The sequence below is a fragment of the Anser anser genome, assembly GCF_964211835.1.
Source record: "Anser anser genome assembly, chromosome: 2".
NCBI lineage: Eukaryota > Metazoa > Chordata > Aves > Anseriformes > Anatidae > Anser > Anser anser.
The window spans coordinates 128568303-128638966 of record NC_139721.1 but is presented as its reverse complement, the minus strand read 5'-3'; the positions used below and the strand labels follow the sequence as shown (position 1 = coordinate 128638966).

Here is a 70664-nt window from a genome sequence, read left to right as displayed (position 1 = left end):
GCATGTTGCTCCTGGGCTTCTGCATGCTTATTTCATTGTCCCTATCTGCACAGATCAATTGCTCGGTGAATATGTTATACTGCACTTCTGTTTCATTCTCTATTTTCTCAGTCATTCTCATTGCTGCAGTTAGTGATCTGATAGGTTTCCAAATACCAAACAAGTTGCTTGTCTGTTGTCAGAGTGGTCAGCATGATGTCTGTCAGTTGAGGGACTACGATTCTGGAAGTTTTCTGTTGGAAAACTGGACAAACAAAAGATTTTGGAGGTCACAGAAGTAAATGGAAAGGGTGGACTCTAAATACACATTTAAAACAAAACAAATAAGATATTGCCGAAAGGACTGTGGAAACGCTTCCAGGTGTTCTGTAATATCCTGTGATTTTGCTTTCCTGGAAGGTACGTTGGCTGTTGCAACACGAGTATTGTCATGTCTGTTTACAGCTCGTTGTCTGTTAATATAATATCCCCTCCAAACTGAGAAATGTATGCTGCCATAGATCTAAGGAAGTGTCTACTACAGACATAATTTTAATATGCTGATTTAAAAATCCCTAATGTTTCATAAGCTTATGACACTTCTACTGATGTTGTAGTAAATCCTAATTTTGTCCTGTACAATTATTTTATAGTAATTATTAGTGACAGCTTTTATTTGTACCGTCCTAGTTTTCATCTGCTGTCTGTTCTTTTTCAATGTTTTTCCCCCTTCGTCTGTCTGTAGTTGGATGCACCATCCTGTGGCTGTATTTGGCATTTCCTTTTTTATCTCTGTCTTGATAAATCACTTTTTGTGCTTATATAGTTAATAATGATAATTAAGCACAAAGCCAGACTTGCGTTTGAATTCACTCAGTCATGGTGTTGTTGGTCATAATTTGGCAGTGAGACACCGGTAAGTATTATGGTAGTAAGTAATACATGAAGTAAAATTCCCATTTATTGAGGTTACTTTCTTAATATATTCGTTTATTACAGACCTACCTATATAGGTCTCTATAGGATCGCTGAGAAACTGCTGCCTCAGTATTTGGCATGCTATCATCCAAAATACATAACCAAAGAGGTGATTTTATTGGACTGTATATTAATAATACTATTTTCTGGGCGTTTTTCTTAGCTTCATCCTTAAACTCTTCTGAATCCTGGAATGAAATGGATTCTTAGACTTCAGTTTTCCCTGTTTTTCCCCCATTGTTGAGACTTTGTTCGAATTTTTGCTAAAGTTGATTATTAATAGCTACTGAAAATACCTGGTGGTTGCCTGCTGCTTTATTTTGCTCTTACAAATAGTCATCTTCATCTGTCCTGTACGTTTTTTAAAGCTAGGAGATACATACCACCTCTGCAGCACAACTTAGAATTTGCCATCCTGATGCCACGAACTACTTCTAGCAGTTTAGGAAGGGTGAGATCTCTTGGACAGACTAGAAAATTGATCGTGAATTTGTACTCGTCTTTTGTTAGCTGGCTGACTAGCAGAACTGACAATGCTGTAAGGTGCGCCGTGACCTTTGAAGGATTGAGTATGCCTTGTTTTCATGATACCCTTATGTTGTTTCAGAGGATGTATGAGGCACTCCTTTGCCTTACAAACTGTCACGCTTTTGGTGAAGTATATGAATGTAATCTCTGGGTTTTGCTAGGAATAAGGAAAGCTGAATCTAAGGAAAGCTTTGCAGCACAATTCAGCTAGCATGTTTTTATGTATGGATTGGTTTCCATGGAGTGGAGTCAGTATTCAAGCCTGGGTCTGATGCTACTTAACAGTAGCACCAGAGAGACTGGAACTTTGCTTTATTACAGAACATATAATGGATTTTCTGTTGCTTTTTCTTTGGCCCTTGTTTCTTTTGTTTCATGTGCTTATGATGCAATTTATATATGACTTCAGTGTTGGAACGCAGCTGAGAGGACAGATGTGATTTTATTTTGGAGAGGCTGAGTTCCTTCGCTCGTTGCTTTCATTGCCAGATGTGTCACTGTTTGTTGTGGTATCCCTGGACAGTGTCAAATCCGCATTGGCAGGCTCTGGCAATACATTTCTTACACTACAAGCAGTGGCAACAATAAACAAAAGCAAACTCTTTCAGTGTCTGTGAAAGACAAACCTAGTCTCATATCCTCTGTTCTGGAATTGCCTTTAGTTCCAAGTTCTAATGTTGCCCCTGTCTTGGGTTTATAATTTTCAGAATAATTTAGGCGTGCATGTTGGATTTAGAGAACTTTGATAAATCGCCACTTGAATCAGTCACCTTGCCTGCCTATTTAAAAGGTTATCTGGAAGATATTCACTTCTTCGTGGATTCTGGAATTGCCATTCTGCCTGCACAGTTGCCTGTTTTTTGTTTATTTTGTCCTTTTTCCTCTTCAGATTTTCAGGTTTTGTCTTGTCTGTACTCCACTATCTTCATGGTCTTTTTCCTTTTGTTTTAGGTTTGGGATATTAGGGAGTGTAACAATCTGTAGCTCTGATACATCCTTTTTTTTTTTTTTTTTATTGCTGCTCTTTGCAATTACTTCCTTGGCCATAAAAGCACTTCAGCTGAGGCTGGGAGATTGGTAAGCCTGGATTTCCACATGGACTAAGTCAGTGTGAAGAAGGAAGTGTCTCTCTTTTTTTCTTTATTTCCCTAATCAGCAGGTGGTAGGTGAGGAGGGAAGAAAAGGTCACAAAACTGTTAGTTCCTTCTTACAAGTGTACTCTTATCTCATGCTGCATTGCCTCTGCATTATTGAAAACCAAGGTCTATTCTGAAGACAAATTTTGTTTAAACCATAATGTTCATGTACAGAAATACTGACCCTTCAGGGCAACAAGAAGTAAAAGCTTATTCCAGTCCATCCATCTTATTTATTGTGCTGTTTTCTTCCTAGTATGTACACCTGCTGCTCTGCTGCCCTTTTTTTTTTCCTGCTAGAAAATCACTTGGGTGTAAGCTCGCATTTCTTTTTTTTGCTCAGCACTGCGTAATCCTGAAAGGATTAAGATTTTTTTTTTTAAGATTTCTTTTTTTTTTTCCCTTTCTTTAATATGCTCTCACAGAGGTGCAAACAACATGGCTCGGCTCTGGCCAGCAGCAGGGCCCTTATCTAACATGGGGCAGCTTCTAGATTCTTCTCACAGAAGCCACCCCTATGACCCCCTGCTACCAAAACCTTGCCACGTAAACCCACTACAGTAAGTACGTTATGGGTCACTGGAAGCACGTGCTTCAGGAAGAAAGAGGAGACCAGATCTCGAGAACTCTGAAATTACACTGGAAATCATTTAAGGAGGAATGGCCCCTTAAAATGCCTTTGCAGGATAGGAAAAGTGCCATCTGCCAATAGTTCCCTTCATTTTGGTACACCTTACTCCCCATTTCTTTGTGCAGAGTATTCGGGTGTTACGCCGTTTGCATAGCAGGCTAAGTCCTTGATTTCCGTTAGTTTCAGTGGTCAGCATGTGCACTGTGAATCAAATTTATGTGGCAATGACCCAGTCTGTAGTTCCTGCTGTGCCTTGGTGGGAGTTGATTCAATCTGTTCAGCTTGGCTAGGACTCTCGTCCTGGCTTGTGGTCTTATTTACAGCGTGATAGCAGAGTTATTGCTACTCCAGAGCTCTACAATGATACCGTCTACTAAAGTGGTTTGGGATGAGATTTGAGTGGAGTTCTGTGGAGAGCTGAACTTCATTTAAATTCTGCAAAAGCTGTCTGTGTTATCTTCAAACAAGCACATATATATATATATATATATATATATATAGTAGGCTTTTAGGAAGGATGGTTGGAACTTGTGGTCTTTTTTTTTTTTGAGAGCTCGTTTGTTCTTCTGCGTCATCACACGAATACTCTACTCCAGTACCTCATGTGTAAATGTTTTCCATCTTATTTGATTCTATCCAGGGATTATGTATCTGCATAATGATGTAGGTACAGTTGGTGCTTTAAAGTATGAGTACAGAGCCATGGATTTGGCCAAGTCCTAGGGAAAAGAGATTTTGGTTAGTTTGTGTTTAGGGAAGATCTGTTTCAGGAAATCTGTAATCACGCAATTCCAAAAATTTGTGCTGATACCATAGATCTTAAGTTTTTTATGGTTGTCTCTCTATTTTATATACTTAAGAAAAAATTGTCTGAAAAGGCAGATTTGGGGGAGATTAGCATGTTCTTTGAACAAAGTATATCCCACTGAATTTACAGTGGTATGTCAAATTATTGCATGTAGGCTATCCGCCTGTGTGCACGGTCATATCCCACAGTTAAGGTGAAGGAACCTATTCCTCATTCACTGATTTGTGTTTGCCTCTTACATTAGTGCACCCTACATTAAAAGTAAGATTTTGTGTACTGGCAATTACTGTCGGGCATTTTAGACGCAATACCTTTCACTTCACAGCAACTTTGTTGTCCAAGTCCTGCTACTGCCCCTCGTTTGGGTTTAGAATCTTCAGGATAATTTAGATACGCATGTTGATAGATTATCTGAAGGATGAAGGTTAAGAGGAAGCAAGAAGCACAGCTCCGAGCACTGCTGCTGCTGACATTAGAATTTACAGTAGACTGTGTTGTGTCCGTATAAGGCCAGATGAAGTGGTCAACAGAACGATGAAAAATACCATGGAGTTAAGTTTGGATGAGTGCTTAGCAGGATGAGAAATAATGGTGTCAGTATTCTGAACTAACACTGCGTTTTAAAAACAGAGGCCTAAGTACCAGTGTAGAAAGTGCAGTGGGGAACTCTATTATATGTGTAACTACAGTCTAAAAACTACTCGTGTCAGGCTATATGTGGGAGAAAATGGAGACTAACTTGAAAAAGTACTATTATGTAGAATGAGTGGTTTTATCCAGACTATGTGAAATAATAGAAATCTCCTCTCAAAAAAAGTATTGAGTAGTTGAAGAAGTTTCAGGGGTAGCTGAGGAAAGAGAAATAGAAGATGTAAGCATTTAAAGGGGCTGTTTCAGAATAGATTCATTTGAGGGAAAAAATGAATAATAAGAAGGACACATGTAAGTGTGTTTATGCATGTGAGGGATTGGGCTCTCACTGTCTTATAGTGAGATGTTTTGGTGAGGTTCTTACTAAGTGTTTTTTTTAAAGTAGTCAGAATGAATGTTAGGGCATTTACATATATGCATTTATAATAAAATGGAACTGGATTCTATGTTTTTTCCTAACAGTTGCTTCAAAACCAAAAATGTATTTTGGTTTCAAAAACCACGTGGCTTGAAGAGATCAACTTCAGCTGGTACATGTGAAAATTAAGGTTTTTTTAGTCCTGTATTTCATCTTGTTTGAATAATTTTTTCTTCCATTACAGAGCTCCCTGAAGATGTCTGGCTTGTATTGCTTCAAACTGTCTGGACATTTACTGTTTAACTGCTGAAGCTTTCCAACCATTTGTTCTTCTGAAGCCTTTGGCTATCGATGTGTTAGAATTGGCTACTATGGTAAGACTTTTTTTTATAGTAGTAGCAACGTGCTAGAAGTGGGTGCAGTGTACATCTTCGTTTTGGTTTTATTTCTTTGTTTATTGTCAAGACACCAAAAAGGACAAATAATTAATACTGTACAAAACCAGAAGAGGATGACACCCAACTTTGAACTAACAAAACAGCTAAGAGACCTTGCTTTTACTTTTATCTGTCTATACTTGCCAATGCTTCTATGTGAGGAACAAGAATCAAGTGAATGATTTCACAAGCTTTTATTTTTATTTTCTTGGTATAGATGTGTCTGTATAATTTATCAAGATGTTGAGTATAAATGGAAAAGACTTATATAGAAAAGTGTTTTACAAGTCTCTTCTAGATACTGCTTTTGGGTTTAATCATTTGAAGTATGACATTTAAAGTAGTTAAGATGATTTGTAACAATATAGTTTTGATTTTTGGAGAACAAAGGTTTATTTTTTAGAGAAAGAAACCTTGTAACAACAGGTGAGATAGAATGATGACTGTACCTCTAAGCAAGTACACATCTACAACTCTTTTTTAGGTTATGCAATAACACTACATTTGGAAAATTTTCTTTCCTTGATCTCAACAACTGTAACAATTTTGAGTAACCAAGTGATATTTTACGTTTCAGGAATCAAGACCAGCTAAACTGAGAAGATGTGTTCAAGATGATCCAGCTAGAAGATTTTTCACTTTATAGATATCCTGGTTTTGTTTTAATATGTAATACAATTTGACTAAGTCAAGTTCGGTTACTTTTCCTGAAATTAAGACACACCTGTGGCCTTCGTCGAGATGTTTCTAACATTTTCAAGAAAAAACATGTCCCAGAAACTGAGTATGTTTTTACTGGTTTTTGGAATCATTTGGGGTTTAATGTTGCTACGCTACACTTTTCAGTATCCAAGACGTCAAAGCAGTGCCGAGTTGCGTGGTCAGATATTAGACCTAAGTAAAAGATATGTCAAAGCACTGGCAGAAGAAAATAAAAATCTAATGAATGGTGGCAGTGGAGCCTCTATGGCAGGATATGGTAAGAGGAAAAAAGCATTCTGTTTGTTCTAATAACTTTTTAAAATGAAAACTATAAAGCTTTACTTCTTTTTAAAGTAATATATAGTAATCTTTCAGAGGAAAAAAACCCTCTATTGATTGATTTGACTTTAGTTTATTAACCAAAGTTGAAATTTAAGATTCAGTACACCTTGTAAACCCAGTAAGTTTAAATATTATTTTTTTTTCCAAATTTGAGAGAAGACAGTGGTGTGAACATGGACAGCAGTATACTTAATTTTTTTTTGAAAGTTCTGTTACTGATACTGTTTTTGTGTTCCAAAAAATACTCTTATAACACTCAAGATCCTTTTGTCATTGTTAGTAAACGTGGGATTTTTTTAAATCTTCCTTATGCTTTTCAGTCAATTTAGGCTTAAATATACTAAAGTTTTAAACTAAGAAAAAGTAACCTTTTCTTTCCTGTTTTGTAGCTTGTGCAAAAAGTGATATGATACTTTCCACAACAATTTTTCTGTGGAATAGATCTGTTATTTAGAGGAAAGTGAATAACTACCCTTTTATGTTGGAAAGTATCAAATATATTCTATTGCTGTCCAAGGCTAAAAGTGTCATAGCTGGGTATTGTCTGGATGAAATCTGAAATACTGCCTTGAAATACTCACTATCCTTCTTCTCTAACTAGAGGTTTTGTTCTTATGCTCTAATGTTTACTTGGCTGGGTTCACAGTTTACTATAATGGTGGTATCTATCTTTCCCAAAATAACAAGGAAATGGTATTTAAATAACTCCTTGTTTATTTTTATTTAATTTCCCCTTCCTCCCAGTCTGTATGCTTTCCCAAAATGAATAGTAGGAAAGCTGGCAGGCTTTAAGATGTGAATGTGTTGAAATAGAAGTTATTTTCCATACACAAGCTAATAATAGAACATTTTTTTTCCTCATTATCTTCAGCTGATCTTAAGAGAACAATTGCAGTTCTTCTGGATGACATCTTGCAACGCCTTGTGAAATTGGAAAACAAAGTTGATTACATCATTGTGAATGGCTCAGCTACAAATACCACTAATGGAACTAACAATCAGGCACCAGTAAATTCAAGTAAACGTGCAAAAGCAGCAGGCAACATTAGATAGCAAAGCGGGCCACTTTGTCTTGCTACATCTATGATAGGTCATAATTAAGACAAGCTTTTTATCTCTGGCTTGGGCAAAGTAGTAGCTGCCTCTAAAAGAAGCGTACACTGTTCTGTTATAGAATGCGCTGGATATGTGTAGGCCTAACTTATGTGCATAAGGTTCTCAAAGCACTATTTCATTGCCCTTGAGCAGTGCTTCTAAAGTGATCTTTGTTGTCTTTAAAATATTTTGATATCATGATTTGATGTCGTATGCCATTGGATAATAACAATAAATGGAAAGGAATGGGGGACTTACAGGCAGGGTTATAAATGTATTTATTTAAGTATAAATATAGCATATCTTTTGGATAGGTGAGCAGCATTGTAGCTTATTCATTTCTGTGATCTGCTTTAAACGGAGGTAACTGAGAAAAACGTATTGTTAAACAGATGCTAGAAAATGTGTATACTTACAGTATTTTGTTACTCATTTACTGAAAAATTATTACATTGAGGATAGCATCGGGGGGTAATGTTTTAGAATTGTGACCCAAAGAATGTCTTTATTTGCACTATCAGTCAGAATAGCTAGAGAGAATTTACTGTATATTTAAGAAAATCCAGTATAATAGGAAAACATTCTAGGTAGTAACACTGTCCAGGTATATCCTTATGCCGGAATTAGGGCAGTTAGATTATCAAAAGCAAAGCATAATCTGTGATACCTTATATGATGATTTCTTAAAAGATATTTAAGTGTATGTATTTTGTAACTGCAGATGAAACTATTTAAGTGATGGAAATAAGTTTTAGATATGTGAATACTGTTTATTTTTATTCACTGCTGTTTCTTTTTAACTTTTTAGTACCTTGCAGTTTGTGATGAGTATAGCACACCATCTCCCTGAAGTGCTTTCTTGATCAGGAGGGAGAGTGATGAAGGGAGACAAGGCATCTTTGCATTTAACAGAGATATATGTACTAAGGGTGTCTTATCATGGAATATTTCAGAGCTAAGGTAATATTTGCCTTATGTCTAAGTTAGCCTTACAGCAAAGTGAATTGCAGTGTGGATGCACTGCATTTCAAAATGTTACTGAAGTCTTATTAAAGAGAAAGTGCCACTGAGCCTGTTTTTTAAAACATAGTGAATGTTTTGTGGGGAGGGAGGGTATGTTCAGGGACTTTAGCCAAAAGTGTGCTCGTTGTTGTATCTTTTTCTGTGGTGTTTGTTTGTTTGTTTGTTTTTTTCCAAAGCTATGTGGGTTTTCTTCTTTTCTTTTTCCCTGCTGGTATTCTGGATTCGCTTAGAACAGTAGTATCCAGATGATTTTTTCTTCTTGTTACACTGTGCGTAAACTTGTACTTCCTTGCAGAAAGAGAAAAATAAATTTTTAATTGTATTTGTAAAGGCCCCTGTTCTCTTTTTTAACGATCTTGTGGTTCGTACTACATGAGCTCTAGGTGTTTCAGGATTGGAAAATTGTACATCTCTGAGGTTTAGGAGTTGTGTAGTAGTTTAATAGTAGGTTTAGTAGTAATCTGTATGGTACTCTTCCTGCTCAATTGCCAAGTTCTTTTGCTCTTGAAATTCTAATGTCTTGGGAACTTTCCTCAGGCTAGAAGTAAGGGGAGAAAGATATTCGAAATATGATAAAACAACTGGTTTAGATCTTTATTGGTGAGGACCCAGCTCTTAAAGGTGAGAAAGAGAGGTGCCATCTGCAAGTCCTTATTAGCAAGGTGAAGACAGAAATAAAAACCTAGCTATGCTTTTTATTCCCTGTGTACGTCATCTGTATGAATCAAAACCTTGGTAGGTGGTGTCCCTTTGGCCTGTAAACAGTAATACACGTAGATTTTGTGTGTGCGTGTGCAAAGTGTTTTTTCTTTTACTTCTAAGGGTATGTGAAGTCTAAAACAAAATTATTGAGGACTGTTAAACAAGCCTAACGAAAGTTGCCAGGTGAATATTTGTCACTATGCGTGCACACAGTTTGTTTTGTTCAGGGATTTTGGAGACTGATAGGCATACGCTAAATTATGGGCAGTTCCGTACCCCTCACAGTAGTTCATGGTTCCATTTGTGAACAGTTGCTTTTCTCTCATTTTTCAGAATCACAATAGCTCATGGGAATTAGCTTGTACTTGACAATTATGTAGGGAGAACCATGAACCATGTATGTCTTATGGCATAAATGTTCCATTCAGGAATATAGTTGAAACAACTGTTTACCAAGAAACAAGTTAAAAATACACTACTAGCATTCTCCATCTAACTTTATGTGAAAACAGCGTTATTAGAAGTTGATACAGCAATACGCCAATGTCTGTGGTATGTCTTTTCCCACTCTTTGTGGCCAGGGTTGGTGTTGTATCACCATGCTGCGTCTCCGCATCATCTAGCACAGTACAACCACTACCAGATTTCTGTGCTCCAGCTGTGCAGAGGGTGGAAGCTGAGCTTCATCCTTTTTGCTGAGCTTATGCTTCTCAGAGTGGCAAAACTAAGCATGCAGACTAAGGAAAAGAGGGTAAGGAAGAGATAAGGGGAGGGTCTCAACTGCTCTTTCTATCAACAACAGTAGCAAGAAGACATTTGTGTGATTTACCTCCAGTCTTCTTTATAGAATATTTTGATGTGTGGCAGCCTTGTAAAGACCTAAAGGGCTCTGTAAGTGGAAATGATGCAGGAGAAAGCCATACAGTTCACCCCAGGTCCGAAGTGCTAGATCATAGAATCATAGAAGGGGTTTGAGGTCCCTACCTTAAAGATCACCTATTCCAATTCCCCTGCCATGGGCAGGGACACCTCCCACCAGACCCAGACCAGGTTGCCCAAAGCCCCATCCAGCCTGGCCTTGAACACTTCCAGGGATGGAGCATCCACAGCTTCTCTGGGCAGCCTGTTCCTGTGCCTCACCACCCTCTGAGTAAAGAATTTCTTTCAAACATCCAATCTAAATCTACCCTCTTTCAATTTAAAACCATTAGAGTATCACAACATTTGGTTGTGTTGCAAAACATTGTTTTGTTTCTTTTTCAAGGAAGATCTCAGTAGTATTTGTCCATTATGTTTTTTTATGATGCAACTTTTATAAATTTTTTATGAATGACATTACAAATTTCCCCTAAGTGACCTGCTTCAAGTTTTATGGAACATGAAATCTTCTCAAGGTTGGTTGGTTCTTGGTCTGGGTTGAATTTTTTTTTCCTTTTTTTTTTTTTGAGGGTAGGGGGGACCCATAGCCTCCCTTATAATATAAACAGCTTCTTGGATGGTGGTATTGGGGGGAATGTCTGGATTTTCTGCGTTTGTTCTTTAAATCCTTTGGCATATGATGAGACTTGAATTTCCCCATCTGTAATTTGCATCATGAGTGTTTGCCACCTGATTTCACTAAGTGGTTGTTAGTACTTCTGTGCCTTTGAATGTTTGTTTAATGTAGGTAGCAAAAGTGTTCAAGATCCACTTCTCAAAGTTCTAATGAAGAAAAATTGAAAGAAAAGATTATATCGATTACTACCTAAGCAGCTAGAAGCACTATGGGTGTCAGAGCTCTCAAGTTCCACAGCCAAATAACTGGCAGGTTAAATTGTCTTGATTCTCTAGGATTTTTCTGTTTGTTGCTTTCCTAGTCTAACAAAATTATTTCTGAATCTCAATATATTAACCTAAATGTAATTAAGATGTCTAAGTATTGTCTTACAATTTTGCATAAAGAAAAGCTGTGGAGTAGTCCCATGCATTGGGTTGGATGGATAGGTAATGGATACTCCAGTGAGACCACTCATAACAATCTGCTCATCCATTGTTAGGATCACAGAGATTTGCTGATCTGTTTTTTAATTAAATAATTAAAAAAAAAAAAAGTACAGAAATGTAGCACAAGGATGTAGAGGTCCTTCTAGTCGATGTGGTGAAACATCAGTATCCTTGGCGTCCAGTAATATGCTTAACATATTGCACAGTTGTCTGTTTCTACAAGTAACTGCTCAATACTTGTTTTTCATTAATGCAATCATTTAAAGGGTCAGGCTAGATAGATCTAAATTCTATTTGAAAATATTTGCTAATGCAGAGGTTTCCGAACAGCATCATCAGTCTAGTGTTGTGGGCAAGGTGCCTAAGTGACCGAAGTGCCTCCTGTGCAGGTATGTATTCTGGGAGTAACCACTACAGCTGCGGTCTTTTTTGACAGGAATGCAGAAGCAGAGTAAGTTTGGGAGCCTCTATAAGAAGATGATTTGGAAAAATGATTAAATAAACTTTGACATCCTAGTTTATTATGCTTTCTTAAATCTCTTTAGAAAATACTTCCTCCAAATACTCGAATGGAATGAACTAAATTTCTAAACCACTCTTAATTGGTGTGGTCCTTTTTAGAGGTGATGTGGAGCGTCAATCAACATCTATAACAATTAACTCAAATATGACCCCCTTACACAGGACTTGTGTCCTTTCATTAGTTTGTGCCTCATAAAACAACACAGGATGCTATTGGTGGGGTTTAACCTAATATATTTGATAGTATGTAAAATTTTTTTCAGAGGCAAGAGTGAAATGGGAGACTTCTTTTTACGGCAGCTAAAAAGGTGAATCAGACGTCTGTAATGTCTCATACACAACAGACTGTTACTGAATTGGTATTTCGCTAAATCTGTTTGTCTGCGATGATGCGCACGTGCATATGTATTTGTTTAAAAATATTAAGGTTATTAAACTGTGACCCAACTTAATGTGAGAGGAAACTTCATATGACATACATGTACGTAATTGCACCACCTAAATGCCAGTGGCATCACATGCTGCAGAATAATCAGTAAATTATATCATTTACTAGCAATTTCCCAACTATATTTCTTAGTACCTCCAGTAAAAACCTATCATTATTAATTGACCCTTGCTTGCATATGAGCTTGCACGTTCCCTGTGGCATTCAGCAGATGTCTAATCATGTTCCGTTTCTCTGATAGCAAAACCAAAGAGAAACGTTGACATTTTTAAATGCTCGTGAAGCAGGGTGAATAAAACAGACTTTTTTTTTTTAATTACAGCGTATTGTATGGTTTTGGTTGGAGGCTTACAGTGAATATTGCTTGCATTTGCTTTTAAGTGTATCAGAACATTGATTAAAAAATTGTGAACATTATTTGTCACTCATTTTCAGAACAGCTAATTAGAGATGGTCAAAGCGCAAATGCACAGAAATAGAATAATTACTAATTCAAAATGATGACTTGTCTAAAACATTAAAACGGTTATATCTAACTCATTTATCCTTGCATTAATACAGTAGCTAACTTCTTTTTACACAGGTATTCCACTGAATTTTAAAGCACTTGTCAAACTTGTAAGAATTTTTAAAAATTTAATGGGTCACACATTTTATTGTTAACAGAGGGTGTTGAGGGGGACTGTCAACACCCCATGCAGCATTAAGCCGTTGCTTTTGATGTGTAGGTGGCACCTTAGGTCTCACAGAGCTGTCCTGTAAGTAAGCGTCCATATGTTCAACCCACTTTGATATGTTCAGAGATCTTGGGCCAGCAGCATCCGTATGCTCCATCGCAGACATAGGAGGTAAAACATGCCATCTGGCTTTCTGTTCTGTTCGCTTACCTTGTAAACAGGGAGTGCCACAGTGGCAAAAAGCCTTCCCCCTCACCCCGCTGTTCAAAATTATTCAGTGGTTTACCATGGAATATTGTTTGACTCAGACTTTAACCAACTTTATTTCAAATGTCCACCAACAATTTCTTAGAATGGATTGGAGACAGACTAGGGTTTTCTGAATCAAAAATGTATTCCAATATGCTATGACAGTGAAGCAGCAGGTGCTTGAAGTACCTATGTCATAAGTAAGAAATAGGTCTCTTCGCCGAAGTCCTTGACTTTTTATGTCTGTTCCTAAATAAGTCTACAAGCACAAATTTGGATCCAAGCAGATGCTGGGGCACTGATGAGCCAAAGTTAGGCTCATTAAAAAAGAGATCACTTGCTGTGATCAAACCCAGTAATAAACACTTGCTTTTTAAGATAGCAGACAGGTAGTTCATAGGACAGGTGACCCACAAAAAACTTGATTTGTTACTCTCAACAGCTTCACACTGACTGTTCACAGGTAATCTGATACTGAAGTGCAACACAGCTGAGCATTTCTTCCCCTCACCTTCTGCCTTATTCAGAAACACAGCTCTGCTCTTCAAAGCCAAACTGTATTTAAAGCACAGTTTTTACCAAAGATTGCTTGGATGAGGTATGTCAACCCATGATAAAGAAGCTCTGCTGATTCTGTGTGAACCAGGCTTGCCAGAGGGCACTTCCCATTGTTCTGGTGGTGCTGGAATCCCTGGCACCAGTGAAATGTGCATACAGATGAAGTATTCCAAAGATCTTCAGTTTTACTGCAGCTCCTGTACAGTACCATGTGTTCTTCATTATATTCTAATTCTCTTTTTGCAGAGCTGCTCATCCTGCTTTCAAGCTCCTCTTTCCGCCACCTGTTTCAAAACTTTGGTCACTGGAGGAACTTTCTTTTCCTTGGAGAAACAATCCTGACAGCTTTGTGTGGGTTTATTTTCCTCAACTAGCTTCCTTGAGGATGTATTGACTGCAGTGATGACTTGCTCCCACTATCTGTTCTGCAGTTAAGGACATACTCTGGGTTCAGAGCTCAGAGTGACAAAACATCCATGCTGTATTGCAGTGCTAGCTAATCCACTGAAATTTCCTATACGTGTGGCATAGCCACAGGACAAATGTCCAAAGCATATGCCCTGTCACCTTATTTAGATACTGCTGGAAACCTGACAGTCTCCCTGTTGTTTCATCTCTCTCTGGGGAAAAGCATTGGCAAAACACTGCCTTGGTCCCTGTGACATCCCTCTTCACCTTCTGTTTCGTTGCTGGTGACTTGCCCAGTGCAAAACAATCTGGAGATTTCTTTGAATGGCTGTACATTTTTCAACAGGCACGTATCATTTTATTGTATAAAAAAAGCTTACTCTTGGGTCTTATTCTGACAACCTGAGTAAGAGCTCATAGCTTATGCTAATGTACAATTAAGCTCAATTAAGAAAAGTATACATCTTCTGCTCTCATATTCAGATGCTATGTGTAAAGTATGATGATTGACATATTTTTATCACGAGGAAGCAGTCAGTTTACAGATAGCGTGGTAAGTATCAGAAATAGCAGCCTGTAGTCTATGTGCAGCAGCCTTTAAGCACATCGGAGGAATGGCGTAGTGGTGGTGGTTTGTGGTGCATCAGGAGCAAGTGGGAATTGCAGGTTGCCAGTCTAAGAACCATCTTTGGTTTTGATAGTTTTCCTAAATTGGCCTCCTTTTGTTTTGGACTATGAACAAAACTTTATAAAGGACAAGCTTTCAAAGAACATCGGTGAGTTAAAGGTAAGATTTATGATTTCAAGAGGCAGCTTTCATGTTCTACATTAAATAAATCTTTCAAGACTTTTTGTGTAAATGGAAACAGTACATTTATTTATTTATTTATAACAATAGCTGTGGATTCTGTCACAAAGATAGGGACCGTCTCTGCTCCTAAGAGTTTTATAGCTGAGTTCCTTGGTGCTGCAGCGGAGTCATGTTCTTTGCAACCTCTCTAGATTCCTTCATTCACAAGAATGAAACTCCATAGGTATACATTCATCTTCTGAGATAACTTCTAGAATCAAGATGTATAAAAATACGTGAAGGGTTCGCAGGTGGTGTTGAGAAATCCAGGGGAGGAGGTTTCTGTGCTAAATGAGGTGTTTTAACCCTGCTGGGCAGCGGAACTCCACCACAACTGCTCTCTCACTCCTGCTCATCAAATGGAAAAGGGGAAAAAATATGATGGAAAGGCCTCAAGAGTTGAGATAAGGTGTCCCAGACCCCTGCTCCTGCGTGGGCTCCTCTCCACGGGCTGCAGCTCCGGCCCGGGGCCTGCTCCTGCGGGGGCTCTCCATGGGCCGCAGCCTCCTCCAGGCCACATCCACCTGCTCCACTGGGGGCTCCTCCACGGGCTGCAGCGTGGAGATCTGCTCCGTGTGGGACCCATGGGCTGCAGGGGGACAGCCTGCTCCACCAGGGGCCTCTCTAGTAAATATTTTAGAATGGATTTATTTGCAAAATTACCTCCTTTTACTCAAACTAGAAATTAAAAACTTGGAATAGCAGAAAAGCATGGAGAAATGGTCACACATGTTAAAATCATATTTTCAGAAATCTATTTTCAGTAATCATTACACAAAGTCTGTAACTTCTTTGGTGTATAATTTTTGTCTAATAAACTGAACACAAGAATTTTAAGTCAGGAAATGAATTTAATGTTTGAGATAGCGCATATTTTTTTGCTAGCATCTTTAACATCCATCCACTCATAAGGCTGTGAAAGCAAAGAACCCTTCTTACACAGTGGGACCTTGTATGTCAAAGCTAAACCTGAAGAAAAGCTTGGCTTAGGGCTTTTCTATTTAAAGCTTCTCTATTTTTCCCATTGTATCAGTCAATCAAATAAAACACCTCCTCTTCATAAACTTTGCAAAACTAAACAGATACTCCACAGCAAGGCTTGCCACCTGGCAATATTCAACTTGGCTGTAGCTAATCATGGCAGTTACAAACCACACCCTGTACTTCTACCCCCCATAACCTGAGTAATGCTATTGACTTGCATTATATTGCTCGAATATGGAATGAAAGACAAGTCATGCGTGGATTTGTTAGCGTTTCTTTCACATGGTACGTTTCCAGGACCTTTTATTTGTTCACAGTGCATAACAGCAGAATCAGAAGCAAACAGGGATGTATATTAGCTGGAGCATGGGACTCGTTAAAATTGGTAACTAATGGTTTGTTTGTTTAGCTTGAGTGGGAATATAAAGGTTAAACAACACTGGCTGCTACTGGAGCCTGACCAACACCCACAAATTTCTCTGTTCCTCATGGGACCGAAGTGATGGCAGTGGATTCTCGCCTGCTAGGAAGATGATGGCTGTAGTATAGTAGGAGAGACTTGCCGTTCACATACAGGAAAAATGAGTAACTAAAATTGGAAACTCACGCTATTACTAGAGTCAAACAATTGCTGGTGATCGTGTTATTATGGTTAATATTGCTGTTGTTGAAAATTTGTGCCTCTGAGCCCATGTGTAGCAGCCGAACAGATAGAGACCGTCTTGCACCGCAGAGAAAAGCGATGATCATGGAAACCATCTTGTGTGGCAGCACCAGTGGGTTACGCGGCCCCAGGCAACAACCATCCCTCAGTGCAGATGTGTCCGCTACGAGCAAGCGGAGATCACCAGAGCGATGCTTCCCGAGGGCACGCAGTAGGGATTTTGGTGACAGCAGGACAGTCACAGGGCAGTTATGAGGTACGTGTAAGGGGATCCAGCGCGGGTTCCCTTCACTGGAGGTCCTGTGCTCGCCATCCTGAGCCCTCGGCTCTGTCACCGACACCCAGTTAATGTCACCCCAGCGAAATCACCGGCGCTGAGGGGGGCACAGGTGCCTTGGCCAGCAGGACGGCGGGTGTAAGGTGCCCCGTTGTTTGTGCCAGTGCCGTTCCGAGGTACGGTACCTGGACCCTTCAGGTACCAACGTACGGCCGCGGGGGGCGGGAGGGCGACGGACCGCGCCCCGCCCGCGGGCGGCCCAACGGCGGCGGCGGCCCCGGCCATGGAGCGGCTGCGGGCGGAGGAGGCGGCGCTGGAGGAGTTCGCCGAGTACCGGAGGTGAGCGGCGGTGCCCGAGGCGGCTCGGCCAGGGGGGAGCCGGGGCAGAGGCCGGCTGCTGAGGAGAGGGGCAGGGCAGGCTCCAGGCGGCCTCGAGCAGCCGGGAGGGCCGCTGACGAGCGAGCCGGTGTCAGCTCGCTTCGCAAGCGCTGGCCGCCGGGTGAAATTCGGCAGCGAAATAACGCCGTGTCTCGCCTTCGGGCCTGTGTGCCTGCCGAAATTGCCTTTTTGTGAAGCGGAGCCAGGGGACGAGCTGCCGGCTGCGTGACCTGTGCCGGAGCTGCAGCGTGCGCGCAGCACGAATTGGGTTGGGCAGCGTGTAAACACCTGCCCTCGTACTCCCACGGGGTTTTGCTAACCTCCTTGTCACTCCTCTTGAAGGCTTCAGCAGAAATAAACGCAAACTCCTTATACTGAAACGCGTCGATTTAGCTTAAGAAAGCTTGCAGTAAAGCATCAGAGTGGTATTTCTTAGATACGCAGCTACACACCGAGTCAGGCAGGTGCCAACTTCACTGACACGCAGTGACAGTGACGTGCTGAAACATTGCCCTGCTATTCTACCATAATGTACAAATCCACAGAGCATTTCACAAAGGATCGCTTATTTCATATGCTCAAGTACACCCAGCAAATAACAACAGAAATATTTACAGACATTAATAAACAATGCCGCAGCTTAGTTAAGTGTTGCAATTAAGTGTAATTTGTATTTTACAGGTTTTACTTATTGTCTTCAATAGCCTACGTAAATGTAGGGTTTGGATGTTGGTCCAGAGTCCCAGCTATTCAGGGACTGAATTTGAGTGCAGTGGTCATGCAAACAAATGGGCTTGTCGGAGGTGTGGGTACAGCTCCAACCCTTTTGCAGAAACTAACATGGTTTTCTTGCAAACTGGAAGATAGCTTAGATGTATTGTTTGTTTCCTTGGTGCTGGTGTTTCCCAAATTACAGTTAAATATTCTTGCTCAGGCTCAATGAAGATTAGACAATCGATAGAAGTCTGCAGTACAGACTTGGGTGTAGATGGGTGAAGTGACTTGCCAGAGACCACTCAAGAAGCTGCTCAAGCAGAGCAGGCTGATTTCACAACTCTTAATGCTGACTGTTTTTTTCTGCAGTATAAAAAGGAGCTTCATAGTTTCATGGTTTATTATTTTTTTCCTTTTATTTTCCTCCTTTTGTTAGAAGTATATTACTACAAGAGTACTATGAAAGATACGATTTTTTTGCATTTACATTAAAAGTGCTATTATGTATTGTTTGAAAAAAAAAACAAACTTGAGAAACCTCTTTTTATTTCCTCTTTTTTTCTTTTTTTGACATGCTTGCAGAATTGTAGGTGATGATGACGGAGGAAAAATCTTTACCCCTGAGGAATATGAGGAGTACAAAAGAAAAGTATTTCCCATTCGGTTACAGAACAGGTTGTATGTGAGCTGGAGATCGCCAACTGGCATGGACTGTAAGCTTGTTGGGCCAGAGACCCTGTGCTTTTGTACTCACCGGTAGGTTTCTTGTCTTTTTCTGCACTGTTGTATTTTTCTTAAATTAGGGAAATATAAAAATATTCCAGATTCATTGAAGTACAGCATAGGCAAGTTAGTTCAAGGTATGAAGTTTCAGAAAATCAGGTTTTAAATCATAAGATTTTTTTAAAAATCTAAATTTAAATAACTTTTTTTGAAACCAGAACAATTCTGTAGTCTTCAATAAATTCATCTTTAAGGCATGAATTATTGTAGATCAGATTGATTCTGATAGTGTTATCAAAATGAAACATAAGGATCTGTAATGTTTATACAACGGATGTAAAAGCATCTGATACTATGTATCTAAATAAAAATTAGTAAGTAGCAGTAATTAAGATAATTAAAGATACTTCAACCCAGAACGTGTAAGCAAATTTACAAGCCTTTCAGTTAGTTTTGTGATAAATACTAACAAGGATATGTAAGTTACTATTTTTGCCTGTTTTAGGTATAAACAACACAAAACGGACTACGAAGTGATTCCTAAGGACCGTCCTATTTGTGTGCCATGTCGAGTGAGCCGCTGTCAGTGCCAGTCCTATCACTACGTTCCTCTAAACGGCACACAGCCCATCCGCTGTAGATGCAAACACTTTGCTGATCAGCACAGTGCAGCGCCTGGATTTTCGTGCAACTCTTGTAAGTTACATGTATGTTTGCAGCATTCTTTACTGATAAACTTAACCGGGAACCGTATTCTGCCCAGAGTAGTAGGTTTGCCCTCCACTGTTAACTGATGCACGTTCTGATTTTTGCAGAAGGATGGAAGATAGGAAGGATCTTTTCCTGCGCAGCCTTTCGCACAGGAAGATCTCAAACAACATCCTTAGTTCTCCAGTTTCTGTGAAGGACTGTAAACTTCATCAACGATTAGGTTAGGTACATGGGGAGTCTAACTACCTAAAATTAGGCAGTATGAAAACAACCCATTTGCAGTGTGTCCCTTCCTCCGCTGCATACATGTGACTTTTTTACCTGAATTTGGTAGTTTGAAAGAGAGAAGTGCTCATCTCTATTCCTCTTATTGCCTGGTTGAATGTAACATTAGGGTATTTTTATATTTTTTCTCAACTCAGTAGGAAGTAGGGCACTGTTCCTAAATAGTACTATTGCTAACAGTCTAAGAAAGCAGTTCCCAAACATAGTGATTGTATGTCCAGAAATGCAAATGGCAATGGAATTTTAAGCAAGATGTTTGGTAGGCAGTAAGAGGAAGCTTTTTGCTTCACTCGATCGAGAAGCACCAGTAATTATTAACCACGGAGATTAAATAATTCATAAAGATGTTTTTCTGTGGAACTTCAAATTATGTAAGCTGAAGATTTTTTGTTAGAATTCTATAATACTAGTAAATTTCTCTCACAAAGTCTGTTTAATGGGCACAGTGAAAAAAAACATAATCAGCTTTTGCTAGATGAGATGAGAATCATATCCCACAGAATAAACATAAAATATTTATATGATAGCCTTTCAAGAATTTTCTCTAAGTGATGCGTAAGGCTTAAATGCGCAGTTGGATGATTCAAACTGAACCTTCAGAACGAAACGTTTTTAATAATCATTTACATTATGCACTTTTTGTGGTGTTCCTCAAAAACACCAGGCACTTCCGAGAGCTTCAAAGATTATGCAAAGAAATGCCAAGACTTGCTTCAATTTTGGACTTGTGTTGTTTTATTGTACTGGCATTAGTCTAGCCCAGTTGTCTAAATCTAATGTGGTAGATAAATTAGAGATGTAATATCATTAAAATTGAAAAAACACTGCTGTTGCACTTTATCTTATCTACTGTATTCTGTATCAAAATATAGAGTAGGAACTCAGTTACTAAGGAATGCCCCAAATGAAGTAAGCAAACCTTTAACAATTACAAGAATGCGATTCTTGAGCATATTATACACTTCTTTAAAAAAAATCTTCCTTGGTACTCTGCAAAATGAACTGTAACTGGGACTGGTTAGAGGCAGGTCATAAATAGATTTGTAGTACAGACTAATATGAACAATGAAACGCTTGCAACTCTTCGATTTATTTTTCACATCACTGCTCCAGCAGGGCTTTGGTAACATTTATTCTTAGCCATAGCTGGGGCAGATCTATTTCTGCACCCCGTGTTTCTGAATGTCACGTGCCATTTGTATAACCATTGCAGTTTTATCTAATGGCTATGTAAAACTTAAAAAAACACATGGAGAGACAGTCTAATGGTACTCCTGTGTAGCACCTCATTTCCTGTTACCATAGCCTCTATTTCATACCGGGATAATTTTGCTAATTTTAAAATTCGTTTAAATTTGATGATTTTTATCATGGATTGTGATTAGAAGTTTTCTGGCCATGCAGCATTGACACTCGCTGTGCCCAGTTGGAGATAATGCAGCCAAAATGCTGGCAGCTTGTCTTTTCTACTAAGTGACAGATTTTTTTTGTTTTTTTTTTTCATCAGGGCAGGGAAAGAGAAGGGTGTTACTAATGGCAGTGGACATAAGTTGCAACATAAAAAAATCCAAATAAATATTAGGAAAGAAAAATTCATTCCAAGGGTAGCCCAGCTTTGGCCCATGCTGCCCAGAGAGGCTGTGAAATCTCCGTCTTTGGAGATTCTCAAAGCTTGACTGCATGAGACCCTGAGACTGCATGACCCTGTGATCTAATCCCCACATTCACCCCTTCTGTTTTATAAAGCGTTTTTGTATTGGGATGAAATGAGGCTGTGAAAGGCTTCAGCAAAGAAAGCTGATTACTTTGCCCCAAATCTTCTACAAACCTCCACATAGAAAATGTGGCTGGATACTTTTGCATTGAAGAAACTCCAGTTTTTGCCAAGATCAGTTTTGGGAAATACTGTTTTGTCTACTATGAGGTATAAATTCCGTTATCATCTCACTCATAACATTTATTATTTGTTAATTAGGTTCCAAGTGTTCGGGATTTCACAGTTGCTTTACCTGTGGATGTGGTCAGCCAACGTATGCACATGAAACAGTAGTGGAAACTAAACAAGAGCGGTTAGCCCAAGGAAAGCCTGTGGGGCAGGACGTTCCTTACGCTGCTATGGGGGGACTGACTGGTTTTAGCTCACTAGCAGAGGGCTACATGAGGCTTGATGACAGCGGAATAGGTAAGTGCAGCTGACCTGAGATGAAATTTGATTTCTCCAACTAGTTTTTTTTTTAAAAGTAGGCATTCAACATAGACTTTCAGAGTCTGAAGGTGAACTGGATCAATAAGAGTAAGACATAAAGACAGATTTTTTTTCTTTTCAGAAGTCCACTGTGACCATCCCGTCCAGCTTCCTGTAGTGAATTATAAAAAAAATAAAAATGTTTTATCCATAATTTTAGTGTTCAGCACAGTAGCTTCTCATTGAACTGGAACATATCTTTTAGAAAGAACTCCATAACTACTGTTTTCTCTTAATATTTTAATTTTATATTTACATTAATCCTTTAACCTAATACTGCCCAAGTCTTCCTCAGTTATACTGTTCCAGCATTATTTTTTTTTAGTCATAGATGAATACCTGTTCAGGACAAAAATAAAATAAAATAAAAAAGGACCTTGAAACCTCTCCTGCTCTAAATTTTTGTGTCATATAGTAATGAACTCATTTTATCCTGAGAGACTGTTTTATTTATTATTTCCTTATACACACCTTTTCTTTCTCAAATTCTGATCTGCTTTCATGGGTTTGTTTGAAGTTTAGAAACTATAGCATAGCAGTAGAAAGTGAAGAACCAAAGTTTTTGATTTCTTTTGAAGCTATCCTCTGTAGCATTTTTCTTAACTCATGTTTATTTGGTCTGCACAGAGCATTGTTCATAGGAATCTGTAGCTTTGTTTTGACACCATCATGTGTGTTTTCAATGCACCTTGCAAAGTGAATTTTTTTTTCATTCAACTCATTATTTAACAGGGGCTCCTTCTGCTGAACTTCTGGAATCCCCTGTAACCAGCATGGATCATCCATTTCTAAAAGCATTTCAGGGACCTTCTAGTTCTACTCAAAACATCTCTCAGATAGCAGGTGATAAATTAGTAGGATAATACTTCTTTCACAATAAGTATATCATATAAAATTAATTGGTTCTATTTATGACTTTTAATATGTTTAGGGATAAAAATTAAAGGTAAATATTAAAACGAGTGTTGAAGCCTAGTTATCTGGAAAGTTAGTACAGTTCTCCTGTACTAGAAGTGCTTAGAATTACTATGTTATTACTGCTTGTTGTTTTGGTCACGATGTGCTTTTAAAGTTAAATATTTATTTATATATATATATAATTTTGTATCTTCCCTCTTAATGGTGTCACTTATTTGTTGGATACGTGTTTTTTTTTTAATTTTGATTCCTACTAGAAGCTCATCATATCTGAATAGCACAGATTCAGTTCAATCCTGTGAAACTGCCTTCTGCTAGAAAGTCTTCTGCATGGAATTAGGGATCAGTTATGCTTACTTTATGTCTCTTATTTAGTGTAAATATTAAGCAGTTAGTATCACTGTTGAACTCCTTCAAGTCTGCTTATCGTATGTAGCTGCTGTCCTTAGAGTGCGTCCTTATGGATGCTCTTTAGTTGCAGTTGCTAGGGTTTGTTACTTGTCTATAAAGGTGTTTTACTACATTACTACATCCATTTTGAGTTCTCATTTTTAAATGTGTTTTCCAAATGTTAAAAATAACTTTTGGAATAGAGGGTACCGTTAATGATTTTTTTTTCCACTTTAGGTTGTTCTACTGCCACGATGCAAGTTCGTCATGAAGGGCGTTCAGAAGAAGATGACATGGCTTATTTTGAAAAACGTTATCAGGAACGGGCAAGTTACCACATTTATTGCTTAATTTAAATATATTTTCACAAAAAGATGGGCAACAAAGATGAACATATGATTTAAGTGGTATTTAAATGCATTATATCATCTGTTCTCTTCCTGAGGAAAAACAAGCTCATTAAATTAGATTTGAAATACAGTTATGTGCTATTGTAGGGTTTTAGACATTAGTTACTTTCTGGGATGGTATTTACCTTAACTGGGCATATTTTTATTCCCTTAACTCTCTGTTACATAAAAACAAAGTATTTTACTGTGTGAGAGAAAGAAACAACAAAACAGACTCACAGAAAGTCCCATGTAGCATTTAGGGATGTGTGTTTACTGTGTCACTTACAAAGCTTTCTCATGCTTTTTTCCTTACTGTAGGAATGTCTGTGTAGTTGTGCTAGATCAGGTGCATCTTTCTTAGATGACCTGAATCACCCAGTCAGAGGTGCCTCTTCTACTGCACTGACTGTATCTTAACTTCAAATGTCCTGCACTTTTACCTAGACGCTTAAATACCTATTTGTTCCCCACATTAGCTTCTTAGCTCCACCATCGTAGCTGGAAGCACATTTTTTACTGTTTATGAATTCTTTTGTAAAGTGATGTTGCATAACTAACTAACTCCTAAAAGCTTAATTACTGTTATGCTCGCTCCTTGCAAAAAGTTGTGTTTGTTAATGAGAAAGCTGTGCTAGCCTTGTGAAATTTTAAATAATTTTCTTTATTTTGGAAATCATCTCAAAATGTGATAAATTGTTGCAAATATAGAAAAAAGGCATCAGTTTATAGGAGAAAACGTTGCTGTTAAATCTAAATTACTAGAATTTTTTTCCCCCTAGGATTTTGGACATTGAGACATTGAGATAAAGGTTTAGCATCTAGCTCAGCTACAAACTTCCTTTGTGATTTTGTGCATGCTGGTTGGTTTTACTGTGTCTGTTAGACATCTGGAATAAAACACCTATAACTTTCATTGAGATAAAGATTAAACCATGAACATTTGTGAGGCACTTTGGCCTTGAGGGATACATAAATACCTCCACTGCCATTACCAGAGATAAAGGCAGCCTTGGCTTGAAGAGGGGAGTAGCTGCAGGGCTATAGAAGTGCTCCTTTGTCACATGATGCAAAAGTGAGCAGTTCTGGGTTGGGCTATTAATAATCTGTAGCTCTCTCTATCTCATAAATTACTCTGGTAAATTTTTGACTGACTGTAGAGGTTTAATATTGCATTGTTAGTCTATTTGCAAATTAACTTGAACCACTGTTGTGTCTTTCTTTGTTACAGCTGAAAAAGGAGAAGGCTGCTAAACAAACAGAGAAAAGTCCAGTGCGATCAAAGAAGCCATGAGATTAATGAGGAAGTATTTATTATGTGGAACAGCGTTAATTGTTGTACTGAAGAGTATTTTTCACTGCACCTGCTTTTACTTCATTTCTTTATTTGGTTTTGCTCTATTGCTGAAATTGATTTTTAATTAACTTGTTGTAATAAAATTGGCACTTTGATTAAAGAGTTTCTAGTCTCTGGAATTGTTATGCAGATACTCCTTTGAAAATGGAAAATCATATTTCAAGGTTTACCAAACTGTTATTTAAGTACTGAGAGAATAAGAATGTTTTAAAATATTACATTGTAATAGGGTAAAGAAAATATATGTCCATTAGACTTTTATGATGTAGTTTATTTATAGAAGCCTTACAACTCATCTTTTTCATGGATTTTTAATGGTTGTGTTTGTTCTGTTAATATCAACATTTTAATCTTAAATCTTTTTTTTTTTCATTTATGTTGGTTTAATTTCCTTTGCATAAAATTCAAACATACATTTTTTTGTCTGTCACACTTCTCTAGGCTCTGTTCTTGACAACGTATAAGTAGTTGTTACACATGAAGTTCTGTATGTCCATAAAACTATTGCCACACATACTTGCTAGGTACTTGAAGGGATTTTGCTGCCTGCTTTTTCCCAGATTTCTGTAGGGATTCTGTACCATTCTCATGATTCTGTTTGTCTGATACTACTGTAACAGTGACTCCATTACAATGAACTTTTGAAAACATTACATGGAAATTTACATGCTATTTACTGCACATAAACAAACAGTTATACATTATTTATATAAACTTCCTTAACCAACAGATTCTCTTCATCATGTCTAATCCAATACAGACTCAGATTCATCGTGTCTGATCCAACACCGAGTCCCTTAAGATGGGAGATGTCCTCTTATTTTCTTTGTACACATTCACAGCTCTGGCAGCAAATATTGTATTAAAGGTTGTGAACATCTGTGTGAAAATTTAAAGTTTGGTAACTTTGTGTGACGTTTTCAATCTGTGAAGCAGCATAGTACAGAGTGAGTACCTGGCTGAGGCTGCAATGTGATTGGAATTAGGAGGTGAAAACAGTGCCCGAGTCCACTTTGCTAGGCTCCCTTGAAAACAGGAGGGTGTAAATCAGTTTGTCCTTAAACGTACTTGAAGATGTCTCTTGGATTGAAGACTTTCTAGGTGGTATGTGTGTACTGAGACTTCATAGCATGGGTTGGGAGAAACTTTAAAAGCTTTGATTCCTGTCAGAGAACTGATGCCACTGTGATGCCTCTGTGTGCCTTATTGGCAGAGGAAATGAGGTGAAGTTGAATGCATTTAGGTAGCTTGCTTTTTTTGTTCAAATAGCAGCTGTGGGAAGGAAGACAGGCTCTTGGGAGTGCATGCGGGTCATACAGTGGCTGATGGGAGTGCGAAGGGAATAAGGACTTGATTGCCCAAATTCAATCAGGGGTAACAGCCATTTACCTTCACTTAACTCTGAGCTATGCTGCCATTCACTACTAGTGATGCCAAACAGAGAGGTTAATCTGTTATCTTAATTTAGATAAACAATACATGGAAGTGTATACTGAATGTTAAAAAGTACCTTTACCATTAAATTCTACACTGTTAGGGTACATACTGCTTTACCTTAATAAATAAAAATACTAATTTGAGCTCCCTCTTCTGGTCTTAATAAGCAATTGTTTTTGTAGGTCTATTTAGTCTCATAAGCAAATGGGAATTTCACAGTAGAATTACAAGAAACCAAAAAATGGATATAACATTTGTAAAAAATTGTAAATATAGAAAAAATATTTTGATTTCAGTCCTCCAAGAGGTTATTGCAAGATAAACAGAGGAAGTTTATTTCAATAGTTTCATATTTATCCCTTATTTATTTCCACTTTTAGGAAATAACATTTACTTTTATTAACTTTTAAAATTAAAAATACTTGCCAGTTTTAAACACTTGCTTTGCCCAAATTCAGTCTTACTAAACTATACTTCAATCACTATGAACTGTTTTTTATCAAAGTTAATCTTGTAAAATCTTATTCAGTGCTTAAACATATTTAATGTTTCCACCTAAATGACACTACAAAGTTACTACCTTTATTTCATAATAATTCTTTATAGCTGGAAAACGGATGGGATTGTAAAAATACCATCTGCATTAAATATTGCTTAGGCGTTCTGACCACTTTTCAACCATGTTGATGACTTCTAAATAAAAAAATATGGTTTGTTACTAGAAGGCTTACATTTGACTTCTTGGTACTGCTTGTGTAGAACTTTTTGCAGTATTTTTATTATCTATATGTGAAAAAAGGTAGAATATATTTCCTAACATTGCTGGCTGTGAAAACTGGAGACTGATGTCATGTCCTGAGTGAAATTTGCAGACTTAACCAGAATAATTTTTATTTAAAGTAAGCAATAGGAAATTATCCTGAAAAATATCATTTTGAAGGATTGAATTTGCGACTTCCAATTCCATTGAAATATCTCTCTGTACTTCTATTAAAAAAAAATATATATTTTTTTGTAAAAGTAAAAACAGAGACCAGATGCCAAAGTGTTTGCCATTGCCAGTGATCATTAAATAAAGAGCTCAGTTTAACATGTAGTTGTTGGTGATCTGTTTTCTTGAGAGAAGTCATGAACTTTGAACATAACGTCCTGGGATGGGTAAATTATCGTTTCATCTGTATGATTTCTTTGTGGGCATATATCTGTTGTTCAGCCAGACACATTAACCATTCCTGACTCTAATCCAAGAAATCTGGCACAGGAGAAATGTTTCTGGGGTTTTGTCACAGAGTGCTCTGAAATATTACAGGGTAATTGCATGGGTCTTATGCAACACTTAAGCACTTTCCATGTTTTAAATAGTGGGCTTTCAGAGGAATTATTTGCCGTTATAACATTCAAGAGTACAGACCACATTTTCACTATTTTTCATCCCCTTCTGAAAAGACTTAGGTGTAACATGGCTATTTGTGGAAATAAAGACTGATTAGTGATCCTAGGAGTTCCTCCTGATGCCGTGCTCCCGTGATACTGGTTGTAAAATGTACGTCTTTCTCAGGTTTAGGAGGAAGGGCAGCTCTTGAATTCACAGCCAGTAACAGCATCAGCGCAGAACCCCTTTGTCAAGCTGCCACACCTCCGATCAGCCCGGCAACCACAGCCCTTCAGGTTCCCCAAACCCCCCAGGGGCTGGATGAGGCACCCGGGCACCGCCCCAGGTCCCCCCCAGCGGGCCGGGGCCGCCATTTCACGGCCCGGGGCTGGCGGCGGGCGCATGCGCGGTGGTGGCGGAGGCACGTGCGGCAGCGGCAGTGCCCGGCCGCCTCGGGTAGCGCCGGGCCGGGGAGGGAGGGGTTCTACCCTGCGGCGCTTTTCCGTGGAGTAAAAACCGCGTTTTTAGCAAAGAAAAGGGGCTCTGACGCGTTGGTGGCGCTGGTGAAGAGCTGGGGGCAAGCAGTGGGAGAGCAGGAAGGGGTGGGTGAGGTGGTGGTGAGCGCTGCAGCAGGGTTTGGGGTCTCGCTTTTGACCTGTGAAGGGCTCTGGGGCAGGGTCTGTGAGGAACGTCCCAAGGGGTGTGGTGGTGTCTCAGGACCTGCTGTCATGGATGGAGACGCAGAGTGCAGCAAAGGTAATGCGAGGCTGGTTTCTATTTAAGAAAAAAAAAACGCATCACCAACAGCATAATCTTACATTCAGGAATAATTTAAATGTTCCTTACCATTTGTGTTCTTTTTCTCCCTCAAGTTGAAGATGTTGTGGGCTGCCACATTGAAGATGCCATAACATTTTGGGCACAGGTGAATTTCAAGAGCTGCTTGGTTTTAACTCAAGTGCTTCATCTTATTTGCCCTCCATGGACAGTTTCTGTGGAAGTGAGACCAACTAGTAGCGTTCAAGTCCTAAAAAAAAATGTGTTAGTTTAGATCTCAGAATTCCAAGTATTGTACTATTTTAAACTGAATTTGGCTACTTCATCTTTCCTGAAACATGAAAGGGAGTTGTTTATCCCTCCATTTGAACTGTAGCTGGGTTTTCACAAATATTTTGTAGTCCCTATGCAAAAAGAAAAAATATGTGTGTAAGTATTTGACGTTAAATGCAAAATACTACAGCAGGTAGCTGGAGACCTGCTGGAGATGATTCCCCTTCCCAAAGTGAGCCTTTGGGGCAGTTTCAGCCAAAATTAATAGGGAATTGGTTTGAAGATACCAGCTCCCTTCTAGTTTTGTGTAAATGGGCGGGAGGGTGTTGGAGGAGGGGGGGGGGGGGGGGTGGGGGAAGAGTAGTGTTCATTAATAGGTGTGGCAGAGAGAGGGGGAAATCTAGAAGGAGCCCGTAGGGTTACCTTTTCTATTTGGTCTGCTGGCTGTAGAACTATAACTAGCGTATGTTAGGTGGCACTGCCTAGCTTGGAGCCAGTCACAGGAGGTGCTGCCGTTTGCCTTGTTAATAGGGATTAGGGGAGAGAGACCAAGCTTTGCTTGCTCTATGTAACACCTCCTTAGTTGATTTTTTTTTTTTTTTTAAATTTAAATATAATAATGATGGTTCATTCTCCTTCGGGTTCATACCCTGGGATTCTGAGACTCAGTTACGGTGGCTTATTTAGCATTGTAAGGTATAAAAGTTAGGAGTGGGCTTTTGAGGACAACAGAATACTTACTTGCATTAATGCGTTGTTTCCTGCTCTGAGCTCTGGATTCTCTGCTTTGAATTACAAGTAGGACGACAACTAATAAATGCCATGTTACTGGAACTGACAGTCTTAAGAGTGAGTGGTTCAGATACCAAGTTGTAATTGGAAAGAATCTGCTGCTTTTAGTTGAACCAAAGCCCAAGTCTTGCAAGTAAGGAAAATGAGGGGTATGCCAAAGCTGATGTCTTCTAGTATTATGAAGAAAAAGAACACCAAACATACTGAAATTTGTGAGGCAGGATTGATGAATAAGATCTGTGAACTTCCTGCGAATCAGGTCATTAAACTGTTAAAAATGTTCTTGTGAACTATTTCTCTGGGGTATGTTACCTGCCTCTCATTCATTTATTTTTGAAGGAAAATGAGAGCAGGCTTGCAAATTCAACGAAAACATGACGATCGAAAGCTTAAGGTGGGGCGTTACTTGTCTCAACAGCCGTGCAACTGTTTTGATTTAATTTTTGGCTGTTGTAAGCCATCAAGCAGCTATTAAAAGTGACAGTTAATAACTCAAGCCCTCTCTCTACACTTCTTAGGGTATCAGTAGATGTAATGACCTCTTGAAATTAAGTTGTGCGCTGGCAGAAGCTTGTCCTCGGGCTAATGCAATTTTTGGCAAGCCTGATTTTAGCAAGGTACGTAGGCTGAGTGTGTGTAGAGTTTGTTTTCTGCCTGGATGTAAAAGCTTTAATTTTGTGCAGCTATTTTCTCTGGTATTCTCTTGATCTTTAATTATGTTGTGGGTCATAATTCTCTCAAATATTTAAGAACTTCTGGCTTTCCTAAAGAAAATGCTTGGTTTGTGTGAGCAAGTCTTATTTCTTTCTGCACTTCAGACTTCAATTAAATTATGCAGCCATATAATATATATATGTATGTATGTAAAACCACTCAGGAAATACTACAAGAAATATATATATATAATGTTGAATTTTCTTGTTATCTAGCGTATGTTATGGGTTATCTTTAACTAGAGAGCAGTGCTTTTTCAGAGACGTGATGCGTTGATCCATCTCAAAATTGTGGAAGATCCTATGAAAACCTGTAGTATTAGCGGGCTAGGAAAAGCGCTCTTAAGAAGATAAGAACGTATTTAGTAGCAGTTATATGATAAGTTAAGCCTGCAAAGAGTGGTAGTAACTTCTGTGTTTGTGTGAACTTCTGATGGCCTACTGCAAAATAAGGTTTAAATAAAACGCTTTATCTTTGAACTGTTTGTGTGTGCAGGTAAATGACCTTCTGCATTCCTCTTAAAATGGAAGAAAACGCATCAACAGTAAACTCAGAACAATTGTGGGGTTCCTGACATGTTCCTTTGTTCGGCTTACTAAGCTGTCAATGCCAGTAAAATGTTGTAGCAATACATTTGTAGAAAAATGCATATATGAACATGCTGTACACAATATTGATATTTTTCTAGTTATAAGGCACTCTTCACATTATTGTTTGTGGAGTAGAGGAGTATATTTTTGAAGCAGCTAGCATATGCTGTTGTGAGAGATAGGTTACCATGCATTACTTTGTTTTCATGCTGCTGTTGGGAGAATTTTAGAAGTGTGAAAAGAAGATTTGTAATGTATTATGAATATCATATTGAGGTATGCTTATGTTTTCAGAATGCAATTCCTGATCGTTTTTTCCTAATTTTCAGATTTATGGTGGGTGTTTTTCTGAAGACAGATGTTGGTACAGATGTATGGTACAGCAAGTGATCAACAATGAAAAGGCAGGAAATATATTTTTACTGTTTTTACTTGTTTATCAGCTCTCCATGCAGGAGGATAGAAATAAATGCAATTCATCCCTCTTTGTTTTAACCTTGCTCTCTGAATAAATTTAAAAAACAGTGAATATGCACATATGGCATAAACTCAAGTGACCTGTAGTTTTGAAAGTTGCTGATGGGAGGACTCACAAAACATGACATAGTTGCAAAGTGCCATTTGTACATCTTGAAAAAGATTCACAAGTGATAGTTTATGTTGTTAAGCAATGCAATTTAATTTCGAACTTCTGAGATGTGAAAGTGGCAGTCTTTGTGTGACATGTTAGCACTGATGCAAATGCACTGAAAGGGTTACTCCTCAGTTTCAGGTGACTGACACAGACAGCTAATAGTTCCTATTTAAAATGATAATTCCTGAACAGGCTGGTTGGTTTGCAAACATCAGATTGCCTGAAAGTTTTCTGTTTTTAGGCGGGTGCCGAGTTGTGTGTTCTTTCTGACTTTGTTCCTTCCTCTGAAGGGTATATCCTAGGCTTAGTACAGAGGGCTCTGATCTCTGCCTCAAATGTAGTACTTGCATTGTGCACATTTGTTAAAATGCTTATATTTTAGTTTGCAGCACACACTTCTGTAGGAGGTTCGTGTTGTAGCCTCTGCTTATTTACATTTTATGTTGTTGTTGCAGTGTCAGGTATTATACATTGACTATGGAAATTCAGAGGTTCTAAATAGATCAGAAATAGTTGAAATTCCAGCAAACTTACAATGTCCGAGCGTTGCCAAGAAGTACAGGCTCTGGGGACTGCGGATACCAGCTGATCAGAACTTAAACATGTTTGACCAGGTGAGTGACAGATTTTGAAGCATTGAGACGATGTGCTTTGTAATAGATGATGGCAGATACCAGCATGCTGTCACCAGGAGGAGTTCTAGTAGATACGGGTGTTTAACCATGATAGCAGGGCATGCCGTGAAGCACTGCCTGATCTCTTGCCCTGCCATATTCCAAAAACGAAAATGTTTTGTTAGAAATTGGTTCAGAATGTGCTGGGAGGTGATTTTAGAATATGCTTTTACAGTTTTGCAGGCTCAGGAGCTGATGCCAACAGGACTGATAAAAGTTCAGCACCCTTGGTCTTGTTTTAGTAGTGGTGGTCTCCTTTTCCTGGGCACCACTCATTTTCCAGTCCTAAAGTTACGCTTCTTCAGGCCTGTTGCTGGTACTGCTCATGCTTCACCAGCTGGTGACTTGAGAACAGCAGTTGTCAGAAGAGCTGGACCGGCTGTCCTGCTTGCCTTGTCATATCCCTGTGCCATTCAGAGGATATCCCGAGACCCGGTGTGTATGGTCTCCTCCTCTGTGGTCCCGTTGGCTTTGCTTAATGTGCTTACGACAGGTGAAAATCTCTGGTATTGCTTCCCTGTTCTTTGTTTTTTCACCACTTCTTGTTACTTGAGGTAAAGCTTTCTTTTTGGCTCTGTGTTGTTTGAAATTATGCCCCTTTCCTGCCTCCAACCTCTTCCATTCTTAATTTTAAGCAAAACCAGCTTGTATTCAGAACTAGTTGAGCAGAAAGGAAAAACCCTCTTGGTAGAAAGCTAACTTTCTGCCGGATGCCTTTTGAAGGTCTTGAGCGTATTCCACAGTCTTTCAAAGCTGTTATGCTTTGTTATTACTGATGAAAATGACAGCTTCAATTCTGGCATTTCCTGATCTCTGAATGAGTGGTTTCAGTAAGGTAGATTACAAGAAGGTAGGTGCACATAATAATTTACTTGTTGATTTCTTCTCTTTCAGCCTCCGGACCATGTACTGAAAGGCTGTTAAACAATGTAATTCAAATATCTTTCCACGTTATTTTTGTAATACTGTTAAATAGTTGGTCTGGTATCCTTTAAAAGACTTGGATAACCCTGTGTTGCCAACTTCCTTTGAGAGTTGGTGAGTCTTTGGACTCGTCACCTATAAATAATACCGAATTCTTTGGAGTTGAATATTGAGGGAAGTTTGCTGTTGATGTCCAGTCTGATATTGACAGAGATTAGATCAGAGACAGTCGTTGTACGGATGTTCCTTGTTTCAGAATAAACGTGTTAAACATAGGAAGCTTTATTTTGTTCTGCTGTTTGGGCTTTGGTCTTAAACATGTCTTTTTTTTTTTTTTTTGTTCATGGAAGAAAGATGGCTGATTTCAACAATAAGTATTTAGAATGACCAGTACACAACTTGAACATATTCTGTTTTACAGGGGAAGAAGTTCTTGGGCAGCCTAGTTTTTGAAAAAGAAATAAAAGTACGAGAGAAGGTCAAGCAGAAGGATGGTATCATTATTGTCCAGGCAGAATGTGACAAAGTAGACATTGGAGAAGAAGTGGCCAAGGCAGGGTTTGCTGAAAAATGCAGATCTCTAGGAAATGCTGAAGATGAGGAACGGAGAGAAGTAGATGTTATGCAAAACCAGCATCAGAAGATAAAAGTTCCAGTTCCCCTGTGGGTGAACAGGCCTGGTCGTGCCCTGAGCAGCCGTCCAGGTGGGCTCTTTGACCCAATGTCTGCCAGCACAAGGAGTGAGAACATTGCTGGGAACCGTATGTTTGCCACAAAGTAAGGCAGTGGGGTGTCAGGGAGAGGTTTGTGTGAGTGACCTGATGAGCTTGGTTGCTGGGGTGTGTGTAGATGTGAGTTTGGAGGGGAAAATGAGCATCTAACATACAAGGTGCATTTTCTGCCTCTCCAGCATCTACTAATACTGGTACTGAACGGAAGGGAAGTATATTTGAGTCTGTGTGGTGGTTGTAATTAGGGCATCAGTCTCTAGAAAAGCTGTTAGTGTTGTTGCATGTTGGGTAGCTTGTTCTTCCTCGTTTGTTTTCCAGGGAGACTTCTCTTGTATATCTTAACATGGGATTTTGAAAAAGAAGGAAGGGGTAGCAGCTATTAAACAGAGGAGGAGATGCAGTGAACCTTAGTTGGAAGCGAAGGTTGCAAGATATCAGGCCTCTTAAAGATTTTGCAGTGACAGGCAGTGATGTTTGTTTATGCATCTGTGTAATTTCCACATGCTTGTCCTTGAGACTCCTCGTAGCTATTCCCTGTTTATTTACTCGTATTAAAAACTCATTGGACACAAATGCGTAATGTAAAAGTACATTCACCTAGCAGGACAAACATATTTTGGTTATTTATTTGTGTAGGAGTGTAACAGTGTGTGCTTATAAGAAATAAAGCCAGCAATTGCAGTCTGAAGTAAGCTTTAGGGGATAGTGATGTCGCTGCAACTTGTAATTACATTGACAAGAGGCAGTGGTAAGTTGGCAGTTACAGTTGTCGGAAATCTTTTAAAATAAACTTGTCCTACAGTTGCTAGGATTGTCATGGCAACAGGCTGCTGAGGAAGACGTTTGTGGGTGGAAAAGATGGTGCTTGGCATTCAGAGAGGTGCAATGATGTAAGAAGTAATGTTCTTCCAAAAAACCACCCCACAACATTCCCCCTCCAGCCACCCCCCCCCCCCAAAAAAAAAAAAACAGGTTATGTTCCATAATTTGAGCTTCTCAGACACTTTAATGAAGCTCCCGAGGGCACGCCCTTCCACATACTAGCATCCTATTCCAATTGGTGTTACAATTAGATGACTTAGGCAAGTCTGTGCCATTAACAAATATGAAATGAGGGGCTCTTCCAAAAAGTCCACGTTCATAGTGAAGTGCCTCATTGTGGATACTTCGATACTCTTAATCTGGCCTGTTTTCTCAGTTAGGTATTCTCCAAATCCGTTTGTTAAAAAGAGGCAAAAGTAGGGAGAAGAGTTGAAATATGATGGACATTGGCTTTTCTGGGTCTGCAGTGTGGTACCGTAAGATGTTTTTTGGATGGGAAAGACATTTGATTTAGTGATGTGAAAACATAGGAAGCATTGTCTTCAAATGATGTGTGTATGCTGGTTTTGTTTGTTTGTGTAACAGTCTCTGAAGAGTGGAGAGGGGTAAAAAATGGTAAAGAATTAAAGAGTAACTGTGTAGATGCTCTTACAGTCTTTTCGTGGTGTCCTGTAGTTACTGAAACTACCGTAGCATGAAAAAATACACATCATAGTGGGTTCTTTTTAATTTCTCTGAATGTTTTTAAAGGGAAAAAATGCTAGCTTCATCCCCAATGCTTAACAGAAGTTTGGCGCAAGTAAGACCAGATCAGAAGCTGGCTGAAGAGATTGAAAAGCTTCAAGGGGAGAAGGAAGCTCTCAGAAAGGAGAACGTAAATCTCTTGAGGAGGCAGAAGGAACTAGAGCTGCAAGTTGAGCAGCTGAAAGGTGAACTTCAGGTATGTGGAATTGCAAAGAAGGTGCTTCTTTCCTGGTTGCAGATGTGGTTTCATCGTGCTGCTGTTTGGAATCCAACAGGCTTGACTGGTTGACCAAAGACTCAGCTCCACTCGTGCAGGGAGATGCTGGCGATGTGTTACCACCTCTGCGGCAGTCCAGGCTGCCCTGCCTTGGTGTGTGTACCAGCTTGCTGCTGCAGTTGCTGGTTTGGATCTAGGTGTTTGCTTTGAGCTTGGAGTTCTGTACTTTGTGATGAAAAGCATGCTTTGTTTATAAGGATGTCGTCCATGCCTTTTTTCATGACTTAAAGGCTAAAACAACTTTCTGGATGTTGGGCTGAAAATTCCAAAGCATCACAGAATCATTGCAGCTGTTGAATTTTAGGAGTGGATAAAAATGTTTGTTTCCCTAATTGTTGCTTAATAGAAATGATTCAGATACCACGTAATTATGTTTCTTCCAGGGGAAGTTCCTACCTAATGCTATGTGAGAAGCCCAGTACTTAGTTACCAGTAGGCTTAAAATTCTGCGTGTGATAAAAGGCAGTACTGAGAAGAGATTGTGTGAAAGGATGTTGCTCTTGCATGAGTTGAGAAAAATCTGCAAACTCTTACCTGTATAGATAAGGGAGGAAAATCTGCCATTTTTCCAATCTATTTGACAACCCCAAACCTAAGATTGCTCAGAGCTCTTTCCTATTTTTTCTTGGGGTAATAAAACTACTCACAACCAGCCAGCTTTGCTACTCAGTTACCTCTGCCTAGAATACCTGTGTTTCTACATACACTGCCTAACCTATTACAGTACAGATTCTTCATCAAGTAAAGTTACTGTGTTTGTGTACTCCTCTGCATCTGAATTTACAAACAGCAGGATATGGGTCTGCAGCCAAGAAAAGTTACCTGAATTCAAGGAATTCTCAAAAACATTTACTTTCTATATCCTGATGATTTTTTTAAGCTGCTTCCTACAAGGTTTAGTTACTTTTTTGTGCTGACTGCAAGTGAGCTGCTTTAAAAGGAAAAGTTGTGTATGTTCGAAGTATGACAATCTTTGCTCCCAGCTAAAAACACTGAAGTAGGCAATGATGTGTTTTAGAAGAGATGGTTGCCACTTCGAGGGGTACTTCAAAAATGCCCTACTGTCATGAGACTCTAAGTGTTCATCAGTTAATACACAACTATTTAAATCCTTCTGTGCAGGAGTGGTGATGTGTTTTTTTTTTGGTCTTTTTTTTTTTTTAGAAAAGATTATATTATTACCTAAAATGGGGTTTATAAGAACTTTCCAGTAGTATGAGAGCAAGCACTTTTAACTTAGGCAGTCCTTTGAGGAATACAGCCTAATGGGGGTTTTCTTGTTTTTACCTTTTGTTCTGAGAAAATTCTTTGTGGGAAGGTCAGGATGGTTGTACATACGGCAAGAGTTATTTCTGCACTGTTTTGAGGTGTGGTTATGAGAGTAAGGAGTTTAATGTGGTCCTGAACTTGACTTCCCTAAATTTTCCTTGCTGAAAAATACCTGTGTGTTCAAAACAGTTCTTTACTGTCTGAAAAGTTGCTAGCAAATGGGGAGTAATTGAAGAAACATGCTTAAACACATCACTACTGAAACAAAAGGAAGAAAATGAACTGTCAACTCTTAAGAAGCTATTCAAAAAAAGAATTCTCACTGGTTTATGTGTTTCTAGGGATTTTGTTAGTGTTTCAAAGATGTCTCGCTGTGTCTCTTTGTTTTTAAACTGTTTTTTAAAAGTCTAAATTATGGTCTGCATGTTAGTAACCCCAGCTGACTCTCTTTTACCTCTTTTTCTGAAACATTGCTCCAAAATCAATGAATGATTCAGGGAGAGAAGGAAGCATCCAGGCAAACTGCTGAACGTTTTGAGGAAACCTTCCGTAATTACATTGGAACAAAAATGAGAAATTTGGCTGCTAATGTGAAAGTGTTGAAAGAAATAAGGTATGTATTTATTTGTTTCTAAAGTAGTACATTTTGTCATTGCCGTGTTTATCTCTTGATATCTCTTGAAAGCATGCTTTTCGTTTCCCAAGTAGTTTGCTAAAAAAAAAAAAAAAGAAAGGCAGTGTTTTGTACAGAGTTTGGGAACAACCCTTTCCCAAGACCAAGACTGAAACCTAAGATTTTCGTCACATTGGAATTCGTCTTGCCTGCTTCTGAATGCTCATCAGATGACTTCAGTTAACTTCCGTTTTTTTGCCATGGCTGTTAAAAGATCTTTTGATTCCATCTTAAAGGAAAGTGCTCATTAGTAAATGCAGCTAATTGTTAAAAGTACCTGGGCAGTCAGAAGTCCCTCTAGGTTTCTGTATTGCTGATAGAGGTGTCTCACTGGGTAGCCAAAATTGCCCCTCAAGTTTTAAAAGAAGGGACAAAACCTTTAAGAAGGTTAAAGAAGTCCTTTAAGAAGGACTCTGTGTAATATACATTGGTTTATATGTTTGTGACAGATGAATGAAGAAATTGCTAGGGGAGGAAATGAGACAGAAGAGACATTAAGAGCAAGAGAGTATTTCCATATAGAGTCATGTTAATAATGAGGTATAATGAATGTATTCTTGGTACTTCCTCCTTCCTCAAAAAAGGGATTTAACAGCTGAGTGAGTCAACTTGCTGCTACTGCCTTGTGGAAGAAACTAGGTTAACATGGCAGGTGCTATCTCAAGATCCTTATGTTGAAGAGGTCTAAATAGCATTGATTTTTAAAATGCTCGAGTTCTGGTGATAAGGTATTCTCTGGGTACAGTGCTGTTTCTTCCTTACAATTCAGGCACGCAAAAAAGAATGCTGGTTTTGGGGAGCAGCTTTCACAAGCCATAAAAGTGGTTACAGAAGGATGTCTCACTGTTCCGTGTTCCTTGGAAAAACTGCAGAAGCTTTGGACAGAGTATGACTTGGCTCAAGAGATGATTCAATTATGCCAAAACGTGGTAGGTTGGAATTATTTTTTGTCACAAACACTGTAGTTTAATAGCTGTTTACAGAGTATTTTAGTCTTGTAAGCGTAGCTTGATATCATGAGCACAGAATGGAAACCTCTGCCAGGTAACATCAGAGTTTTGCTACCTTTGTCACAGCTGCTACGTTTATGGAGTGTTATTTTTCTGTTAAATGCAGACTTTTTGACACCCACGATTTTTATAAAGACATCAGAGCATGGTGGCTAAAGGGTTTATTTTCTGTAATAGTTTAAAAAAAAAAACAAAAACACTTTAGCTGTGCAGCTGGTGTATCCTTAAAACCTTTCATAAAGGAGCATGCCACTACACTAGTATATGCTTCCCTCCCGTGGATATGTGCAGGGAGAGCAGTATGCAAACGGCAGCTGTGTTGGAAGATGGGCTTGTACAGGGGAAAGATGCCATCTAGTGTAGCTTTCCAGCAGCAACAATCAGCACAAGCCTGCCTGGGTACGTAGAAATGGCTGTGATGATAAAAATGCTTATGTACTGTTTCTCTCGTGTAAGGAGGTGCTGCTTTTGAGAACAGGAGGGTCGCCTGCTCTGTGGCAGGCATTGTGGTAAGGCGGGGAGGGGAAGGTAGCTGTGCAGCTGGGACAATGACAGCAAATACCTACGAGTATTTTCACCTCTAACCTAAACCCTTTTAAACATCTTTGCTTAGGAGAAATTGCTGCATTGCGCTGAATTTAATAGCGCATGAAATAGACTAAAAAATAATAAGCCACGTGGAGATCTGAATTAAGTTCTGTTTTTGTTGTTTGTGCAGGGAAAGGTATTAAAACAACTGTAGCATGACATATGTTCAGTTGCTGTAGGTGAAAATTGGTTCTTTTATGTACTAAAAACTTAGATGTTAAAACATGACAACATTAAGCTGTTAATATGGACATTTTGGCCTTGCCTTGTATAGGCCAATAATGTATAGAAGAATAGCTAGTTCTTTTTTTCCTTTTTCCTTCTCTGAGTTGACAGTCCCAGCAAGCAGCATTCTTCCCTGAGAAACGTAATGAAAAGAGATCTCATTCTTGAAGAGTGCTTGAGGTTTTTCTGATGGACATATTTGTTGGAATATGTTAGACTGTCTTAATATTGCCAGCCCTTTTAGCTGTGAATGGCGGCTAACAATGAAGTTAACGTCTGTAGGATGCGCGATAGTGTGTTACACTGTTAAAATAGTTGAAATACCATGGAAATGCAACACTATGCTTTTCCATGTGTTTTTTTAGCCATGTGTTTGTGTTGGGGAGGTGTGATCTCATATAGCCTGGCTTTGTTTAGAAATGAATCCCTTTCTCCGCTTCTGACATTGTTCTTGCTTGCCTAAACTAAAGCATAAATGAATGGCAGCACAAAATCTTAAGACATTTCAAGAGCATGCCATGATTTTTGAAAATTCCTGCTGTCTGAAGAGGGAAAGCTGTCATGGTAGTGTCACAACTATTTTAAATTGGGAAATGTAGAGAAGACAGGAATTCTGCTAAGTGTCAGGTATCCCCCAGAGCGCCCAAGAACTGCAAAGCATTTGCAAAGGAGAAAGTGTGCTTAAGTGTAGATCTCCCTGAAGAATTAATTTATTTTTTATGATGGATTGGTAGTAGCTGGAAGTAGGACATTTCAAGGGTCTTGCAGAACATGTCTCAAGTATTCTGAAGGTTTTGGGAGGTGAAGTGTGCATAACATGAGCTTTGGTGGCATCCTGCTAAAGCTAGGGTAATTAACCGGAAATAAACGAGTATCTTGTGCTACGAATGTTGTCCTGTTTTTAGCATACAGTGTAGGTGTTGGCTTTTTTTCCCCGTGAGAATCATTTTTAGCTTAAAATCTATTTTATGTGCTGTAACGTGCTAGAGTCTTCGTTGCGGTATTTTCAAATACGATAACTGTCCAAGATGCACACAGTAAAATGGTGTGCTTGCTATACTGCTTGTCATCCCTTCTTAAATTATATTGGCAATAGGTAAGATAACAAATATTTTTGTTTGTGACATCAACATATTTGGTTGCACTAACTTTGTTTCCTGTTCAGTTAAAATGAGGTACCCCAGGAAGCCTAGTGAACCCAAATAGATGGGTGAAATAGCTGGCTATTAAACTATAACAGACTGTTTTAACTCTGTTTAATCTGTCAATTTATCTGTCAAAATTGGCTTTGCAAAGTGAAATCTCGCTCTTCGGTGCGTAAGCAATGTACTACTCCTTTAACCTCCCTCTTTCCCTATCCCAAGTCTCATTTGTTTGTAAGCTCTTAGGAGCAAATGTCTTGCCTTAGGAGAAATGTAATACATCTTAAATGATATTGCAGGTGAGTAAACCCAACAGAATTTGAAGTTAGAGAAAATGGCATTTCAGTATTCATTTTCTGGGGTTTCATAGTTTTAGTGTTGGTTTAACTTGATTACTACTCCTGTTTTGTTTTTTTTTAATCTTTGAAATGTGTAGTGGTGGTATTCTTGTGTTTTATTCTTTTTGATATTTTTATTCTTTTCTTTAATGAAGAATTTTTTGAATTAATTGAATTAATTTCATGTCTGGATGCTACCTCCAACTGAAGATGGGTGACAGAATTATTTGTTCCTGAATAAGGTATTTGTGTAGTGGATGTCTTGGAAACGTAAGAAGATAATGAGTAAACTGAGGTAGTCCTTGCGCATGGTTTGTATAAAAATAACAAAGGTAGTTCTTCTGGAGTGAAAGTACTTTTCAAATGTTTCCAAAAATAATCACAGAATTCGATGTAAATTCTGTGCTCAGTATAGGAAGGATACGTACTCAAATGGGAGGGATATTGGTGCTGATCACGTAACCAGCTCTCTTACAAAACTTTACTGGCAGGATGGCAGCTTTACAGACAAAGAAACACAAATGATTAAAATTGCACTAATTGCAATATAGGCAGATAACGCAGTGTATATATGTAACAAAAATACTGTATATTCAGACACTGCAGTATTTTATGGAGCGTTGCTTAATTTATGGTTTAGAACTAGAAGCTGATTCAAGATTTGCTTTATTGAAGACTGTAGTATACATATAATAATACATTTATTATTTAGTTGTAAATTTAATTTAAAAAAAAGTTGGGGAGCAATTAATGAAGGTGCTGATGCCAGAGCTAGTTTTAACTATTTCATATACTGCAAAGTAGTAATTTGCACTAATGAAAGCCAAAAACTGAGGTCAAAAGTAGAAATAGGCACAAAAAGCAGATTAGAACGTATCTGTGCAAGGGGATGCATCTTTGTCTCGAGGTCTTTAAAGCAAGAAAGCATTGATGAGGTGACTGCACCATGCATATCCTACTTTTACAGTCTTTTGTAATAACCCCATTGCTGGAACTCTCTGAAACAAAATAAGCTAGATGGGCATTTGGCATGACTAGGTCTGGTGGTTGGGGTGTTGTTTTTTTTTTTTTTTTTTTGCTCATTTGTTGAGAGGTGTGAGGTTGATTGAGACACAGAATAAATTTTCTAGGTGTAGTTTGAGGAGTCTTCATCCTGTTCTAAAGGAGTTTTAATTCTATTGTTGTCATGAGCTTAAGTCTTTGCAAAATACTTTTATAAACGTAAAATGCTTTCTTGTAAAAAGCTTCTAAAATGCTTAATGCTTTCTGAAGTTATGTAGCAGGTGTTCCATGAGGCATGAACTGTTGTGTGTACCCACTTAAATGGCAGATTGAGGAAGGAGACTTGTCCTGTAGCTCTTGAGCTGTGTGTTGACTTCTGGGAGTGTCATTCTGTCCTTTGTAGACTGTTGAATTTACTTAGTTTTTGGACTAGTATTACCTGGAATTTGGTTGCTTGGTTGAGTCTTTTACTGCACTTAAGTCTCCATTGCTCTAGTTTTTGAAGCAATAGTTTGCAGAAATTTGTCTTGGAAAGTATTCTTTATGGCAAGGCATCCTTATACATTTTTTATGCAGTGTGTTAAATATTCTTTCTCAAGCTGGCTCATGTCTTACATGCATAAAACAGCAAGAAGTCTGTAAAAACTGTGTGCGCATTTGGTTACCAGAGATGTCAGAAAGTGCAGAAGTATCTATTAAACAATTTTTGTTGTTTTTCTGCCTTTTTATTCTTTGCTTTTTTTTTTTTTTAACTGCAGAAACAATACTTTGTGTTTAACTTCTCTGGTAGAACTTAATTTAGTCTGTTACTGTCTGGCTGAATAATATCTGCTCAATTGCTAGTCTGGGTTTTAAGTTTTAAAATGGTGTATGCTGCAACCTGAGTTTTTATTCATAGCTAGTTTGTCCATCTTTCAGTTACCAACCACTGGATCTAATTCATTCGTCTGTTACCGACAAAAGGTTTCTAGTCTCTTCTTTGGATACTTACAAACTCTTGATTTAGTCATCTAAGCTTTCATGGGATAAAGTAAATTCAAAAACTCTGAACCTGTTTGTGTATACATACTCATATTACAGATGTATTACATATTTTGTTATATGTCAAAAGTAAATTAGTTTTTTCATTCATTCTCATCAGTTGTGTACTATGTATATTTTACAGGGTTACCACTTATTTCTGTCACTCTGTGTAGGGGGAATCTGGGTGTGAGTTGCTCATTTGCTTTTCCTTCTGCATAGGATGAAAGAGCTGAATTGATTATCAAGAGAAATGAGGTGCAACAGAAGTTGTATTCGGCAGTTAATGAATTTATTTCAGAAGTGGATCAGCTGTTCCTCTCTGAGCGCTCAAGAATGTTGCAGGTAGGGCAGGAGCTTTTTACTAATTCTGAAACACTGAGAACCTTTGGAGATGTTTCTTAAATGTTAAATGCCCTATAGTTAGGGACCTCAACAGCAGCAGATGAAGCTTTAGATTATACTTCTGAGGTAAGTTGTAGATCTGACACATGTTGTTCTCAATATTACTTGTGATCGTGGTCTTCGGGATGTTTTGTTTCTAGAAGGAAATTATCTTGGGTTTGGGCAAGAGTTTTCTCTTACTGTGCTGTGTTTGGTGACTAACAAATTCACAAAGCACGGAAAACTTAGAAGGTGAGCATTAGAGAGAACCTACAGTTAACAAGTCAATGCATTTCATGGTTGGGTTATAAGCTTTCCTAGCTCTTTCTGTTAAGTTGGCTGTGTAGTTTGGACTAGTATGGCAAAGTGCAGAGTGGTTAAAGCATTTTTTGTCTAAGAGGCACATTAAACAGTACAGAATGTCACGTCGATACTGGGAGTTGCCTTCTCTCTCCCTCTACCTCTCCCCCGATCTTCTGTCTTCTCTCGCCCAGTGAACCCAACAGCAGAAAGTGGGGGAGTAAATGAGGAGATAGACTCTGTAGATGCAGTAGGAACTCTTGAAAAATAGTCTTACCAATGGTAGGATTATCAAACTGGTGTTCCTGGGCTTTGTTATTAGAAATACATTTTCTTCTTCTTTTAAACTTCAGAAATACTGCTTGCTTTTATTTTGATCGTGCAAGCGTTTTTGGAGAGGGAAAAAGGTTAGCAATAGTTTTAACAGCTTGTCTGTAGAAATTCTGGAGGCTTATTCTCCTACTCCCGTACAAGATTGGGTTCCTATGAAAAACACCCCGGTTACAGGCAGCGTGCAGAGTTGTGTAAGGTTGGAGCAGTATTAATAGAAGTAAAGTGTGGAATTATTTTTAAACACCATTCAAGTATGTTTTGATGCACTTATTTTTGGTGCTAGTCTGATATGCAGATGAGCATCTAATTACAGTTTAGATGAGTAGCATTTCATGGCTTCCTATCACTGGAGACCCTGCATAGATCCTGCTTCTTCTAACAGGAAAACTGTGGTGTGTTTGTAGTGTGTGTTTAAGGGTTATGCTGTGCTAATCCACTAGGTGGTAGACATTAAACATCCTCTGGATAATTGTACTGCAGTGAAATTGTAATAGTTTTTGTTTGTTTTTTTTAAATATTTGAAGGAGTACTGAAATGTGGCCACGTGTGTTAAATGAGTTTTGTGCTTTAGCTAAGTGTGTTGAAGGTCTTCTCTTGTATTACAAGCTAGATGATCGGAATAGCTTTCCCAAATAGAATGGAAATAACCTCTTTGACAAAAAACAGTGAGAACCTTGGTTGCCGTGTTTCAGAGCTGAAGAGGGTCACAGTTGTACTGTCTGGGAGAAAAGAATATTTTTCAGTGCGTCTCAGAACAACGGGAGCTTGGGAACTAATGCCTGTCTCACTGAGGTGGTGCGTTGCAAACCCACCCCATCGCACATTTCTTCTGACTTATGTTTTATGCTTTCCAGTAAGAGCCATTGCTGGCCTGAACTACAGACAAACTCCAAAAGCTTCAGTCCCAGCTGAGTCCAACTGACTGGGACTGAAACAGGCAGTTGGGTTTAGCTGCACGCTTTCCAAGTGGTAGTATTACATTGGTTAAGAGGAAAGTTGAGAGTATGGATATGTATGTAAGTTACTCCAAAGCAGGCTGGGGTATGAGCTGAACAGTTGTCAGCTGTTCCATGTTAGCTGCCTGTAAGCATGTGTTTCCTCTGCTGCACAGTGAAGCCTACAGTGGCTTGTTCCTCCTAATGTGAGTTGTCACACTTAGGAGACTGGTTTGCGTACATGTGGGCCGTTGAGCAGTCTTTGTATGGTACCTTGTTATCCTGCTGATCAAGGTACTAATGCTTTAGGGAAGTATGTTTATATGGAAGATAAATGGGAGGAAATGGGACTTAACTTACAAGACTCTTTTGCTTGAGGACAGTATGATGGAATACATGCAGGTGCTCTTGTGGTGTGACTAGCTGTTTTTGTAAGCCTGAAAGACGTGGCGTATTATTACAAAAGCAAAGGTTTGTCCAGTCAAATCTCCTTGTGTAGGGACAATTTTACCTCTTGAGCTATAGCAAGTTGTATGCAAACATCATTGCAGCTCAAATATTTTTGAGCATTAGACTTTCTACCCAGTTGCATGGAAGGCTGCTTTCTGGTGCATTATAAACTGAACCCCTTTTTGCTCTTTGTCCTAATGAGCATAACTTCACAGTCAGGCCCATAAGGTAGAAGAGACTAGAATACGAATGACATGATATGATCTGCTAAGCTTTTTGTGGTGTTTTTTCTTTATGTGTTTCGGAGGGAGAATCAGACTCTGTAATGTGAGATCCTTTTCTGCATTATGTTTTCTGATAGACGTGCTGCTACTAGATATGAAAGTGGAATATAAAAAATACTTCACTTAATGCAGAAAGGATTTTGTAATAGAAATAAAGTTATGTCAGGAGGTAGTACCAAGTCTTTCTGCATTAAATGTCTTGATTTTTATCTATAGTATAGTGTCACAAAATTCTTTTGGCTTGCAAACCTGCTGTTTTTGTTTGCTTTGCTTGATGCACAGGAATTGTCTGTTTCTCTGGAGATGGTTTATGGTCAAGTTTGTGAAGTGAATGACTCTGAGGAAGTGTTTCAACAGTTCTTTAAATGGAAGTGTGCTGAAACGGAGGAGTTTGTTCACATCAGAAATGATACAGATGCTGCTTTGCAAATTCTCATTGACTTGTTCGGTGGTATCTTAAAGGTAAGTCAAGTAAGTCCACTTCTGTCACAGAAAAAGATGAAGCATGACACTGTATCTAACCAAGCTTGTGTGCAGTAGTCGTTAGTAGGGACAGCTGTCTATGGCAGGGAGCTTGTGCATATGAGCAGTGGAACTAAATGTCAGCGCCTCCTTGCAGGGGGAGGAGGTGTGTGTTGAAGAACAGAGTGCTAATTTATCTCTGTGCTTAGCATACCTTTGCGGTGAACTGGTATCAAGTGAGGGTTTATGCTTGCATGTGAAAGGATGTCTTTTGTCTAAAGATCAGTGCTTTTATGCAACCATAACTCTGTCTAATATATCTAATACTCTGTCTAAGCCTTATGTGACTGAAATACTTTCATTAGTCCCTTCAAGTAGCCTTTGGATAGAAATATTTAAGATTTTAAAAGGTGCTAGTTCATAAATGCTGCTAAAAGAGATGAAAGAGCAATGTAAATGAGGACTTAACATTGTTGGAGAAGCCAATCTGACTCAAAATGGTCTAGATACAGGTTGCAGGCAAATATATAATCTTTTTCTCATTTGAAATACTGAATGTGGAGGACTTATGCAAATAAATTGCCCCCTTTTATTTGCATTTCCTACGATATTTGATGCTGAAATACCACATGGATGCTTGGGCTCTTTTGATCTGAGTTGTAGAAAGTTGGGAGCATTGAAGCAAGTATGTCTACACATGGTATTTGTCTTAAAAGGAGGTAAACTGTGGAAGTGGGTTATCATTGAGCTCTGTTTGTAAAGGTGCAAAGTTGGAAAGTAACTTTCTTGCTGTTCTGCTTCTGTGCTTAATACCTGTGTTCTTGCTGAGTTTTGAACTCTTACTGAGAAGACTGTAAGCTGCTCTTTCTTTATTCCTGCAGACCCAGCTTCCTTGATCGCCTTTTCTGTTGCACTTCCATGTGTAAATATTCTCGGATAGTATCAGTGTAACCTTCCTGCCCACGTGAATTGTGCATGATCCATCAGTGTTGTACCATTTTGTAGTGAATAGATTTTTGCATTTTGTTTTACCCAGACCATTTACAGTGGCCAGATGTTGTTATGACTAACAGTGTGCCTTAACCTCGTGGTAAATACTGTTCAGTAGCAGCGTGGGCTTGGTGCGTGTTGTGTGCAGCGTAATGTTTATGAATTACTTGCAGATATTTATAACCATGTCAGTTATTAGACTGGGAAAACATACGTGCAGGTGGGTTTGCGTGATTGCTGTGTGCAACTCAAAGTGCTATTCTGCATATATGCAAGTGACTGAAGTACAAAAGTGACTAAAGTTTGCTAATGTAATGATGAACTCATTTACCTGTTTCAAACCTGAACTTTTCCATGAACAATTCAACTTCTTGCTTGGTGAATCATGGCTACATTCATTCTAGAAATTGCTATATCACTCAAGTGTCAGGCAGTTAGAGGTGATATTTGACAGAAATTCTGATTAGGTTTCCAGTAGTGCTCATTCTTTGTATTTTTTTTTGCCTGTTCTTGCTGTCTTCTTGCTAAGTCCTAACTTTCAATTACATGGCTGTTTTTTTTTTCTTTGAAGTGTTTTGACCTGTCATCAGAAGCATCTTCAGATTTAGAGGAAGTGGCTGTCAGTGTGGATGAAGTTCTCAAAGAGGCTGAGTTGAATATTTGCAAAGAACTGAAGACTGACTTAACAGTAAGTTCTAAGCATTTCTGTATGTTTTATGCATCTTTGATTTCAGTTTAAGGCTTCTCTTAACGTACCAGACAAGTTTGTTCACTACAGAACAGCATTTTTTTTCTGTGTGGAAGTATGATTAAAAAGTCACTAAGGTTGCTCCTTAGAGAGAAAAGAATGTTTTCTAGGCAACAGGCAGAGGACAGATTGGGGTTACAGGAACTCAACTCTGTGACTTAGTGAAGTAAGAGATACTGAGAAAGCCGGTGCTTCCCTCTGTATGCACAGAGAAGCTCATATGTTTCTTTGAGGTGCTCTGAGTTTTGGTGCTTGTGCTGAAAATATAGATAAGTAAGTTTCTGTTGCATCTTGTGGATGTTTGTGGATAAACTTTCCAGTCTTAGTGACAAAATGCTATACATCTCCTTTTTGCATGGAGCAAGTGTTTTTGCCTCACTGGGAATCTTTTTCTGATGCTTGTGTTAATTTTTTCTCCAGTTCTTTACCTTTCCTGTTCAGTGTTTTCTCGGTTCTCTTTTGCTGACTCTTCGAGGTACTTGTGTTGTCTCTGCAGTGAGCCCCTTGTGTACCAGAGAATGACCAGCAAATGTTGAATTTGTCCTCTAACCATAACCACAGAACAGCACACCAACAGTTTATCCTGCTTCTGACTGCTGTCTGCAACAGAACCAGTGACTCCTTTGCAAGAATGGTTGCTTACTTTGATGCTTCATATCTATTAAACCATTCTATCCTCAAAAACATTAAACGAAAAAAATTCCCTCATAGCATGTGGAATATGACATGGATCCTCTGCATGGAAGTGCTGATGAATTCTATTTTCGGGAAACTATTGGATGAACTCTTAGACTTGCTAATTTCTCCTTTCGTCGTCTTTAAGAAGAGGAAAAACTGATAGACAAGTTTTCCAGTAACAGTGGAATTTCTCAGTAAAGGTTTTACATATGGAACATTGATTGTATGAATGGAGAATGACTCAATCTTTAATATCACTCTGTGTCTATAATTCAATCTAGGAGCATGGTGAGGCAGAGAAGAGAATAATTATGAGTGCATACAGTAAAGTCGTGCATAAAGTTCGTCAAGAGCAGAATCTGATCACTGTCATACAAAACAGATACTTGGCCAGTGTTGAGGTTAGTTTATGCCTTATTTCTGTCACACTGACCTGTATTAGTAGCACTTTCTGACACTTTTTTAAAAGATGCACTTTTGTTTTTTCTCTTTACTTTTATAATGGAAATTCTAGGTGTAAGTTGGTGATGAGAGATTGGTTGGGTTAAAGTTTGAGAATAGCAATTGTGCGTTACCTCAGCCAAGGCTTTGTTTCAGCTAAATGCAAAGCGTGGTGTGTTTGTGTGATTTTCTTGTCTTTTTTTTTAATGATGGAAGCTGGAATCTCTGGATTCATTACAAATCTGTAGTATGTAACTTAAGGGAACCAAGGTTAAGTAGAGTGTCTTCCAGGAGGTTGTTAATGTCATTAAAACGAAACACAGTGAAACACTATTTTGTGGGAAAAACCCTGAAAACTGAATTCAGATAGGCTTAGGGCAGTTTCTCTAATATATTGGATTAACGCATATTAAAACAGAATGCTTGAATGTTTTTCTGGTTTTTTTTCCTAGTTCAAAAAACAAGCGGAGGAATGGCTGAATAAAAGTCCTAATATTGAAAACTTATTATCAATTAAAAAAAATGTGAAAAGCGTGAAGGCCCATTTAAGATGGAAACTGGCCGAAAAGAACAACCTTGAGGAAGTATGAAAACGTTACAGTTTTTGTTGTTTCAGATTTGTTTAGGAACGTGAACTTTGTCCAAATCAGTGGTAACTACATGGAACAGTTTGTGCCTTCCGTGCTTTAAAGATACGTTCTTCAAGTGTCCCTTCAGTCAAGACTTAGTTGCTGGAGCTGAATTTGCTTTTAACTTTATATAGACATTTTTTTTCAGTCCCTAGCCACACTACCGATGCTTTTAACTAGCGGTGTGAGGAGCTAAATACCTGCATTTTCTTCATGTCAAGCTAGGAACTGCAGTTAGGTAACACTATCTTAAAAATCATGGGAAATCCTTCACAAAACGCAGCTGCTGTGAAGTCTGGGACGGCTCTGAAAGGAGCCCTTCTGGGAAGGAAAGGGAAGGGGTCCATCTGGTGGCCGTCATTGCTAAGTACTGCATAGTCTGGTCCTGCTGTTTTTACCCTGCTGGTTGTGTGATTTACTTTTTCTGTAATGCCTGTGACACTGATCACTCTGCAGGGTGATACTTGTGCGCGTAGTGCTCATTTTCCTGGAGTTGGTCTGTCTTACCTCTTCTGTTCAAGTGTGTAACAGCAAGTAAATTAGACCTCTACCTTAACCTGCAAAGCTTTCCTTCTGAGCCATGTCCACTTTGTTCATAACGCGCGTACCTCCCTTTTGGAGGCAGAAGTCAATGTCTGTTCCAATTTTCAGGGTTCCCCCTTGCCCCTCAAAGAAGTTGAAAGAATGCAAATATTACCTCTAAATCAAATAAACAGCACTGATAATGTCACAAGTGCATAGATCACACATTAATTACTCTGGAGATGCTTAAGGAAAGGAAACCTGCATGTGTGTCTTTGTAAGCATTGTGAAGGGGCAGTGAGCTTCCAAGAGGGATTTAAAATGAGTGACATCAATGAAAGCCACTGGTAAAAGGGTTCCTGATAAATGAGGTGGCATGAGGCAAATTTGCACTTATGGAAGAAAAAGGTGAATGAATTCAGGAACGTAGCTTTGCCGGTAGATGAACGATGTTTCTGTTATGATTATATGGGGTCAGCTGATTTTTTTAAACAAAAAAAAGCTCTTTGACTTCAGAAACGAGTAGGCAAAGGGCTAGAACATTTTGTCTGTTATGTAAATAAATGGTGCACCTTTCCCTGTGATTAGGTTCTAAGAGAATCCCTTGGGTTTCCAGGATGGAGACTGAAACTTCAGAATGCATTTAACTCCAGAACTGTGATACTGAAACTGCTTTTTAATCCTGATATAGTAGATAACTGTTGTTTGGTATAATAGCAGAATGGGAATTGTATGCTAACTTTGTTATTCCTAACGCAGTCTGATGATTGCAGTGAGCTTGAAATGACAAGAATAAAAGAGGAAATTGCTGCTCTGCGAAATGGGGTTCTTCAGGAAATATACAAGGAACGTGAAGAATATGTAAGTATTAAATTATTTAGACAGCTAAAATAAAGCTCTGCGAGGCACATCTGCATTTCAGTTGCTTTTAATGTATGACATGGATACAAAAATCCCATTTTTTAAATCTTAGTGTTGAATGTTAAGGTGGCCCTATTTTGACAAAATCTCTGGGAGACGGAAGGGAGGCTGATCAATTCTTTTTTTTCGTTTGTTTCTGTTTGGACATAGTCTCTTCAGACACTTCTTTGCATCCCCTTCCCCTCCCCCAAATGGGGCGAAGTGAGAGAAAATGTGAGCTGCAGTTCTTGACCCAGAAGAGCTGCAGGTTAAAGTGTAAGCTCAGTTACTGAAGACAGACTGTTCTGTGCAAGTAAGGCAAATGTTTACTTAGGAGTGGAGTAAAACAGGGTTTTATCCTGAAGTGAAGGAGATCACCCTTTCTCTAAATCCTCTGTATGGAGGGAAGAATTGAAACCATCACCTTTAAGGAAGTAGAAGAGTACCAGGGATTGTGATGATGATGTATCTTACCTCTGCAGACATCGCATTTGTACAAAATAGTTACCTTGCATTATGGTTGTGTGAGATCTGTAGATGCTTGAATGGTTTGATCTATGTTACTACTTCTGTTTTCTTTTGTTTAGTTCTAGTGAAGCCGTGTCCTTCGTTTAGGCCTACTAAAGCCTGTTTTAGGAAAAAAAGGGGATGTCTTTCCTTCGTAGCACATGAGCTCTTCAAGGCCTTAACTTTATTGACCCTTAGAGCTTTCCAAAATCTATCTATGCATATTGAAATGCTGTATTAGTGTGTGGGGTGGGGTGTTGTCCCTTCCCTGTCTTATTTTGCATGGTGCTACTGAAAGTGGAACAGACATGGATATCCATTTGAATGTCCTGGTCCGAACATGGCAAATGTTAGTGTTTATGGTGTCAGAAGCTAATGACCTGAAGCTTGTTTCCTTCATTCAGGAGAAACTTTCCTTCTTGGTACAGAAATGGTTCCCTGAGTTGCCCCTTCTTTATCCAGAAGCAGGAATTCTAAGCTATATGGTAAGCTGAGGTTGTGATTGAATCTACTGTCAGTTGTTGTTTAAGGCACTCTCATGGCTGTGTGTCCCACTCCCTGCCCTTCTGGGTGGTGATCAGTATTTTGTTAGCTGCCTTGCAGTGACATTTTGTGTGCAGCCAGACTCTCGCTAACAGATGTGGTCACTTCATTTTTTACAAGTCCCCACTGTGTTTGTGCTTTGTTAAGTTGATTGAGGAAGAGAAGAGAGAGTTAGAGCCTGTGAGTGTTGCTGGCTGTTAATACTGTACTCTTATTCTGGCTGTCTGTGTGTATGTGTGCTTCAGAGTTCAGGTGGACTTCTGTCGCACAGCCTGGAGCGAGACCTTTTAGATGCCGAGCCTATGAAGGAGCTGAGCACAAAGCGGCCGTTAGTGTGTTCGGAAATCCAGGATCAGAAGGTTCTTCTAAAGGTAATGTTGGTCCTGGCTTTCAGTTAGCGCTGCATGTGAGATCCCGACCTGGGAATGTGCTGATTCCGAATGAACTCTGCTGTTCCTTTTGTAGTTCTGCATTTAACAACCTTTTTCTGATACGTGTTTTTTTTTGTCAGGGCCTGTAGAACACAAGACCTTGTCCTCTGTCTGGATTGTTTTCCTGTTACTTACCGATTTTTCAGTTCTTTTGAGGGCAGCTGTAGTGAGCAGTGCTTCGCCTCTGCTGTCTGTTCTTTCTCGTATTTGGTGAACCCTTTCACTTGTTCATTACTCTTGTTTCCAAAAATGCAAATGCTGTTTTGTCTTCCAAATGATACATCACTGTGAAACTTCAGGAACTGCTTTGCTCCCCTTGCTCTTTTTCTTCTCCATTGTGCTAGCAATTGAGAAACCAAGGGTTATAGTATCACGGGAGGCATAGTTGAATTTTTTTTTTTTTTTACTTCTTAAATTGGAGACTTGCTTCTTGTTTTGTTGTTACAGACTTTCTAAGTATTATAAATATGGAAGCAGTCTATGACAGTTGTTACTGAGTTTTGTGATAAATAGAGGAGAGTTATTTGATGGAACCTAACATTATGCCTTTCTTTAATTAAAAAAGTGTTGTGCAGTAATGTTACAGACATTAGGAGTAAGAGCTTGGGTATTTCTGTTTTGTTTTTCAGGGATACTCTGTAGATGTGAGCTCAGAAAGCAAAGTGATTGAAAGAGTTGCCAAGTATCACAGGGCCTGGAATCAACAAAAGGAGAAATCTGGCTTATTACAACTGTTGTTTCTTCTTTTCTGCAAGGCAAGATTCAGATTGATAATGTTGCTTGTTTATTGTTGTTTAGTTGTGTTTTTTGTTTTGATTTTTGTTTTAAGTTTAAGCAGAAGAACTTTTAAGTTGGAATTTAAGGCTTTGATATTTTTTTCAGTTGGAGTATTGAATCAGAAAAATATTTCTGACTTCAGTTTAGATGAACTGTTTTCTTAGTAAGCATCAATTGATTTATCACACATCTTTAAGGCATGTTAAATTTTCCAGTGTTCCTGATATTGGAAAGAATGTATTCTTAAACTTTTGTTTGTTTTTGTTGTTAAAGTCTGATCCTCTGGTGTACTTAATGGTCCCATACTACCCAGGGGCAAGTCTGCGAGCTTTACAAGCTGATACACCTCTGACTCTACAAGTAAGTATAACTGAGATGACCAGCATTTTCCTTTTTATGTGTTTGGACTGAACTCTTAACATTGTGCTGTATATTATGCTGCTGGAGGTGTGTGAGCACTGGTCTTCCTTTGGTGGCTGCCAGTGACTGTACAGAGTTGCACAACATAGCTTGATTAGCATTTGATCAAGCAGTAGGCTATCATTTTCTAAACGAGCTTTTGCTTGGAAACACTTTATTCTTTTATTAAAATCAGTGCCTCAGCTGTACTGCTAGTACACTTCAAAAATTCTAGAGTGAGTATGTTAAATTTGTAAGTGCAGGCATTCTTGTATTGAAGTTTAGAGGAATTATGGCGGGGGGAGGCCCCGGGGTGTGTATGTGTGTGCAGGAGGTGTTCTGCTCTCTCTTCTCTTTTCCTTTCCCTCCTTCCCACACTGTTCATTGGCATTTTGGCCAGCCAACCTTTCTCAGAGAAGCAGTAGCTAGAAGCCAGTACAGTTTTTTCCCTAGTTATGTTTGACAACTCAAAAGCTTCTGCTCGTTAACGTGGAGGCACTCGTAAATATACATATCGCAAAATATGTTACGTGATTTTATTTTTTTTTATTTTTGTTTAATGTTAGTGAATTGTTAACCAGTAATTATGTTTTGTTTGAGACAAAACAATCAGATGACTGGCTGTGCAGGTCATCACAATCTTACTGGGAATTAATCCATACTTCATAAAACAATTGTCAGGAACTTTGAATGCATGCAATCTTAAAATAAATAAAATCTGTCTTAGTTTTGGAATAGAAACATTAGATATTGTTTTTTGGTTCTTCCATATCTATCTTTGTAATGAACACCAAAATTAAATCATTAGGAGGCATTAAAAGTGATGAAAGGAGTTGCCCAAGGTCTGCAAACGTTGCATGGAGCTAATATAGTACATGGATCTCTGCATGGAAACAACATTTTTGCTCTGAATCGAAAACAAGGAATTGTTGGAGACTTTGATTTCACTAAACCAGAGGTAAAACAAAAACCAACTAAAAAAAAAAACCAACCTAGTGACTTTTAGTCAGTTACGTATCAAAATAGATGAACTACATAAGATCGATTGATAAACATTGTGCTGTGCAGTAGGATTCCTGTTTCATGTTCTGAATAGGGTTGGGTGGTTTGAGTCTTGCTGAGATTTTTGTAAACACAATCTAGTCTTGGATGTGGAAGAAAAGAATTACCGAGCATGAGCCCTCGTTAAGGAAAACAAACAGAAAAATACAGAAGTTGCAGTACTTGCTAGTTGGCTCTCTTCTATATTTACTGGTAATGAGCATCAGCAGAGGTGAGAGTAGGAACTTGTTTGAGGAAAGAATAATCTAGCTCTTGTATGAAGACTTTGCCTTTCTGTGTGATAGGTAATGAGGTTCTACTGTGTGTTTTGACCTGTCTCAGTAAACTAACAAGATTACACGTTAACCTATATAAACATACCTGTATTTGTATGTATTTTTCTTTAGTCCTCGGTTTCTGTAGTAAAGAATTTCATAATCATTCTTGGGGAAAGCCTAATGTTCTTTAAGAACACAATCTACTCCCTTACTGTTTTACTTAGTTTACATGGCAAAGTCTCTCCACTACTGGTGTATCTTTTTGTTGTCACATTTTGACTTTCTAAACTGAAGTTGATTTGAGCACATTTGGGTGCTAGAGGTCTTCATGTTTGTTTATTTTTTTATAGCAATGTTTATATAATATTATTGTGTTACATTATGTCATTATTTTTATTATATATATGTATTATATTAATTTTTATTAAGAATCTTGATCTCTGTTTTGTCAGTGCATTCTCTGTTAATGAATCTTGTCATACTTGGACAGCAAGCAAATAAATTTCTGTTTTCAGCATGCAAAGGAGAGAGGTTCTAAAAGTGTTGCCAGCTGAATTTTTTGAAAGGTCATAGTGTAGGTGGTGCCATCTGAAGGTTGCAAGAGCTGAAGAGGGCCTCATATCTTTGTTCCTTCCTGCAGCTAGGTTATAATGGAGCAGGAAAGTTCCACGTGTGGTTCACAGCCCGGATCAGTTTGTGCCTGCTCTATGGGGAGTGTCACAGCACTGCTCAATGGTTGTGCTTTCTGCTTGATCACGAATTGATGAGCAGAGCTGTGTTGCTGAATACTCTTGGCAATCTGGAGACTTGTCTCCTGCAGTCTGGCTGTAGCTGGTGGTGGCTACAGTCATGGAGAGAGGTTGAAACTCAGGGTCTAGCTTTTATTCTGGCAGTAGGCAGTCCTAAAATATGCTGGAAACGGGGAAGAAGGAAGTAGCTAGTTTCAAGTGAAGGCCAAAAGGACAGGGGAAAATGGGAAAACTGGCAGAACTGATAATAGAACTAAAGTCTTCCAAAGTAGTACTGAATGTCTTTAACCATTTTCTGTATTTTTTCTTCTAATTTGAGAAGTTTTGTAACTTGTATTCTTTATTACCTTATGACCTTTAATAGTTCCAGTGTGGAGTAAAATCTGCCAGCACTATTTTTCTATTACAGTTACAGATGATAGATATGTGACTATTTCCTTTCTCTTTTACACCCCGTATTTTCCACCAGTAAAGGAGGATTTTACATTTCATTCGGGGTCAGCACAGAATGCTATGATAAAGTTGTCTGATCCATTAAATTAGAGAGGGAGATACCTCTCCTTCAATCTGCTATTGGTTTCACTTAAAGAGTACAATTTTTTCCCCATAGGAACAGCGTGCTGTTGCAAGCACAATGGTCGTCGGTTCCCTGAGCTTAGTTTCTCCTGAACTGAAGATGGGACAGCCAGCTTCTCCAGCCTCTGACATGTATGCGTATGGCTGCCTTCTGTTCTGGGTAAGTTATGGCTTATGAGAGAGTTTCTTATAAAACTGAGGAACTGTAGCAGGCTTCATAAACAGCAATAGATGAATGTTATTTTCAAATTCTACTTCGAATGTTTTGGAGAAGTAAGTGTGCATATTTTAAACTGAGTGGTAGGTGTGGAATAAATGGGCGTTTATGGGCAGAAGGCAGTGCATTTTTCTGTAAGGTATACAATGTAATTTGTAGTTACATGACCAAAAACTATGTTTTTGTTCCTCATTCTGGGGATTGTAAGTTCTTCCTATGCTTCTCATTCATCCTTTTAACCCTTTTTGATTCTTTTCTTGTGCCCTTGCCTGTGAGGCAGTTTGTTGATCATCCCTATCTTTTGATTTGGGTAAGGATAGGACTTTATCCCTGGTGAAGGATATCCTTCAGGACATCCTACCTATCCTTAGATGGGTGTTCTGTTCCTTAGTGTGTGCTGCGTCAGGGAGGAGAAAGCAGTCTGCTTTTCTGTGTTAGGTTGCACATTATGCAGCATCTCCTTTTCCTACTCCTTTTTGTGTTCTCTTAGTGTTTTGCTGCCTCCTCAGCTCAGGGTCCCAGTGTCATGTGTTCCAAATGGAAAACTTCAAATCTCTTGGACTTTTTTAAAAGTGATGAGCTACCAAGCAAGTGTTGATGTTCCCACGCAGTGATTTTTGCACCTGATCCATTGGAGCTGGTTCACTGAGTACCAGTTGGGGTTCAGATAAGTGACGCTGGCAGTTCCATCAGCTGCACAATGATCCTGTGGCACAGAAGGGATGACTGAAGCTATCTTTAAACACTCTGTGATAGGGACATAAGCCGCAAGTTGATCAGTAGCCATTATCAGTTACCTGTGTTGAGAAGATGAAGCTGGTTCTTAGAAAAGTCATTCTTCGTAATGTTTTTGTCCCAATACAAAGCAGTTGCTTAAAATTAAGTAATTTTTCTTCTGAAATAGATGAACTAAAGTGTAGCTTAATACTGTAGATGCTTATAACTTATTAATGTGGTACGGTTTTGTTGGAACATTTTCAGTGCCACTATTCAAATCTTCTGTTCAAAAAAAAATAATTTATTTTTACAAGCAGGAATGAATAAAGTGAGTGTAAAGCAAAAAAAAAAACCTACCACCAACAAAACAAACAAAAACCTAAACCACCATAACAAGTGGAGGGCTAGCAATGGCTGGCTCTGCTCGAAGAGAATATCTGGGATGCAGCAAGATCTGCAGTCTTCTGAAAACCGATCTCCAAGCTTTCCAGCTGAATTTCATGTTAATCCACGTGTAACAAATCTCCAGCTCAGTCTTGGTGTTGTATTGATCATTTGATGGAAAATTCTAGTTCATATTCTGGTCTTATGTTCAGCAATTGCCAGTTTGATGGCAGACACCTGAAATGATGTTCTCCCTCGTTGAGCAGCCCTACTACTTCTAAGATGGAAGCAGGGGTTTTGTGAGTTCTCAGCTGCTCTGTTTCACGGGAGCCCAGCCCTGACAAAACACACGCTTCTTCCGATTGTTTTTATAATTGTACAGAATAGAGGCATTTTCAGCTCAACTTGCAAGCAGGGTTTTGAAAAATGCTATATACAGGCATGGTTCTAGGCGTTAATAAGGGCTGGGGAAATTTCAGTTTGCTTATGGATGTAGGGTTCGTGTTTGCTGTTTTACAGCAGACTTCATCTTCTTTAAGAAATGCTGTGGGTTATATAATTAAATGTACAGATTAGGCATGGACTTCGAGTCATGTTTTAAAAAGTCTATTTCTTTTGATTTCTAAAAGTTTCTTCTCTAATACTGTTTTTATTGTTTTTTTTCCTGTGTAAAGCAAATGTGAGCCACTTATGTATTTTACCCTATTGTGAAACTACACAAAAGCTTTCCCCTGCCCATTTTTCACAACAGTCCATTTTCACTTGAAGCATGGAATCTCCTTGACTGATATTTGTTAAACTAAAGGGTAAAACATGTTACATATTTTGTATCTTTTAATTTACAGCTTTGCATTCAAAACCAGGAATTTGGCATAAAAGAAGATGGAACACCTGAGGTGGATGTGGTTGGCATGGTATGTTGATTGTCAGGTGAGGTAGATTAGACTGGTCTTGTTCAGAGGTGATTAACTGATACCTTTTTTTAAAGGAAAAACAAAAATTGATTGGAAGTGTTGGGTTGAGAAAATGTTCTGATTTGGATATTCTAAATATCAAGTAAAAATAAAGTAATACTTGAGAAGGTATAAAATCCCAGGATTTTCTTAAATATTAAGTCCAACCTTAGAAGGCACAACTTCATAGATAACTTTTAATTGAGTGACACCAAGTTACAGACTCGGGGAATAAATCATTGAGAGTCGTGCCTTGAAGGAGGTATTGGAGTTAGAAGCCTGTCTTTTCCGAAGTCAGGGAAGTTGGCTTTGTTCTTCTGTCTTCTACATAATTGCACAATTCCTGAGCATTAATAAAACAGCCAATTTCCCTTTTAGTCACTTAATGCAGTTGTAAAGTCACAGTGTACCCTTTATCTTCTGCTTTTTTGTGTGTGTGTGTGAAATGTAAGCTTTCTTAAATGCCTCAAACAAGTGCAGAGATGTGAGAGGACCTCAAGTGATAAGATCTAATGTTGCTGCTTTCACTGTTTTTTGTCAGCCACTGTTCTATGCCTGCCCTATGCTAGCAACTGTTGCCACCTTGAACTATGTTTTCAGTCTGTTTTTTGAAACTTACCCTTGCGCACTGTCTTGATGACTTCTGAAAATAAGAGTAGACCTGCGTGCCCTCGTATTTCCCAACTTAGGTCCCCACCTTTGAAGTAGATAATTGTATGGCCTTCTCTATGCCTTGGAGGAAAATAAACCAAAGGAAAGAGATACTCAGGTTGACAAAGGCATAGGCTGTAAAGGAGAAGCCTATAAAGTTATCTACTCATGATTAACATCCAAGAGATGGGATGCTACCTATCAGAAAGCAAAGGATTGTCTTCAGAGTTAGACACTTAAGTTTAGAAATATGAAGGCACACAGGTTTACTCTTTCCCATAAGCTTTCAGTCCTCAGGCCAGGACTTAAGACTTTTTCTCTTTCTTGCTTTCAACTTCTATGTTTGCTACAGGTGATTCCTTTTTCTTCTTATCTCTTACATGTTTCCAACTTTTATACCACCATATAAAGCTTAAAGAAATTCTCTGGGAGGTTTAGGGGCCTTTTTTAAATCACTAGTTTGCTTAGACTAGTTTCTACCTCAAACTTCTGCTGGACTCTTTTAGTTACCTGTTCTTGTCTTCTTGCCCTTCCCACCTCCTCTGAGTGGGTTACCCTTGTGATTTTTAATTACGGGGATATATTTCTAACATAATGCTTTTTCTTTTGACCTCTCTTTAAGTGATAACTTTGCCTTTGAGTTTTTTTTTTTCGATAGCTTTGATTTTGGATTGGAGAAGGCTGTGAGACTCTTTAAATCATGTCTTATACTATTATAAAAACCCTGCAAGCTGTTTAGTTTTTAAGTGAAGTGTTAATAAACAGAATTCTCTAAGGAATATAGGAATTAGAGGTAAGTCTCCATATTACTCAGAAAAGTAGAAAAATACTTTAAGTGGAAAGTGTAGAATGAAATACTAGAGTCCCTGTTGGCCAGGTAAGTTTTGGTTGTTTTAGCAAGGGAAAACAAAGCCCTAATAAATCCATCTTTTTATTGGTTGCACTTCTGTATTAATGATGTGAGTGCTTTGCAAAGCTATCTAGGATAACATGGTGCAAAAATTGGTCTGCATTTACTAGAGTTGTGTTCATTCTGAGCTTAGTGTATCCTCTTTATTTAAGCTCAGAAACTGTCATGATACAGTATTAGGCTAACACAGCTGTAGTGCTTCCAATGTCCAGGCCAGGTAGCTTGTGTATCACTGCATAGCGCAGTGCTCTAAATAATTTTGTTCCATTAGATCACTGATCTCCTCTACAGTGTCTTTTTAATAACTTTCAGCCGTGTTCTCCAGTGTTGAAATCGCTACTATTAAAGCACAGGACTGCCTACCAAATCCGTCTGGAAAGTTAATTCCAGTGTGACACTATCGTGAAAAATAAAGGAATAAAAAATGTAGCATTTGAGCAGTGAGGTCTTTGTGTAAATAGCATTTCTTATTCCTCATTATAGTTGCTCAGTTTTTATTAAAAATTAAATGAGTCTCATGAAACGTAGTGCTGTAGGAAAGAAGATTCAGTACTTAACGATTCATCAAGATTCTGTGATCATTAGTGCAAACTCTACAGTTTTCAAAAATATTCCACAAAACTTGCACAGAGCCATCTGTCCAGTGCATCATTTAGGGTTGTGCATAATAATCCTTAAATTCTGAAAGAAACTAACTTTCTTTCACACATAAGGAAAACTTGTTTGAGGAAATAGAAAAGAGCTACTTGAGACATAAAAATAGGAATTGGTTCACTTTGCTTGTAAGATTTCTGCATAAGTGTCTGGTTTCAGCTTCCCTTACTTTTTTTTGTTCTTTTCTTATAGGTATCTTCTGAAGTGCAATATTGGCTTTTATCTGAAGAACAAATGTTCTTCATTATTATTCTTAGCAGGGATTCACTCATTTTACAGTTCTCAGTAAGAGCAAGCTTCTTAATACTTTTTCACTGATAAAAAGAAGCAGCTTTTTTTCTTTTTTAAAAACTTTGCCAGGTGATGCAATCCTAATCAATGCATCTTTGTTGGTAGTTTAAGGATTCATCCTGGATACATGTGCGTGCATGTGCACAAACTGTCGAAGTTTGCTGCACAGCAGTTTGTTCCTCCTGCAGTTCACAGGAACATCCATGAGGGTTCTACTAAGAAATGCAATACTAATAAATATATTTCAACAGTTTCTTGGGGAATCTCAAAGACCTCTGGCTGTTAATCCTTGTCCCAGTTCTTGGGGAAAATCTATTTTGCTTTTAAGGACTTTATCTTTAATCAGCTTATTCAGAATTAATCTCAATGCCCATCTGCAGGCCCTTGACAGGCTGGTAATTTCCCTTCCATCTCAGTCTCATGCCTAGAGGAATTGTATGCTTGCAACCATTAAATTTTTTTGTTTGTTTGTTTTCAGGAAATGGAAAATTAATGCAGGAAGGTAACATTAAGTTTCAACAAGGGGATACTAATTTTATGTAGCTGTTGAGGAGAAGCAGTGATTAGAGACATGATCTTGTACCTTCCGTTTCACCATGCTGAGCTTCAGTATTCAGCGTACTTCAGCATTCAGTTTTGTGTATTTATTAAAAGGAGTAAATAAGATCAAATCAGCTGGAGTAAACACAATGAAATGTTGTCCTACAGCAGTATTACTTAAGGGATCCGTTTCAGGTTTCCTTAGTGTGAGAAAATGGTGAAAAGGGGAAACTTGCTGATGATATTTTGATATTTTTTTGAAGTGGGAATATGGAAGTACAAAACTTTTCAAGCTCTTTAAATGTCTGGGCTTTCTTCATTTTTACTTCTACCAAGGAAGCGTGTAGGCATGATTTACTTCTGCATTTCAGTGCATCAAATGTTTGAATGTTTTTAACTAGAGATTCTCTTTTAAGCGTTTTGAATGTTTTGTAACTATTTAACAATCCTGTATGCCTGCAAGTTCAACAGTTTTCAGATCTCGTCTTTCCACCCAGATTTCAGATTATCTGGAGGGAGAGGTGGTCTCTCCTGAGTCACTGTGCCGGTCAGTGGGAAAGTTGGAAATTGTCTGCTTGTTTCTGTGTCCAGATTTTTGACAATTTGTGTACATTCCTTTGCATCATAGACTTTTGTCTGGATGAAACGGAGATAGCTGGGGGGTGGTGTGCAGGTATCTTGTGCTTTGCTGTTCTGTTGACCCAGGTCAGAGGCGATGCTGGCTTGTAGAGGCTACAAACATGAACGCCCCCTTGTGGGAAGATTATTTTTACATAGGTTTTTATTAATCTATGTCTCTAGGTCATCATTTGAGATTTTCTTGCAGTCCCCTTCTTCAAATCCAGTGTGTGCCCTTCCTTCCTCAACAGCTGACATGCATGCATATGGGTAGCAGCTGTGTTCTTGTGTTTTATGCATGGAGTCTAGCACTGTTAATATGCTAAGCATTTAGGCACGTAATCCCTTCTGAGAAGTCCAAACAGCTTAAGTGTAAGTGATGGCCTAATAGCAAAACAGCTGCTGTTGATTTAGAGCCCGTTACTCCCATTACTTCATTTTTTTTCTTACTTTATTGCTCTGCAAGAAATCAATAGGACAGAGTTAAAAGTTGATGTCGTAGAAGGTGAATGGCACCCATTCTGTTCCTTCTCAGTAGAAAAGCAGACTTCAAGAGCCCATGGCGGGGTGTGGGGGAGTGGAATTAGATGATGATTAAGGTCCCTTCCAACCCAAACCATTCTCTGATTCTGTATTTCTCTAAAATGCTGGGAAGCTAGTGTTTTAAAACATAACTCATGCTCTTCTGTGAAGTCTGCTGGCACCGAGTTGGCAGACCTGGTGCCGAAAGCTTTCTTTTGTTCTGTTGTTAACAAGCACCATGTCTGTGAAGGGTGCAGACCATGGAGAGTGCTGTGGTACAAGCTTTTGTGAGGGCCATGGGCTGCAAGCATTTATGAGACCTGTTCGTCAAATACTTGGTTGTTGTTTGGAATCACGTTTGTTTCCTTTGCTGATGAAATTCTTCTCCCTCTGTTTGTAGGATGATAAAGTTAAATCTCTTCTTCAGAATTTGTTCTGCTGTAACAGACTGACAGCTGAGCAGGTGCTGGCAGATGATTGCTTCCTCTTAGTTGATGTGGTTCCAGATTCATCACAACAAGGTGAAGAGCACGTGCCACACAAGGAGCATGATTCTGAGAAGATGGATAAAAAGGAAGATGCAATTAAAATTAACTCTGAGGAGAATGGGATAGACACTACTCTAGTAGATAAGGAACTTGTCCATGATGTGTTTGATTGAAACTTCTGTTTTTGTTCATTTTTGAAATCAGTTGTCCCGATTTGAAATCTCAAAATATAAAAAGTTGGGTAGGTGCAGTCATGTTTTGGGGTTACATAACCTTAACTGCATTTTCTTCAGAGTACATTTGATTCTAAATAAGAGTTCAGAGATGTAAGTGTGGTGTTCCTGATTGTGTTCTTAGTTTGTCAGTCTTTTTTATTTGTCTGTTATGTAGGCTTTAAATTTACAGGATATAATCATATTAGATGCCAGAAGTATTTAAGATGAAGCTGTAGCGACTCGCTTTTGTATCCAGTCTTATGTCCCCCTTCTTGCTGCAATTGTAGGTTAGATATCCCTGTTAGAGATGCTCTAGGGTATTACCTTTTTAGTTGCAGGTTGTTCAGTACTCAAGGTGTTTCTACAGCAACTTGCCTTCAAGATTTAAGAAGAAAAAACTTTGATAACTGGCCAAGGAAATGGGGAGCAGGCTGCCGCTCTTCTGTTTTTCTGCATTTGCAAAAGGCAATTAACTTTCAGGAGAGCATCATTTTAGTTGCTCTTTTGCAGTGCTGCTGTGCTAACCAGGATGCTATACACATGCATGTTGCGAAAATTACTTTTTATCTGTCTGCTCTACATAAGTGTGTCTGTAAATCACCTGTTCTCATTGTTCACAGTAGCTATAAAAATGCCATTTTGAGTGGGTTTGCCTACTTACTTTTCTGTTAACATTACCATTGAAAGAGTTTTGTCAGGTCTTTATTTCTACAGGAAATTGTTGCTTATCTTTATGAAGCTTTTCTCAGAAAAAAAAATGGTTAAAATGTTCAGAGTTTCTGTAGAGATATATTTAGCCTCTGGGTGTTGCTCTTGGACAGTGCTGTTGGCAGACTAGTATTTTGCAGAGGAATTACTAAAGCTGCACGTTGTTAGATGAAGAATGTAGAAATCCAGTATGTAATGGGCAAGACACAGCAGTAGGGAAACCAGGAAGCCCTCAGGTACAACAGTAATGGACAGTGGGTAGATGATGTCACCTTGGCAGTTTCATCTCTGAAAACAGACTTGTTAAATCACTTTTTTTTAATCCAGAGTAGCATGTAAGATGCTTTGTCCTTTTTCATTAAATTATAATGATTTTGTAATTTTTGTATTGCATATACAATCAATGATATCAAAACCTTTGTTAAGAATGTTTTGGACTTAGAGTTTTTGGTTAGTGTGTTAAATGTATTTTCATTACTGAAATCGCAGAAGAATAATGCCTTGTTTTTTGTCAATGAAAACAACTGGTAGCAGTTTTGAGAGATACTTCCCAAATCTGATTGTAGCCTTTCACTGTTAACAAAAGGCTAACTTTAATTAATGTAAACACTGAACTGAGTTCCATTTGGTTTGTGTCTTGTTGTGTATTGGAATAAATTTTTTGCCCAGTTTTTCTGCACATGTCCACGCAAGCTAAAGCATACTTCTTAAATCCCATAACTACTAACCTTTGTTTTCTGAAACTAGAAGTCTCTGTTTATGCTTGATTCAAAAACTGCAATCTTTTCCAAATCTCTTCACCAACTGTAAGTAAGCTGATTTTTACACATGGAACCTAACATGAGAGGTGAAATTATTTATAAAACCTGCAATTAAGCCTTTAAAAGCTTCTGGTACATACAAGTGTCAGGGTATGGGACAGCCTTTCTATTTGAATTAAGCATTGATTACAGTTTCTCAGTGTCACCAGTTTTGTTTATTTCTACTTTGACCTTTCCTATGGTAACTTTGTAGCTCTGGCTTTCTTTTCTTTCCTTATTTGCCAGAGGCATTAAGAAAACAGGTTGGTTCAGGGTCACGTTGCACAGCTATCCTGCTGAAATTGCATACTAATCCATTGTAATGGACTGCCTTCTGTTTAGTTTGTGACATACCTTTTTAAACTGTATCTCTTCTGTCTGGAAGATGGAAACTTGGAGAACAGAGCTTGAAATGATGCTGTAGGATTAGTGTCTCTACTCACTAGGTTTTCCTACGAAGAAGCTCAAACAAAACTTACCTCACTCTTCCTTGGTACCAGTGTTCTGCAGTTTTTAGGAGTGTCCTTGTGCAGACCAAACAGATGGGGGACTTTCAGAAGCTAACTGTTGCTTCACTTGGACACGTGACAGCAGCTCTACTTACTTTGAAGGTGTTCATGTCGTCTTATGGCCTCTAATGATAGACCTACAGTTCCAAGTCTCGGTGCTGATACATACATATTTTTCCTTTTATGAGGACAGTAGCCTTGTTACTTGTTCAGTTCTGTTTTCTCTCTGCACTCCTGGCCTCGGTGCCCACCAGTCAGATAGATGTCTGTATCAGTCTCAGCGTCTGCGCAGGACATCATACCCAAGTCACCTGCTGCAGTCACCTTCTAACCTGTAGATCTGCTAACAAAGTCACATACAAGTATATGCTTTCTTCAGGCACCTGCAGACAATCACTTGCTATGACTCTACCTAATGTAGCCTGCAGGGCTCGTATAGGATTGTCTTTACGGTGGGAAGGGGACTACTTTCAGCAGATTCGGAGAGAGTGAAGAAGATTTTTTTTATCTCCATAGTTTGGGTGAAGAATTACTCCTCTCTGAATGCTCACACGTTGTCACTTCTTGAGACTCCAGCTGTTCTGTTCACTGCCTCTTAATCTGCATGTTCCTTCCAACATCCATAATAACTTTACTACATCTTTCCATGTAGTTTGTTGGTCACTCCATTACTATTCAACATTCCTGTCTGTGCAGTTTTGAGATTTTTTTTGTACTCCAGAATAGTCTTTTATCTAGGCATTTACTGGTGTTTTAACTTTTTTTCCTGATAAATGCAGGTTTGTATAGTCTGTGGGTTGAATTCCCTCATAGCAGCTGCCTCATGGACTTCCCTGGATGAGATTTTTCATCTGCAGTCTGTTCATTTTCCCAGCTTGCAAGGAAATACATCAAGATCGCACTATGTAGGTGCATCTTCAGAAGTAAAACTCAGATCGTTTCTTTCCATTTTGTCTGGTGTGTGTGTTACTGCTGTAAAGCATGTCACCAGTAAGTGGAGAGAGAAACTATTTGCTGTGCGAAGAAGTGAAGTGTATTTTTGTTTTACTTCAGTAGCTAGCTGCAAAGGGCCTGCAGGTAGAAACTTGCTGAGCAGAGCTGGGAAAGCTTGCAAGAACTCCTTGACATGTTTCTTCACTCCTTGACATGTTTCTTTGTTTGTGGACTTACAGCTATTCAGCCTTTTTTTTTTTTTTTTCAATCCTTATGACTGGTACAATGCTCAAGCAGAAAGGATCTGGACAGTCTCATCTCAGCAGTCTCAGGATAGACCAGAAGGTTTTGGTATTCCGAGTGTGCTATTAGGAGACTAATCTGGCAATCTGAGAGCCCCCTGGCTTCTTTATCATCTCCTTTTCCAGCTCAGCAGTCTGCTGTTTCAGCAAGGCCAACAGGTGTACCGCCTGGTGTCATTACGTGGGATGGGGGCAGATTTGGCAGCTCTGAAGAGAGTCCTTGTTTGAAGTGGAAGAGCATGGTGTGTGTAAGCCTTGGGGCTTTGAGGCTTTGAGATGCCAAGTATCAGTCCTATAAATATTCAACAGCACACGTGACTCTTACCAACTGTGACTTGGATTGTCTCTTCTCTCAGGTGTAGTCTAGAGTACCTGTCATGTTAAATGTGTTAGAGCCTTTCTAGCAATATAGAGCTGCATGGGGTTAGTTCCAGGGGCTGAGGGAACATCTATTGTGTCCTCACTGTCACTTGCTGAATGTTTTGCAGGTTTCTGAAACTTCTGCTTCTAGACAACCCCTTGATCTTTTCTTCTGTTTCCTGACTTCGGCCTGGTAATACAGTTTCTCTGTTGCTCTCAAAGGTAGTCCATGATGGTGATGACCAGAACCTGAAAATCTGTGAAATGAAAGCTCTTAATATGATTGCCATATGTACCCTGTGCTGGGTTAAATTATTCCTCACAAAGACAGGAGTAGACTAGACATGTGGGCAACTCTTGAAGGAGCATATAAGTGTTATATATCCACTGGAAGGTCTTTTGGGTGTCTCAAGGTTTAGTAGGGGGAATTGAAGTGATAAACAGCACACTAAAAATTCTCCTGCTGTTTGTGTGAAGCATGCAGAGTGTCCACATGCTGTGCAAGTCCTACTGGCTGCAAGTCTGTACAAACATTTAAGGAGTCTTGATCAGTGTAAAAGTTGCATACAGTGTTAAGTTTGTGTATAACCAGGAGAATTTCTTTGGAGAAAATAGATTGAAGTTGATTTGGTCCAACTTTTGAGATTAAAGCTGGATGAGCACTCAAAAGTAAATGCCTGCTGAGAATATGCGTGTGGAGGCTGCTAGAACTGGAATTGGTTTTTATTTGAAAGCATTTTTTTTCTGGTAGGATTTTGTTTAAAGTTGAAGGGCACTGTTGGGAACTGCAGATCTATTCCAAAGTAACTTTTCCTTCTCCTAATTTAAGATAACTGTCAAAACAATGATTCCACAAAAGCAATGCTAGCCACTTGCTGAAGGCTGGTTATTGAAAGGGTGGTTATTGGTAGTGTTCATGTTACAGGTGTGTAGTTGTCATATGATCATCAGTCATGGATTTCTGCCTGAAATTTTTATCCTCTGTCCTTGCCAGCAAGAGGTGGAGCTGTTCATGTGTTCTTCTGGCTGTCACTTTTCCTAGATAAATTTTTTTCCCTGCCCCTGTTTTAGTGAGTGGTTTTTTTTTTTGATTATTTTGTTTTGTTTTGTTTTTTCTTTGTTTAAGCCTAGTTGGAACCTTTTGTTTGCGTGTTTTTAACTCATCTGTTGGCCTAAGGATGCTTCAGGGTGTGCTCAGAGGAACACGGCTACTTCAAGCATCCAGGTCTAACAAATTAGACTTCCATTTTGGCATTCATTCATGTATGTATGTATGTATTTTGAGCCTTCTGTCCTTTTTGCTCTGTGCTGTACCTCACTACTCAGGGACTGCTCAAACTAATCTGTTTATTGGCAGTCTCTGTTCTCTACTTCTCTCCTTTCCTGTTTTTGCTTCCTCTGGTTCAGGTTTTCCATTTCCTGTTTTCTATTAGGGAGTGAGATTCTCTAGTATGTGACCGTACACTTGATTACAACACCAACCATTATTCGTGAAAGATACTTCTTGACAGCAATAACTTCTACCAAGGGAGTAGTGGGGGAGAGGCAAGCCTCTGACAGATAGTTCTTGTACGCAATCCTATTTTTCCAGGTAGCTTCACACTGAACAATACACCATTTTTTATTTTTTTATTTTTTTTTTAACTGGAATGGTCTATGAAACTCTCTTATGGGAAGGATGTGCATAGTCATTACCTTCCCAGAGGCCTCTCCTCCTCCTTTAAATACTGAGGAGCACTGGAGAGTTGAGGCTTATCTGGGCAGCGTCTGCCATTTGTGCCTGTTAATGCAGGATGCTCAGGGAGCAGGTGAAAATGTTCCTGAATTGCAGGTACAGCTAGGGCCACAGTTTCCCACGCATCATGTGAAAAAATACTGCCAAGTTGTTACTGGTGGATGACAGCATGTTCACATTAATGGCCTTTTGCTAGTGCTCTTCTGAAATATTTTGTTAAACAGAGTTTGATGGTGTTGTATTACTGTCTGATACCTGTGAAGTTGTTACATTCTTTGGACATCTTTTGCTGTCAGGGCCTCGTAGTGTGGTAACTGACTCAACAGCCTTTGTACTTCAGTATGTAATTCTTTACATTGTCTCTACAAATGCGACTATCGTAAAGGATGGGAATGGTTTGGTGCTTGTGTTTGCTTGGAGACACTGTTGTTTATTTCATGATGCTGTTTGCCAGTAATGTGACTGCTAATGTGCATAAACTGAGACTGATCATTTGGGTATGCCGTAGTGATTGTCACAAAGCAGCCTCCAACTTTATAGTAGGCCTCCAGCCTCATTTGAATTTGTGCTGCATGTTGTCCCCCTGTTTTACTAGGGAGCAGCTAATCTTTAAAGATCAGGCTCACAAACCTCACTCTTGTGGTCATCTGCTCCCACGGCTGGAGAACTGAAGGAGATGCTGGATACCCGTGACTTGGTCTTTGAACACCACTTTTTTTCCTTCCTGGGTATTTCTCTTCAGTGAAAGTGACTTTAAAAGAAGATGGCTTTTGATAGGAAGCTTAAATGTGCACTGAAACTTGTTCAGCAGTACAGCTGAAGAGTACTTGATAGTTTTTATATTTACCACCCATATGCTGTTATTTCCTGTGAGTCCTAGCTCTACAAGAAGTTACCACTTTTCTCCTTTGCAAGAACACAGTGGCAGGAAATCACCTGTTATTGCTGTTAGAAGGGCCAAAATGCTGAACGTGGTTTACTGAAAATGTAAAACATTTCCTAGTTGAAGAGTACTGATAGACCTGCATGTTGTGTTAATATCTTTATAAATGCCCTGAGGCATAATACTAAGTTAATCTTTTGACATCTTTATTTGCTTTTTAACATCACGATTCATTTTTTTTTTATCTTTTAAAACTCCATTTATTAGTGTCATTTAATTGATGGTAACTACAAATTATACTAGCTGCAAAGGAATACATAAAAGAAATGCAAGTAGTATAATTTGGAACACGGTAATCTTAGTAGCCTGAGTCATGAATTTCATCATCCGCTGCAGTTAGTATCATTTTATGATTCATAAGTCTATTCGTTTCTTTTTTTAGTGTGTCATCAGATAAATAGCTCAACAGTAAGGTGGCAGAATTGTCTTGTCTCACCCCAGTCGTAGGAGAGCGTGCAGGTTTGATTGTTCCTATGTACGTGTAGTAAATCTCCCTCGAACCTCTTAAATCTGTGAAATAACTTCCTGCAGTGCAGTGGAACACTTGCTGATTAAGACATTCGGATTATCAAATGACCACTATCTTAACCTAAAATTTAGAATTCATTGAAATTGTTTTAAAATGCACTTGTTCATTTGCTGAAGGTGACCTGCACCATAGATCAGTGCACAGACACTTAGAGTGATCCTGGGTTGACTTAAGTGGGAAGCAATCAGAATTTGCTTAAT

The 70664-nt window shown here is 38.8% G+C and overlaps 3 protein-coding genes across 9 annotated transcripts in view; all 3 read left to right on the top strand.

Moving 5' to 3' along the window:
* The window catches only part of CCDC126 (coiled-coil domain containing 126), a 13689-nt gene extending 4699 nt beyond the window's left edge, over positions 1-8990 (top strand). For all 3 annotated transcript variants that reach the window (XM_083825413.1, XM_083825415.1, XM_083825414.1), the window contains exons 2-4: positions 5314-5443; positions 6084-6485; positions 7422-8990. In XM_083825413.1, the coding sequence (XP_083681539.1) occupies positions 6248-6485; positions 7422-7603 (420 nt within the window). In that variant the 5' untranslated portion in view covers positions 5314-5443; positions 6084-6247 and the 3' untranslated portion in view covers positions 7604-8990. The remainder of the gene's footprint in view (positions 1-5313; positions 5444-6083; positions 6486-7421) is intronic.
* A 6894-nt stretch (positions 8991-15884) lies between these two features.
* Positions 15885-26884, top strand: FAM221A (family with sequence similarity 221 member A). 3 transcript variants are annotated; one of them, XM_083825405.1, is made up of 7 exons: positions 15885-16969; positions 18665-18838; positions 19311-19501; positions 21777-21983; positions 22779-22889; positions 23592-23680; positions 24975-26884. In XM_083825405.1, the coding sequence occupies exons 1-7, from the start codon at positions 16965-16967 to the stop codon at positions 25035-25037; spliced, it is 840 nt and encodes a 279-aa protein (XP_083681531.1). In that variant the 5' UTR covers positions 15885-16964; the 3' UTR covers positions 25038-26884. The 3 variants fall into 3 exon arrangements, with proteins under 3 accessions (XP_083681531.1, XP_083681532.1, XP_083681530.1); XM_083825404.1 differs by lacking the exon at positions 15885-16969 and adding an exon at positions 17027-17329; XM_083825406.1 differs by lacking the exons at positions 15885-16969; positions 22779-22889 and adding an exon at positions 17023-17329.
* A 1390-nt stretch (positions 26885-28274) lies between these two features.
* On the top strand, positions 28275-65024 carry STK31 (serine/threonine kinase 31). 3 transcript variants are annotated; one of them, XM_083825401.1, is made up of 23 exons: positions 28275-28665; positions 28782-28834; positions 30270-30368; positions 31385-31459; positions 32145-32303; positions 33709-34064; positions 35591-35780; positions 37628-37743; positions 38573-38732; positions 43351-43473; positions 46097-46276; positions 47838-47954; positions 48974-49093; positions 49586-49717; positions 51044-51145; positions 52096-52176; positions 52480-52605; positions 53295-53420; positions 53716-53802; positions 54650-54799; positions 56520-56645; positions 58649-58717; positions 63343-65024. In XM_083825401.1, the coding sequence occupies exons 1-23, from the start codon at positions 28638-28640 to the stop codon at positions 63601-63603; spliced, it is 3036 nt and encodes a 1011-aa protein (XP_083681527.1). In that variant the 5' UTR covers positions 28275-28637; the 3' UTR covers positions 63604-65024. The 3 variants fall into 3 exon arrangements, with proteins under 3 accessions (XP_083681527.1, XP_083681529.1, XP_083681528.1); XM_083825403.1 differs by having other exon boundaries at positions 28276-28665; positions 58649-58733; positions 63343-63479; XM_083825402.1 differs by lacking the exon at positions 28782-28834 and having other exon boundaries at positions 28276-28665.
* Positions 65025-70664: the final 5640 nt, after the last annotated feature.

Bases quoted from the DNA above. Each gene is read 5' to 3' on its own strand.
- FAM221A (XM_083825404.1), top strand. From the start codon at position 17,274: ATGGAGCGGCTGCGGGCGGAGGAGGCGGCGCTGGAGGAGTTCGCCGAG. The intron at 17,330-18,664 runs GTGAGCGGCGGT...ACATGCTTGCAG, and splicing joins GAGTTCGCCGAGTACCGGAG to AATTGTAGGTGATGATGACG. The intron at 21,984-22,778 runs GTAAGTGCAGCT...ATTATTTAACAG, and splicing joins GCTTGATGACAGCGGAATAG to GGGCTCCTTCTGCTGAACTT.
- STK31 (XM_083825401.1), top strand. From the start codon at position 28,638: ATGGATGGAGACGCAGAGTGCAGCAAAG. The intron at 37,744-38,572 runs GTATGTATTTAT...CTTACAATTCAG, and splicing joins AAAGTGTTGAAAGAAATAAG to GCACGCAAAAAAGAATGCTG. The intron at 49,718-51,043 runs GTATGAAAACGT...TTCCTAACGCAG, and splicing joins AAAAGAACAACCTTGAGGAA to TCTGATGATTGCAGTGAGCT.